The sequence below is a fragment of the Suncus etruscus genome, chromosome 17 (assembly GCF_024139225.1).
Source record: "Suncus etruscus isolate mSunEtr1 chromosome 17, mSunEtr1.pri.cur, whole genome shotgun sequence".
NCBI classification, from domain to species: domain Eukaryota; kingdom Metazoa; phylum Chordata; class Mammalia; order Eulipotyphla; family Soricidae; genus Suncus; species Suncus etruscus.
This window is the reverse complement of record NC_064864.1, coordinates 30,230,485-30,302,573: the sequence shown is the minus strand read 5'-3', so window position 1 is coordinate 30,302,573 and position 72,089 is coordinate 30,230,485. Positions and strand designations below refer to the sequence as shown.

General features: G+C 42.3%; 1 protein-coding gene, 1 long non-coding RNA gene and 1 pseudogene across 2 annotated transcripts; 2 read left to right on the top strand and 1 right to left on the bottom strand.

The window, feature by feature from the left end:
* Positions 1–20,226: 20,226 nt before the first annotated feature.
* On the top strand, positions 20,227–20,332 carry LOC125995649 (uncharacterized; annotated as a pseudogene).
* Positions 20,333–29,149: 8,817 nt separating this feature from the next.
* On the bottom strand, positions 29,150–52,666 carry SHLD2 (shieldin complex subunit 2). The gene is made up of 8 exons (XM_049790656.1): positions 51,527–52,666; positions 50,874–50,981; positions 47,142–47,333; positions 46,834–46,968; positions 37,682–37,888; positions 35,297–35,525; positions 33,225–33,340; positions 29,150–29,434 (listed from the first exon to the last, which is right to left on the bottom strand). Exons 1-8 carry the CDS (start codon positions 52,647–52,649, stop codon positions 29,253–29,255), a joined length of 2,292 nt encoding a protein of 763 aa, XP_049646613.1. The 5' UTR covers positions 52,650–52,666; the 3' UTR covers positions 29,150–29,252.
* On the top strand, positions 46,555–69,116 carry LOC126033778 (uncharacterized). The gene is made up of 3 exons (XR_007504499.1): positions 46,555–46,574; positions 68,776–68,830; positions 69,071–69,116. It is a non-coding gene; the product is annotated as an uncharacterized LOC126033778 (long non-coding RNA).
* Positions 69,117–72,089: the final 2,973 nt, after the last annotated feature.

Here is a 72,089-nt window from a genome sequence, read left to right as displayed (position 1 = left end):
GAGATCCCTCTCCGCTGTTCACATATTTTCTTACCTTCTGATATCTAGCCTAGTGCTTGGCACTCCTTGTAGTGCCCATGACATGACCCTAAAATAAGTGATAGGTGGGCCCAGGCCTCACACCTTTTTCTTAGACTTCTCAAAGAAGAAAGGTGGGTGAAGAAATGTGTCTGCTGACTGAAGGCAGACAAGCAACTAGAGACAGGGCTAAGAATGCCAAGAGAGCCCTATCCAGACACCCAGATAATCCCTGAATGAGGTCACCTGCACTGAACTATTTGGGAACAGGGTCATAAAGAACCAGGCCAGGACCAGAGAGATAGCATGGAGGTAAGGCGTTTGCAGAAGATCAGTGGTTCGAATCCAGGCATCCCATATGGTCCCCCGGGCTTGCCAGGAGCGATTTCTGAGCATAGAGCCAGGAGTAACCCCTAAGTGCTGACAGGTGTGACCCAAAAACAACAACAACAACAACAACAACAACAACAAAAGAACCAGGCCAGGTCCTATCTCCCTCAAAAACCGAGTAGAACAAGATTCAGGGCACCCTTTGACCCTATCAGAAGCTAGTGAGAAGCCACTGTGACTGTGACTAGGGATTCACTATGCTTGTCTCACCAGATGGCAGTGATAGCCATCAACCAGAGAGGGCAGCGAGTAACCACAGATAACCCCAGCAGGTGGAAGAAGGGTGGGCATTACATATCTGTTCGCTCTCTTCTTTGCCTCACTTCCACAGGCAATGACAAAACTGAAACACTCAGAAATGTCACATAAATTTCAGCTGACTCCCTGCAATGTATTCTGCCTCCAATCTGCCTATTCTAGCTCTGAGAGAGGGAAGCTCTCAGGGCAGTCACTTTGGGTAATGCTGGGAAAGGTGGATTCCAATATATGTCCTCTGCCCTCAACCAGAGGGTCTCTCAGGATCCATGGGAGCTGACCATGACTGGAATCATGGGTAGAGCAAGGGAATCGGCTTTCAACCTTGGTTATTCTTCTTCTGTTTTGGGATATGCCCTCACATGATCACCTGAGTTCTCTGAGCCTCCATTTACCCAATTTGAAAAATGGAAATTAATCTACTGCCCCTCTGAGTTATGAACTCATGGACTGTCTGGAATATTAATAATTATCATTCTCCCTTCTATCGAAGGGACATATATTCAAAGCTCTAGGGACAGAAAAGTCCTTTCAGGAAGCCATCAGAGTACCAGTCTATTCTTACTTCATCCCCTCCCAAGTCTTCAATATCCCCGATGTCTCAAACCCAGACTAAGTGACCCAGTCTATTATAAAATAGACACACTTACACAATTGCAGATATGGATACACAGATATGGATACACAGATTTGGAGGCTGCTTTCAAAATGTCCCAAATGACATGTTCACGTTAACAACCATGGATGCCCGTGGCCAATGCAGGGACATCCTGGACACTGAGCTAAGATAAAGGAAAGGTAAAGAAAGGAAAAAGGAAAAAGCCTCACATGCAACAATCAATACCATTTGAGTAAATGCTCTCAGTTTTGCAAAAACTTCCAGACTGGCCCAACAAAATAGATATATTGACTTGTACAGAAATTTCAAGTCCCAGGCCTGGAGAGATAGCACAGAGGTGTTTGCCTTGCAAGCAGCCGATCCAGGACCTAAGGTGGTTGGTTCGAATCCTGGTGTCCCATATGGTCCCCCGTGCCTGCCAGGAGCTATTTCTGAGCAGACAGCCAGGAGTAACCCCTGAGCAACACTGGGTGTGACCCAAAAACCAAAAAAAAAAAAAAAAAGAAAAGAAAAGAAATTTCAAGTCCCAATGAGTCCCCAGGATTAGAGTCTACGTAGGGCATTGGGGGTGTGCTGTAGGGAGGGACTGACAGAGTTGACCACAAGCAGGCTCCATCTCGGGCCATGTTTGTGGCATCCATAGCAATGACCTCTTGTTAGGGGGGACAAGTACTTGGATGATGATTTTACTCAAGCAAAACCAAAACCGGAAAAGCAAACCTTGTGGGCAGTAGAGGAAATTGCTTAACCGTCTTTTAAAAGAAGAGAAAACGGGTCCGACCTCATCTACTTCAGTGGATAGTGGGGTGTGGCACCCTGCAGCAGGTGGTGAGCCCCATCCCAGCAAGACCAGGAGGCCTAACCCTGGGCCCAAAGTAGGGCAAACCAGCATTGCCCACAAAACCTCCTCTGCCACAGAGAGGATGAAGGATCCTCCTGAACGAAACGTTGCCCAGCTTTCATGCTGTGCCAGGAAACGGGGTGACTGTGAGCCAGTGGCCCTAAGCATTTCTCTTCTGTCCACCCAGTGAGGCCCAGCACCCAGCTCCTAACATTTGAGGAGCTTTCCTCCCCCCTAGGATTGGTCCAGTTCTGGGGGAAGGGGGGCCTTGAGAGTGCAGAAATAAGGCTCCAGTCAAAGCTACCAATTGCCTTGGATGTGTCTCTACCTGCTGGCTCCCTGCAGGCCAGAGCAGCCGAACCCCTTCACTATGCACCCCTTCACTATGCATGCAGCTAGGCCAGCTCTGGACACAAGCCTCCCTGCACCCCCTGAGCTCATGAACCTCTAAGAAAGGGCTCCAGGAAAGGGAGTTCGGCCTGGCCTGAAACTAGGCTGAAGACCTTCCAGGCGACCAAAGGACAGGAGCAGAGAGGGGTGGAGGTGGAGGGTGGAAGGGGTGATGGTGAAACATGCGCAGGGGGGTCCTGAGGGAAAGGGGAGTGGGGTGCAGAACTGGCCAGCCAAGGGGAGGCATGGGAGGGAGGGGAAGCAATAGGCGCAGGAGTGGTGGCAGGAATCAGGGTGCAAGGAGGAGGGTGGCAAACCTGGAGGCTTGGCATCGGAGACCTGGAAGAGGTGTCGGGGTGGCAGACGGAGGTGGGGTCCCGCCCGCCGGTCCCACTCCCACCCCACGCCCCCAGGTGGCACGCACCCCGCTAACCTCTCGCTCTCTCTCTCTCTCTCGCTCTCCGGCCCACCGCGGGCCACGCAGGCCCGAGGAAGCGCAGCTCCGGCGCCGCTACAGGTGCCCGGGCCGGCGGCCTAAGATGGAGCCGGAGCCGGCCGGGTCTTAACGCGCCGCGGGTCGCGTCCACCTAGGAGGGCAGGGAGAGGGGCGGGGAGGCGGGGTAAGGACCGGGGGTGCGGTGGGGGAGACAGGGGAGAGGAGTGGTGCAGAGGGGCGGGGAGGCAGGGGAGAGAGAGAGAGAGAGAGAGGAAGAGAAGGGGAACAGGGGCGGGGAAGAAGGGCGGGAGGCAGGGGAGAGAGAAGGTGGAGAGGGGCGGGGAGCAGGGGAGAAAGGTAGGGGAGAGGGTGGAGAGGCAGGGGAGAAGAGAAGGGAGGCAGGGCTAAGGACCAAGGTTGGGGTCGGGGGGGGGAGGCAGGGGAGAGAGAGAAGATGAACAGGAGCGGGAGACTAAGAAGAAGGGGAGGGGAGAAGGATGGGGAGGCAGGGGAGAGGGGTAGAGAGGCAGGGGAGAGGGACTGGAAGGAAGGGGTAAGGACCCAGGGTTGGGGTGGAGGGAGACAGGGGAGAGGAAGTGGTGGAGAGGGAGGCAGGGGAGAGGATGAACAGGGGCAGGGAGGAAAGGGAGAGAGGTAGGGGTGAGGGGTGGAGAGGCAGGGGTGGAGGGAGGCAGGGGAGAGGAGTGGTGGAGAGGCAGGGGAGAGAGAAAATGAACAGGGGTAGGGAGGAAAGGGAGAGGAGTAGGGGTGAGGGGTCGAGAGGGGTAGGGGTGAGGGGTGGAGAGGCAGGGGAGAAGGGCGGAGAGGCAGGGGTGGAGGGAGGCAGGGGAGAGGAGTGGTGGAAAGGGAGGCAGGGGAGAGAGAAGATGAACAGGAGCGTGGAGAAAAGGAGAGGGGTGGGGGAGAAGGGTGAGGAGGCAGGGGAGAGGGGTGGAGAGGCAAGGAGAAGGAGTAGGGGGAGGCTAGGGAGAGAGAAGGTGGAGAGAAGCCAGGAGGCAGGAGTAAGGATGGGGGCAGGCAGGGGAACAAGAAGGTGTAGGGGGGGGGGGGCAGGAAGGCAGGTCTAAGGACTGGGGTTGGGGTGGGGTAGGCAGGGGAGAGGAGTGGTGGAGAGGGACTGGAGAGGAAGGGGAGGGGAGAGAGAGAGGGAGAGAGGGGGGAAGAAGGGAGGGAAGAAGGGAGGGAGAGAGAGATGGTGGGGGAGAGAGGATGAACAGGGCCGGGGAGACAAGGGAGAAGGGAAGGGGAGTGGGGTGGGGAGGCAGGGGAGAGGGATGGGGAGGCAGGGGTGAGGACGCTGGAGAGGGGCAAGGAAGAAGGGCGAGAAGCAGAAGAGGAGGAGGTGGTCCCATACACCTGTGCCCGCCCCCCACAGGACACCCCACTTCAGGTCAACCCCCTTATGTGGCTCTCCTGACAGTCTCCTTATTTCCCCCTTCCTCACAGCTGCTTTCTGTGACACCCATTTCTGCTTCCACAAGCCCCCAGTCTTTCTTTCTGATCCCATCTTGCTCGGCTTCTTTTGAGCCAATCCCCACAATGAGCCAGTTTTTAAAGATCCGCCCTGATGCTTATCTTCCTAACCTTACCCCACAGCCTGGCTCCAGTCTCGCAGCTCCGTGCCAGGGTTTCTTTCCCTCTCCCACCACGCCCGCCCCTCACAGAGGCCTACAGCCTCTCGGCTAAAATCTCCATCAATAAGGAAACATAATGACACATTAAATTAAAATCAGTCCCCAACAAAAGAGTAGATAAGACTAGGAAAAAACAGCCCTTCTTAGTCACTTTCACTGAAGTAATTTCCAATCTAATTATGACACCCACCTCCGTGGCAAAGAGCAGATAAAGGATCAGCTGAAGCTGAATGTTTTGACTGGTCTCAGTTGAAAGGAAGATGAACAGGGGAGGCAGACTGGTTGGTGAGTCAAAGACCAGAGTTGTAGGCTTAGATACTCGTAGTAATAAATTGGCTGAGTCCTCCAAGACTGGGAGAGGCACAGGCCATGGGAGAAACCATAGGCCCAGCCAGCACAAGCCCTCATTCTTTTTTTTTTTTTTTTTTTTTGAGGGAGGGGTTGGGTTTTGGGTCACACCCGGCTGTACTCAGGGGTTACTCCTGGCTCTATGCTCAGAAATCGCTCCTGGCAGGCTCAGGGGACCATATGGGATGTGGGGATTCAAACCACCATCCTTTTGCATGCAAGGCAAACGCCCTATCTCGCTGGCCCCACAAGCCCTCATTCCTGACTTGACTTCTATATGCCTCTAGCCAAATCCAAATGATCAAAAAGTTGACTGCAAAACTGTGCAATCCTAGCAAATAGGCACCTTTGATGCTCACTGCAGATTTCTCTGTGAAAGAGAATAATCAACGGGGAAGTATCCAGGTACAAAGAAACAGTCCTGGAAAAAGGGCTGTCATTCAAGGAATCTGTTCTACTCCCTGAGTATTTTTTGTTAGTTAGTTTGTTTGTTTTGGGTCACGTCCATCAACGCTCAGGGATTACTCCTGGCTCTACACTCAGAAATTGCTCCTGGCAGGCTCGGAGGACCATATGGGATGCCGGGATTCAAACCAATGACCTCTGCATGAAAAGCAAATACTTTACCTCCATGCTATTTCTCCGGCCCCCTCCCTGAGTATTTTTGCAAGACTTTCTACCCACTAGAGCTTGATGACTGAGACAACCACAGACTATAGCTTTTCCATTTTTCATTCCCATGTATGGGTTTCCTGCAGTGTTCTTCTGTTCTTACCAATTGCTCTGAATGTGGTGTCATAAAACATGTAATTTGTGTGAGTCTATAGGGTTTTGCACCATGAGGAAGCACAGGTAGACCCAACAGATGTCTGGATATCTTTGTCCAGACCTTAGGTTAGGAGCTGGTTGTGGGCAATAGGTGGATTGCCCATGGGATTTTCTAGCCCTTTATAGGTAAAGGGCATTAGGAGATTTAGAAGAATGAGGCACATTTTAGAAGGTCAAAGGGACAGACTGGGTCTAGGACAATTCATTGTCCTAATGGTGACTATCCCATTATAAGTTGAAAAGTTCCCTGTTTTTCTTCTGGGGATATGGAAATCCAGAGGGAAATGTATTTTATTTCTTCATCTTTCTGGAAACTACACTCAGTCATGTAACCTGTCAGTAGGACAGAAGGGTTGAACCCTGCTTTTTTTTTTTTTCTGTTTCCACTCATTGGGTGGTAGAAGTGGCAAATATCTCAAAGAACTTTTCAAAATACATTTCAGCGAAACAAGATAAGACAAATCTGCCCTCTTAGCTGCTTGCCTGCAGGCAGGTGAAAAAGAAAAGCTTCCTTTTTAACCTAAGTCAATCAATCTTTTTGTTTAATTTTGGGGGGCCACACCCGCGGGGCTCAGGGGTTACTCCTGGCTCTGTGCTCAGAAATCACTCCTGATAGACTGGGGTTCAGGGGGGACCATATGGGATGCTGGGATCAAATCCGTTCCATCCTGAGTGGCCACATGCAAGGCAAACGCCCTGCTGCTCTGCTATTGCTCCGGCTCGGATTTATGTTGCTTTAAACCAGAATTGGAAAGGCTTCAGAGATGGCCAATAGTAATCCAGAGATCACTAATGCCACTGCGACATTGCAGAGCTACATTGACCATTTATTTTCCTGCTACTGTCTGCTGTTCTATTTTAACCAGCTAATGCCCTCTAGTGGCTCAGAATTGCTGTGCTTCAAAACCTTGAGTTACCAAGGCCCCCAGCTCTTAGGAAATGTGTCATTTTTCCTTTTCTTCTTTCTTTTCATTATTATTATTTTTATTGTTGTTTAAGGTCACACCTAAAAACAGCAGCGCTCAGGTATTACTCCTGGCTTTACGCTTAGAAATTGCTCCTGGCAGGCTTGGAGGACCATATGGGATGCTGGTATTCAAACCACCATCCTTCTGCATGCAAGGTAAATGCCCTACCTCCATGTTATCTCTCCAGCCCCCTTTTCTTTTTTTTTTTTTTTTTTTTTTTTTTTTTTGGTTTTTGGGCCACACCTGTTTGACGCTCAGGGGTTACTCCTGGCTATGTGCTCAGAAATCGCCCCTGGCTTGGGGGGACCATATGGGACGCCGGGGGATCGAACCGCGGTCCGTTCCTTGGTAGCGCTTACAAGGCAGACACCTTATCTCCAGCGCCACCTTCCCGGCCCCCAGCCCCCTTTTCTTCTTTCTTTTCTTTTTTCTCTTCTTTCTTTTCTCCTGTCATTCTTTCTTGCCATTGTATTTTGCAGTAATGATAATGGTAGAGTTTCATGTGAAAAACATCCTGCTCTTAATATATCCTTCATGCTTTCTTCAAGCTATATTCAAAAGTAATTTGAGAGGACAGAATGATAGAACAGTAGGTAGGGCTTGGCCTTGCAAGGGGGCTAACCCGGCTTTGATCTCTGACGGTCCCCCAAGCCCACCAGAAGTGATCTCTGAGAGCAGAGGCAGGAGTAATCCTTGAGCACTGGTGAGTGAGGTCCAAAAACAAACAAACATAAAAAATGTAATATGTGGGCCCGGAGAGATAGCACAGCGGTGTTTGCCTTGCAAGCAGCCAATCCAGGACCAAAGGTGGTTGGTTGGAATCCCGGTGTCCCATATGGTCCCTCGTGTCTGCCAGGAGCTATTTCTGAGCAGACAGCCAGGAGTAACCCCTGAGCACTGCTGGGTGTGGCCCTAAAACCAAAAAAAAAAAAAAAAGTAATATGTGAGATGTAAGTCTTGTAGGAAAACTCATAAGACCTGGCAAGCCAACAGATTCAGGTCCTTGGTTGGGTGCCTTCTTTCATTCTGTGCTCACTGGTTGTATCTTGCTTAGGTATCAGTTCTGATATGTCTTATGCAACTACATAGAGATATCTGTAGTAACTATTACTCTCTAACTTCAAGAATGCAGGCACCAGGGACTAGAGAAATAGCACAGTACGAGGGCATTTGCCTTGCAAGCAGCTGACCATGATGGACTTGTGTTTGATCCCCAGCATCCCATTTGATCCCCCAAGCCAGGAGCTATTTCTGAGCACATAGCCAGGAGTAATTTCTGAGCATCACTGGGTATGGCCAAAAAGCAAAAAAAGGAAAAAAAAAAAAGAATACAGGCACCTAACTCAAAAGGACTGGATCCACAGATTAAAATAATAACTTTAGAATTTGACACCTCTCCATCTCTTTTAGTCAGGCTTTCCATATGTATTTGGCTCTTAGCATCTTCTAGATTATACCCTCACTACTCTGGGTCCATAAGGGAAAGCTTGAGGAGTCAGAAACAATGCATTACTGCATTAGCTATCATTATCATTATTGCTCCCCCAAAGTTCCCCAATATTCTAGATTTGAGTCATTGTGAACCAGTACAAGCAAATACCCACCCACCTCTTAATCTATCCCTATGGCCTAAGAAATGAAAGAAATGAGACTGCTTGTCTCGAAGACAGATATGGGTGGAGAGGAAGGAAGGAAATGGGGGACATTCGTGGTGAGAAGGTTGCACTGGTGAAGGGGAGTATTTTTTATGACTGAAACCCAAGTAAAAACATGTTTGTAACCAGGATGCTTAAATAAAGGTTTTTTTTGTTTGTTTGTTTGGTTGGTTTTGGTTTTGGGCCACACCCGGCGGCACTCAGGGGTTTTCCTGGCTGTCTGCTCAGAAATAGCTCCTGGCAGGCACAGGGGACCATATGGGACACCGGGATTCGAACCAACCACCTTTGGTCCTGGATCGACTGCTTGCAAGGCAAACGCCACTGTGCTATCTCTCCGGGCCCAAATAAAGTTTTTTTTTTTTTAATTTCAAAAACAAAGGGGCCAGAGCGATAGCACAGAGGAAGGACCTTGCACGTGACTGACCCAGGACAGACATTGGTTTTATCCCCAGCATCCCATGATTCCCCCAAGTCAGGAGCGATTTCTGAGTGCATAGCCAGGAGTAACCCCTGAGCATCACCGGGTGTGGCCCAAAAACCAAAAAGAAACAAAAAAGATTTTTTTTTTTTTTTTCAAAAAAGAATGAAGGAAATGTGTGACTCTGGGCAGCTCTGCATTTCATTGTTCCTTTTTGTTTAATTTTTTTGGCCACACCCAGTGACAGTCAGGGGTTATTCCTGGCTCTGAGCTCAGAAATCTCTCCTGGCTTGAAGGACCATATGGGGCGCGAACTGCAGTCAGACCTGGGTCAGCTGCTTGCAAGCAAATGCCCTACCACTGCGCCATCGCTCGGCCCCATCATCTCATTGTTCTTAATTAGTCTATGAGCCACCACTGAAGTTCAGGAATCAATACTGACTCCAAAACAAAGGTGCATGGGGTCAATTTTTTACTGGGGGGGGGCGGTGCTATGAATTCTCTAAAACAAGAGGGATACCATTTTCATAGAAGGCCCCAGGTGTCTTCCCCTCTTTATCCTCTTCTGTTTCTCTCCCTAATCTCCTCCTCTCTTTCTCTCTCCTTCTCTTTCTCTTCTCCTTTTCCCGTTGCACCTGCCTGACTTGCATTTGATTCCCATCACCAGAGTGCCCCAAGCCCCATCAGGAGTGATCCCTGAAAAAAAGAGCCAGGGGTAAGCCCTGATCTCCACCTGATGTGACCGAAGAACAAAAATTAAAATGAATGGGAGTGTCTCCTTTCCTGTCAATTCTATATAATTCCAGGGTTGAACTTGATGTGATCCCAACCCACCTCTGAACCTGTCACTGTCTGATCAGAGTCTCAAGACAGGATTGAGCTGGGTATGTAGGGAAGGGGAAAGATCCATGGAAAAAGAGAGAAACGTAGTTCTGGGGAAAGAAAGGCAGATGCTGTTGCTAGGAGCATGGACCCAGCAGGCAGGCAGGGACAGGAAAGAGGACAACCAGGTGCGGAGTAGAGACCACTCCTGGGAAACAGAGTTGATGTAAGGACTTTAGGCTCCATTCTAGATTCTGTGTACTTGGTCTCTGAGTGGGATATGGGTGGAGTCAGCATGATAGAGTGGAGGGACAAAGAGGAGCTTCTTTTTTGTTTTGTTTTGGGACCACACCCGGTGATGCTTAGGGGTTACTCTGGCTATGCACTCAGAAACCGCTTCTGGCTTGGGGGACCATATGGGATGTAGGGGATAGAATCATGATTTGTCCTAGGCTAGTGCGGGCAAGGCAGATGCCTTACCGCTTGCGCCACAGCTCCAGCCCCGAAGAGGGAGCTTCTGACTCCACCAGCTACAGTAGGTGTTCCTTCCAAGCTCATTCAAAGAAAGGGAGATAGGAAATGAAGAATGAGGTCCCCTTCATATGAGTCATCCACCTCATTTTTTTTTTTTTGGTGTTTGGTTTTGGGGCCACAGCTGGTGATGCTCAGGGGTTACTCCTGGCTATGCGCTCAGAAATAGCTCCTGGCTTGGGGGACCATATGGGATGCCAGGGATCGAACACAGGTCCATCTTGGGCAGCTACTTGCAAGGCAAATGCCCTCCCGCTGTGCTATCTCTCCAGCCCCTGGTACCTACATTCTTGAAGTCAGAGAGTAATAGTTACTACAATAGCTCTATGTAGTTGCATAAGACATATCATATGGGATGCTGGGAGACTGAACCGAGGTTCATCATAGGTCAGCCGGTGCAAGGCAAATGCCCTACCACTTGTACCACCATTCCAGCCCCGATCCACCATCTCTTAACCCTTCACTATGGCCTAAGAAATGAAAGAAATGAGAATGCCTGTCTCAAAGACAGGCAGAAAAATGGGGAGAAGGGAGATGGGCAGCATTGATGGTTGAAGCAATAGTGACAGAAGGCCTGGAGGTGGAGGTGAGCAGGCCAGAATTTATTTAAATTTACATCTTCCCATGCCCTTCAACAAGCCTTTTATTCTGCTCTGGCCTCTCTGATCCTACATGATGAGAGATAGCACTTCCTCAGACTGAGCTGGTTCTTAAGGTTAATTGAAAGTAGCCTTTCCTGAATGATCCAATATTCTGAATTATTAATCACCTACAGGCAATTGTAGGTCTTTCAACATTTGATTTCCTGCAGCTCTCCTTGGGAATGCTGCTGCTGATGAAAATATGACTTCCTTCAACCCTGGCAAAGAGCAACCCTGCTTACTGCTGCCTCCAGATTCCTTCATTCCCAGAGATTCATTAAGGAACAAGATCTGAAACAGGAAATAGGGCCAGGGCTGCAGGCTGACGAACAGACTGTGTTGAAGAGAGTTGACTCCAGGTCAGGCTGGTGAGGCAGTGGGAGAGGAGACAGGATGCTGTCAATGGCGCAGAGACTTTTACAGTCATGTTCACAAGAAATGACCTCAGGGGGCCTAGTGTAGTTCTCTGATCTGATAGAGGAAAGGAAAGGAGAGGAATGAGGAGGGGTGGGTATGAGTTCTAGTCCCATGTCTTATCAGTGGATCATGGAATGTCTTTGACTTGTTTTCATTATCTGAGAGAGTGACCCTGACCCTGCAAGAGTCCAACAATTTGGTCTACATGAGTGAATATGCAACCAGGAGAGGGATTGTGCTGGCCAGAGAGGCAATATAAAGAAACAGGTATTGAGACCATCATGGGATGCAGGAGAGGAGGGCCCGTATAGCACACTGTGTCATTGTTTCTGGAAGGTCAGGGCATTCAGCCCTGCCAGAGTCTTTCAGTGTCCAGGGGTCCCTATTTGTCTCCATGTCCCTTGTCCCTGACCCACCCAGATCCCCACTGTCATCACCCAAGGACTGGTGGCATACCACCTGGAACTCTCCACACCCCTGCACCACTTTATGTATGGCTTTTTTTTTTTTATTTTATCCACACCTGGCGGTGTTCAGGGATTACTCCTGGCTGTCTGCTCAAAAATAGCTCCTGGTAGGCACAGGGGACCATATGGGACACCGGGATTCGAACCAACCACCTTAGGTCCTGGATCAGCTGCTTGCAAGGCAAACGCCACTGCCCTGAACCACTTTAAAGAGGGTTCTACCAAGTTCAAAGTCAGTCCCATGGAGGGTAAGTGCTTCCTTCTCTTCCCCACCAGAGCTTTCCTTTGTCCAAATCCCCAACCCTAACTCCTTGAGAAGTGCCAGGGGAAAATGAAAGGCAGGCCATCCCATCAGAGGGCTGAGATCCTTTACAAACATACCTGATCAATCCCACACAGGACACATCCTCTCTCTTTCTCCAGGGTAGTTGGCCCTGCCCACAGACCCTGAGCACTGTCCATGGGCAGAAGCTGCTACGCCTCAAATTAATCATGGGGGTGTAAGTGACAGCCGCAGTCTCAGCTTCTCACACCCACTCAATGATGCTCCTTCTCTTCCAGTCTCCTGCTGAGCAAATTTTGGAGAAAGTTAGAGAATCCCACCTGAGACCAGCCTGTGAGGTTCCAGGACCATTGGAGACAGGGCCAAACCAGAAGTTTGAAGGGATTGCAAAAAGACAGTTTATTTCTACTCACATGCCCAAGGAAATAGTTTGTTTTAGCCAGAATCCCAAGACTAAGGCCTTGGGAATTGAGAAAATGGCATTTCCTGAGTCCCTGCAGAGCTCAGCCAGCAGCACCCCTTCCTCCCTCCCCAGTAGAAGCCTGGTTCTTTGCCTTTTCTGGGGTTCAATTCTGGGAGATGTGCTGTCCCAGCAGGACTGAGAAGTGGAGGACATGGCTTTCCCCAGATGTCTTAGACTTGGTGGTCTTTGCCCCCAGAGCTGGGGGCCCTGGTGATGGGGGCCGTTGCTGGTGGGATGCCATGCTGCTGCTGATTGGGATGAGCTGCTCTCTCTGGAAGAGGCTTTGAGCCACTTTGATTATGAGAAGCTGCCATGGCCACAGATGGATCCAGTATACAGGAAAACAAATCCTGCCTTCCAAAAGCCAGAACCCAAATAAGAATAAGGCTGACAAGGCCACATCCCTTTGAAAAGCATTCTGCCCTTTGAATCTTCCCAGCATTTCTCCTGAGTTTGCATCCAGCACAATGTCACTCCTGTACACGAGGGTTCCCATTCCTAGGATCTCACACCCACATGCAAGTGCTTCCTCCCTGGGACTTGGGCCGCCATGGCATAGTAGCCTTCTAACTTTCAATCTGTATAAGAAGAGGTGGATATACCCTACTAACAGAGGTATGAGGCAGTCCAACTTCAAATAGGCCTAGGAGTCATATCTGGCCCAGATTGGGGTATAGCAGGCATCCCATGTAAACCCAAGTTCTACTGAGAGCAGCATAGTTGGCAGCTGTGGTAGCTTTACAAGGGTCTATCAGTGATGCCAGGCTCAAAGGCATAAAGAGTGTAGGAATCTTCTCTGACTACATATCCCATGCTACAAGCTTTTAAAGCTGGACAAAGACACAGAGGGGTCCTTGGTCACTCTCTGCAGTGGCACCCAGTTTTGGCCTTGGGAGATGGTGTCGTCATAAAGGGCACCTGGTGTTCTGTTCAGAGCCAGGGAAATAAAATGTACATAGATGCCATCAAATGGTGTGGTGTGGCCTCAGGAAACTTAGCTCAAAGAGGGTGAATGCCAAGATAAAGGAGGAAATGCCAGAGGGATCCAGGAAGAGGAAAGAACACCATTGTATGAGTCTTGAGTCCTCACCAGGACACATACACACAAATGCACGTAGGCACATACATATGCAGGCACACACACACACACACACACACACGTCAGCACACAGGCAGGCAATACACACACACACACACACACACACACACACACACACACAGCCAAAAGCTCTCTATACCCACAGCAAGAGGGAGGTAGAAAAAGAGCATTCTCCTGGTCAGCCTGCTAGACTCTGTGCCTGTTATCTGGGACCCATATTTACTTGGGTCCTTGGAGCCCAGCATTCTAGAGATTTCTTTTTTTTTTTTTTGGTTTTTGGGCCACACCCGTTTGACACTCAGGGGTTACTCCTGGCTATGTGCTCAGAAATCGCCCCTGGCTTGGGGGGACCATATGGGACGCCGGGGGATCGAACCGCAGTCCGTTCCTTGGTAGAGCTTACAAGGCAGACACCTTATCTCTAGCGCCACCTTCCCGGCCCCTGGAGATTTCTTATAGTGGCTGCCAGCATGGTGTTGATTTGGACAAAATGCTTAGAAACACAACTCTTTTTCCTCTTCCCCCATAAGGGAACACTGCAGGGAGGGCCTTAAGCAAGGTTGTGACCAGTGATCAACTAGACCATGGAAAGCAGCCAGGCTGAAAACTGGGCCCTGTCCTATGGGTGAGCAGAGTTAATTAAAGGGTCAGAAGTTTAATCAACACAAGGGTTTATAAAAAATAGAAAAGAAAGAAAGAAAGAAAGAAAGAAAGAAAGAAAGAAAGAAAGAAAGAAAGAAAGAAAGAAAGAAAGAAAGTCAGATAGCAAAAGAGAGAAAGAGAGAAAGAAAGAAAAAGAGAGAAAGAGAGAAAGAGAGAAAGAGAGAAAGAAAGAGAGAGAAAGAGAGAAAGAAAGAAAAAGAGAGAAAGAAAGAAAGAAAGAAAGAAAGAAGAAAGAGAGAGAAAGAAAGAAAAAAGAAAGAGAAAGAAAGAAAAAAGAAAGAAAGAGAAAAAAGAAAGAAAGAGAGATAAAGAAAAAAGAAAGAGAAAAGAAAGAAAAGAAAAAGAAAAAAGGAAGAAAGAAGAAAGAAAGAAAGGAAGAAAGAAAGAAAGAAAGAAAGAAAGAAAGAAGAAAGAAAGAAAGAAAGAAAGAAAGAAAGAAAGAAAGAAAGAAAGAAAGAAAGAAAGAAAGAAAGAAAGAAAGAAAGAAAGAAAGAAAAGAAAGAAGAAAGAAGTTAAATCATTACTGTGGACTCTGAAGGGGCCCCAGGAAGGAGCAGTGTGGTGCCTTGATATCAAGAGGTCTCTGGAGGAGAGGTGGGTGTTCATTCACGTACAGAGGACAGGAGGGTGTTCAGTAGAGCCTAGTGAAGGATCATTGAGACAGAATGGGCCAGGGAGGGGGTGAAACCCCCCACTTCCTCTGACCTCTTTCATAGGATGCACATGTACAACAGGGACCATCAGCTAGACCATTCAAGAGAGCCAGGCTTCCCTGAGGGCTGCCTGGGATGGCTGTGGGTTCTTAGTGGAGTATTATCAGGAGGCTGAGTGACTGGTAGTGGGTCTGGTCAAGGCACAGTAATTGCAAATTCTATCCAAGACCTGCAGTTTCCTGATGAAGTTCCCTCAGCTGCCAGATGAGTGGTGCTTCCTCAAGTCCAAGGCCACATCAGAAACCCACACTTTGACCAACTTTCTCTTCTGGCCTCTGAGCAGCCAGCTAACCTGTGCTCTGAATTCCAAGCAGGGAGCAGAGACTGTGCCAGACAGCCCTGCTTCCTAGAGCTAGCAGGGGCCTGCTTGCTTCTCCCAGTCTGTTGAGGGTCTCCTAGAGCAGGACTAGAGCTAGAGAGTCTTAGGGCTGAGAGGGCAAGACCTGTACGCCTCCTGGCCAGAGAAAAAGAAAACACAGGCTAAATACCAGACTCTTCTTTTATGGAACTCCCAGAAATCACCCAAGTCCTAGAGTGGTGTGGGTCTTTGGCAAGGGTATCCCCAGAAGGCAGAGGGGGAGTCTGTTGACTGAGGGAGTGGAGTTTATCCCATGTTGTCAGCAGCCAGCACAGGCCCCAAAAGTGTTCTGCTCTGCAGTATAAAGTTTCTTTGCTACTCTGAGGTAGGCTGGCTCCAGTCAGAACGGTCAGCAATGGTCCAGCACTGGGCAAGTGCACAGGGACATGGCCCTTAGTGATGACTGAAGTCCCTGTGGAAAGCCAAGTAAGTTCTTATTATTAAACTAAATTCCTTTGGAGCTGAATGGCAGGCTGGCTGGCCAGTATTGGAAGAGTGATGGCTGTGCATCAGAGAGATATGACAAAGGTTAAGTCATTTGCCTTGTATGCACCTGACCCAGGTTTGATCACTGACATCACATAGGGTCCCCTGAGCCCCACCATGAGTGATTCCTGAGCACAGAGCCAGGAATAATCCCAGGGTATGGCCCACACACACACACACACACACACACACACACACACACACACATACACACATACATGAGAGAGAGAGAGAGAGAGAGAAAGAGAGAGAGAGAGAGAGAGAGAGAGAGAGAGAGAGAGAGAGAGAGAGAGAGAGAGAGAGAGAGAAACAGACCCCTGTTTTCTGATTCCCTTCAGGACCCTGGATTTTCTCCTCCATGGAGAAGGGGAAAGAGAGATATGAGTGATAATTATTGACCATTTCCAACTATGACAGGAGTATTATATCAGAGAGAACAGTTTTTCCATTTGCAGATCAAGGAGTCTCCAGGAGAAGCAAGTTGGAGAACCCAATTCAGAGCAAAATGGGTGGGTTTCAGACTCTATGCCTAGGTTTCAACTGGTGCCTCTTACACTTTCTCTGTTTTGGGACCACATGTGCAGCACTCAGGATCCTGGATTTCTTGGATCTCTACTCAGGGATCTCTTCTGGAAGTGTCTGTTGGGAATCAAACCCCAGTTGGCCTTGTACAAGGCAAGTGGCCTACCCATAGTAATATCTTTCTGGCTATACCTCTCACACTTTTTTTTTCTCCCTCCCCACTTTCACAATTTTTTTAAAACTTGATTGATTGATTGATTGATTGATTGGGTTTGGGGCCACACCCAGCATCGCTCAGTGGTTATTCCTGGCTCTACACTCAGAAATCACCCCTGGCAGGCTAGGGACCATATAGAATGCTAATGTATTGATGCTAAACCAGCATTATTTTTTCAAATGTGAGTCCTTGGCCTTCTGGCCAGCAGAAATAATGGCCAAGAAGGAAATAATAGGAAGATCAAGGGTCATTGCAGTTAATCCACATGGACTAACTGGCCCAACTAAGATGCTCCAAGGTTCACATTTTGTTCACAGTAAATAGCAGAGTCTGAAACATGGGTCCCAAGTGTGGGGCTTGAGCAGTATCTGCCGAATATAACAGGTAAGAACCTCACCTTCCTTCTGGGACTCTGGGACTATCTGGCCTGCTATCACAACACTTTTCCCCTTGCCTACACTGAATATGACCTAAACCCTATATGGCCATATAGATTCTGCTCCTGGATACTGTGCTGTTGATGATTAACAAAGGTTAGTTCCTGGGATCTCACTCTGGGAAGGAAATGGTAGGAGCACATGGCCGAAGGATTGAGAGCTTTTTCTGTAAAGCTAGAAATTCCATTATGATGACTGAAGGTGTGATGCAAAATTTACTGTGGTTTGAAAAGCAGAAACCACATCATCAACTCCTTCAGAAGTTAGAGCCTCCTTTTATGAGGCTAATATCACACTTATTCCTAAAGAAGGCAAAGACACCACCAAAAAAGAAAACTACAGACCAATCTCACTAATGAACATTGATGCAAAGATACTTAACAAAATCTTAGCAAACCGAATCCAACACCTCATCAAAAAAATCATACATCACGATCAAGTGGGATTCATCCCAGGAATGCAAGGTTGGTTCAACATACGCAAATCAATTAACATTATACACCACATCAACAATATGAAGGACAAAAACCACATGATCATATCAATCGATGCAGAGAAGGCGTTTGACAAAATCCAACATCCGTTCATGTTAAAGACACTTAGCAAAATAGGGTTAGAAGGCACCTTCCTTAAGATAGTTACAGCTATTTATGAAAAGCCTACAGCCAACATTATACTTAATGGTGAGAAACTAGAGGCATTCCCACTAAGGTCAGGAACTAGGCAAGGCTGTCCACTCTCTCCACTCTTATTCAATATAACCTTAGAAGTCTTAGCAATAGCAATCCGACAAGAGAAGGGAATCAAAGGAATTCAAGTAGGGAAAGAGGAACACAAGCTAGCTCTATTTGCTGATGATATGATGATATACATCAAAAACCCTAAAGAATCCACAGAAAAACTCCTAGAAACAATCAACCAATACAGTAAAGTGGCTGGATACAAAGTCAATACACAGAAGACAGTAGCGTTTTTATATACAAACAATGAAGTTGAGGAGAGAGAGATTAAAAATACAATTCCATTTAAGATAGTATCAAAAAATATCAAATACCTAGGAATCAATCTTACAAGAGAAGTGAAAGATCTATACCAGGGAAACTTCAAAACACTTCAGAAAGAAATTGAAGACGATCTAAAGAAATGGAAGAACATCCCATCCTCATGGATAGGTAGAATTAACATAGTCAAAATGACTATTTTGCCCAAACTGCTATATAGATTTAATGCAATTCCTATCCAAATCCAGACACAATTTTTTAAAGAAATAGAACAATCAATTATAAAATTCATTTGGAACCATAAAAGACCCAGGATAGCTAAACACATTCTGAAAAATGAGAAGTTGGGAGGCATCTCCTTACCTAACTTGAAACTATACTATAAAGCTATAGTATTAAAAACAGCATGGTACTGGAACAGAGACAGGACCTCAGACCAGTGGATTAGAACAGAATTCCCAGACATAAACCCCCAGATATATAGCCAATTAATATTTGATAAAAGAGGCAAGAATATGAAATGGAACAAAGAAAGCCTATTCAACAAATGGTGTTGGTACAACTGGAAACTCATATGCACGAAAGTGAAAATCGACCCATATCTCACTCCTTATACAAAAGTCAACTCAAAATGGATCAAAGATCTGGAAATCAGACCTGAATCTATAAAGTTTATCGAGAATAAAATAGGCAGAACACTCGAAGACCTTTATATCAAAAGGGTCTTTGAGAATGGAGTACCAATGGCAAGAACGTTAGCATCAACTATAAACAAATGGGACTATATTAAACTAAAAAGCTTCTGCATGTCAAAAGAAACCCTACTTAAAGCAAGAAGACAGCTAACAGAATGGGAAAAAATTTTTTCACCTGATATATCAGATAAAGGGCTGATATCTAGAACATACAAAGCGCTCAGAAACCTGAGCCCTTCAAAACCAAACGAAGCCATAAAAAAATGGGGAGACGAAATGAATAGACATTTCTCTGAGGAAGAGAGAAGGATGGCCAACAAATACATGAAAACATGCTCACCTTCACTCATCATCAGGGAGATCCAAATCAAGACAACAATGAGATACCACCTCACACCAGTGAGGTTGGCTCACATCAAAAATACTGGGAACAACCTTTGTTGGAGAGGATGTGGTATGAAGGGAACTCTCATTCATTGCTGGTGGGAATGCCCCTTGGTCCAACATCTATGGAGAAAAGTCTGGAGAGTGCTCAAAGAACTCAGAATTGAGCTGCCATTTGACCCAGCAATTGCTCTTCTAGGCATATATCCCCAAGATGGAAGGACATTCATTCCAAAATACGTATGCACCCCACTATTTATTGCAGCACTCAGTATAATAGCCAAATCTTGGAAACAACCTCGATGCCCAACAACAGATGAATGGATCATTAAGATGTGGTACATATATACAATGGAATATTACATGGCAGTTAGAAATGATACAATCACAGACTTTGCAGCAACGTGGATGGACCTAGATCATGTTATGTTAAACGAAGTAAGTCAGAGGACAAAAGAAAAACACAGAATGGTAGCACTTTTCTGAAACACCTAGAACATTGACATCTTTATTTTGGTGTGGAGATTACGGTTGATGTCTCCAATATTATTTTATTTTATTTTGTTTAGTCTTTTTCTTTCTTTTTGTACTTGAGTATGATTGGATTTCAGAACCGAGACTACTGTGTGGTGTTTGCCTTTATTGCTGTAGTGCTTATCGGTTATTTAATTTGATATTTTTTTTGGTATTGTTGTGGTATTTTAATTACTTTTTTCACATCCTCTCTCAAACTGAGGTTGGAAGCTTCTAGAAAGGACTTTGCCTATTTTCAGCATATTTGATTTTTGATTGGGAAGAGGACATATTAGGTGATGGGTATTCCCCTGATTCAATGTGAATAGGTATCCGGAATATTATAGTGAAAGATATGTAAGCCATTATGAAAAAAAAAAAAAATTGTGGTTTTTTTTTTTTTTTTTTTTTTTTTTTTTTTTTTTTTTTTTTTTTTTGGTCGGAGGCTTTTTTTGACTTATATGTATTATTATTATAGCAATTATATTATATGTTATGTTGTGTTGTTATATCGTGTTGTGTTGGTTTGCCTCATTATGTTAATTAATTTTGTCCTTTAAATGAATTCTTATTTTAAAAAAAAAAAACAAAAACAAAACAAAACAAACAAACAAACAAAAAAAAAAAACAACTTTAATTTGCCCTGAAGAAAAAGAAAAAAAAAAATAAAATAAATAAAAGATAAGATAAGGCCTCCCAATTCTTACCACAGGCTGTGTGCTTTACACTGACTGTATAGAATGAGGAGGTACAGTAAAGGCACCAAAAAAAAAAAAAAAAATGGTGGGACACATATTAAAAAAAAAAAAAAAAAAAAAGAAAAGCAGAAGTTAGAGGCCAGGAAATTGTATCTATCACAGTTGCAGCTGGCATTTCCTTTTTGCATACTCAATGCATTATTATAAATCAGTATAACTGGTAGATGTGCAGTAATCTGAGTAAAAAATGGAAGGTAGCAAACATACATTCATTTTGTGCCTCTTTGACTTCAGTTCTGATACCAGTGAGTACATAAATACAAGCTTATCTGTCAGTAGTTCTTATGGATGAATATCTTGTGTTTGTCTCTTTTCATTATTTTATTTTATTTTATTTTTTGTTTTTGGGCCACACCCGGCGATGCTCAGGGGTTACTCCTGGCTGTCTGCTCAGAAATAGCTCCTGGCAGGCACGGGGACCATGTGGGACACCGGGATTCAAACCAACCGCCTTTGGTCCAGGATCGGCTGCTTGCAAGGCAAACGTCGCTGTGCTACCTCTCCGGGCTCTACACACACTTTTTCAACATAGTCCACACTCCAATAAAATTTTTGAAGGATGTGCAGTCAGGCCATACTGGTAGTGCTCAGGGTTACCTCTGACTCTGTGCTCAAGGATTACTCCAGTGTTTTGCATTGAACCTGGGCTGCCTATAGCAGAGAGGTAAGGAGTTTGCCTTGCATGTGGCTAACACAGGACGGACCTAGGCTCGATTCCTGGCATTCCATATGGTTCCCCGAGCCTGCCAGGAGCGACTTCTGAGCTCAGAACCAGATATAATCCCTGAGCTCTGCCGGGTGTGACCCAAAAACCAAAAAAAAAAAAAAAAAAAAAAAAAGAGAGAGAGAAAGAGAGAGAATAAAGGCTTTCATGTTTCTCCTCTTCCACACAGGTTGTTACCTTCTCCTCGCTATACTCTGGAGCCTACAGTTTTAGAGACATCGACCATTTAAACCGTTGTGTTTCTTCACAAAGTTATTCTACATACCACATATAAATAATATCATTCTGTATTTATCCTTCTTCCACTGGCTTCATATAACATATATCTTCCATTTCCATCCATGTTGCTGTAAATTGCATGATTGCACATTCCTTACAGCTGTGTAGTATTGCATTGTATATATGTACACATCTCATGAACCACTCATCTGTTATTGTATATCTAGGTTGATTTCCAAGTCTTAGCTATTGTACTGTGTGCTGCAATGAATTGCAGCGTGCATACATTCTTTTGGATGTTTTTCTGTCATGGAGATAGATACCCAAGAGAGGGATTGCTGGGTCATATGGTAGCTGAATTTTGCAAACTGGTGCTTTTTAAATCCAAACTCTGGCCACTGCCTATGGCCTCTCTTGCTGGTCTCACATACCTCAGCTCAATTCAAACTCAAAACAATAGATTTGTATGGTCAAGTGGAAGGCTACAAAATTCATATGCAAAATTCCATGACTTTTCTGTAGAAAAATAATGAAAGATAAGGAGATATTTAAAAAAAAAAATCCCGGTACCAGACAGATAGCATGGAGGTAGGGCATTTGCCTTGCATGGAGGTGGTTCGAATCCCGGCATCCCATATGGTCCCCTAAGCCTGCCAGGAGCAATTCCTGAGCGCTGCCGGGTGCGGGTGTGACCAAAAAAAAAAGTCTCTGTTCCCTTATATCTCCTCCCTTTTCCGTAAATTTAAAAAATAGTGCTTTGGAGTGGAAAGAAATGACAGTATCCAAGTATTGTTCTACACTTCTTATCAAGTTTTAGGTAGGTCATATCTGAAGGGTTTCAACTGATAATGTAAATCTATTGGTGCAGGGCAGGAAGTCAATTGTCCTCTGAAGATCAAGTTCATTCCTCAAGCCATTGGAATTCCTTTGGAATTCCTCGAACTAGTTGGAGAATTTTATTCAAGGTGATTCAAGTAAGTAGGGGACTGGTTGCAAGCAGCAGTTTTTTTTATTGTGAGAACCAAGGTCCCCTAAGTTCATAATAAAGGCCCTGGCCAAAAATGAGCATCAATCCTAGTAAAATAGTTTTTCCTGAGACAGGTTAAAAGCAATTCTTCAGGCAAGTTTAAAAAATTGGGTATATTGGGGTCAGAGCGATAGTGCAGCAGTAGGGTGTTTGCCTTGCACGCAGCTGACCGAGGATGGATCTGAGTTCGATCCCCTGGCGTCTCATATGGTCCCCCAAGCCAAGAGCAATTTCTGAGCGCATAGCCACGAGTAACCCTAGAGAGTCACCAGGTGTGTCACCCCCCAAAAAAAAATGTTGACTATTTTTCTACTTTTAGCTAAAGTAGAGGGAGTTAACTCATTTTCACGATGAGCCAAGGCGGTTGGAATTAACTCAGAAATAAAACCACAGAAGGAATGCAGGAATGCCAAGACCCTCCCTATTCTGTAAGGACAGAGGAACCTAGGTGGGTCTTGAATGTTCCACCTGATAAGGCCCCTTGACAACCAACCTTGAATCAATGCTAAGAAATAATATGCTTTGTGTGCAAAACGATATAAGCCAATCATGTATGGAATGAGAGATATAGACCAATCATGTATGTTGTAAAGGTTGAACTATTTGTATTAACCAATGAAATGCTTAAGCTGTTAATGCTTGTGATGTCTATATAAACTGGCTAACATTTTGCTTCAAGGTCCTTGTCAAGACTCCCTTGGTTGGGTGAGATTGGACTTTGGCTAGTTGAATAAACTCACTTTTGCATCTTGCATTATCAGAGTTAGTCTTTGACTTTCAGAGCCAACCTGGGTGTCAACTCGGACCCTAACGTTACTCCTATTGGGGGAGGTGGTGAGGCTCCATTGCAAAGGAACAGAAAAGAAAAAGAATCTTCGTTTAGGAACAGTAAAAATAGCAACATATTGAACTTACACTTTACCTACATGTTGTAAGAGGCAAAGAACAAAAAAAGTATTTAAATTTGAAACAGCAAGGAGCTACTTAGAAAAAAACTGTAATTTTTAAAATTTTGAGGGGGGGTTTGGGTCACATCCCGCTATGCTCAGGGGTTAACTCCTGGCTCTGCACTCAGAAATCGCTCCTGGCATGCAAGGGGAACCATATGGGATGTCCAGATTAGAACCACCATCCATCCTGCATCAGCTGCGTGCAAGGCAAATGCCCTGCTGCTGTGCTATCTCTCCAGCCCCACAAAAACTGTAACTGTAATTTTAAAGGTGACCTAAGTGCAGGGGGTTGTCAAAACCTATACAAAAAGCTAAACTTGGGGTGGGGAGATAGCACAGCGGTAGGGCCTTTGCTTTGCATGCAGCAGATTTGAACAGATGGTGGTTTGAATCCGGCATCCTATATGGTCCCCCTTGCCTGCCATCAGACCCAGGAGTAAACCCTGAGCGTCGCTGGTTGTGACCCAAAAAACCAAAACAAACAAACAGCTGAATTTTTTTTGTTTGTTTTTGGGCCACACCCAGTAACGCTCAGAAGTTGCTCCTGGCTTGAGGGACCTTATGGGACACAGGGGATCGAACCTCGGTCCATCCAAGGCTAGCGCAGGCAAGGCAGGCACCTTACCTCTAGCACCATCGCCCGGCCCCAGAACAGCTAAACTTATAATTCTCTTCCTTCAAGAAGTGAAAACTTTGGGGCCGCAGAGATAGCATGGAGGTAAAGCATTTGCCTTGCATGCAGAAGTACGGTGGTTCAAATCCCGGCATTCCATATGGTCCCAAGCCTGCCAGGAGCGATTTCTGAGCATGAAGCTCAAGAATAACCCCTGAGAGCTGCCGGGTGTGACCAAAAAAAAAAACCATACACAAAACAAAACAAAATAAAAAAAAATAGTGAAAACTTTGATCTTTTAGGAACTGGGGCAATGAGATCACCTGACTTCCTGCTGACACGGATCATTGTGGAGTTGCCAGATTTTCACTTTTTGATGTCTACCTAATATAGGATAGAGAAAATGACAAAATTGAATTATTTTTTAAAACAATTTTTGATTGATTGGTTTCTGGGCCACATCCTGTGGCACTCAGGGGTCATACTCTTGTTGGCTCTGCACTCAGAAATTGCCTTTGGCAGACTGGGGGACCATATGAGATGCTGGGATTCAAGCCACCATCTGTTCGATACAGCTGCATGCAAGTCAAAGGCCCTATCGCTGTGCTATCTCTCCGGCCCCTTTGTCATACTCTTATAGCCTATTATATCTTCTCTGTCCTTAATGGACCATAAATTTGGCAGTCCTTGTTGGCGTTTTTGAAAGCCAACTGCCTAATCAAATGCTGCTGGGTCTCTTTTCCTCTCACTTGCCTTTGTATTGCATCTGATAATTTTCCTAGAAATTGGGCATAAGACTGACCTCCTGGAAAGTTTTGGTGTCACTGCCCTTGAATTCTTCATCTGCATTAATCCTCTCCCATATGCCCAATGCTATCTTTCAAATATATGTTAAAATGGTATAGGCAGGATAGCTTGCTTTTTGGTTTTCTCACATTCTCCCACACCTATCAACATGTCATACATCATTCGAACTACAGTCTCCTGCCAGATCAACCTAGGGTAGTTTTGCCTTGGCCTCTTCACTATACCAAAAATATCCACTACAGGGGCCGGGTGATGCCACTAGAGGTAAGGTGCCTGCCTTGCTTGCGCTAGCCTTGGATGGACCGCGGTTTGATCCCTCGGTGTTCCATATGGTCCCCCAAGCCAGGAGCGACTTCTGAGCGCATAGCCAGGAGTAACCCCTGAGCGTCACTGGGTGTGGCCCAAAAACCAATATATATATATATATATGTATGTATGTATATATATATATATATATATATATATATATATATATATATACACTACAAGTACTAGGAAGGAATCAGGTATACTGTAGCCACTGTTTGAAAATCTTGGGTGAGGGGCTGTCCAAAGATTTAACTTTTGCTCCAGCCAGTTAAATATTCCTTACAACATAGAAAAGTGGGTCCATAAGAAGCACTGGCCTTTTTAAAATGGCCAAGTGAATTTAATTTTTAGCCCTTGGTAAGATGGAAGCTCATAAGGCCTAACTCTTCTGGGCTCTGACCTTATTCCATGTGACAGAAAAGAATTTTCAGACTCCAAATTTGAAGAGATGTTAACTGGCTTATCAATTGAGGTGCTGAAGTTGTTTTTTTTTTGGGGGGGTGCCACACCCATTTGATGCTCAGGGGTTACTCCTGGCTAAGCGCTCAGAAATTGCCCCTGGCTTAGGGGGACCATATGGGATGCCAGGGAATCGAACCGTGGTCCTTCCTTGGCTAGCGCTTGCAAGGCAGACACCTTACCGGCCCCAGAGGAGCTGAAGTTTTTTTTTTTTTTTTTTTTTTTGGTTTTTGGGCCACACCCGTTTGACGCTCAGGGGTTACTCCTGGCTATGTGCTCAGAAATCGCCCCTGGCTTGGGTGGACCATATGGGACGCCGGGGGATCGAACCGCGGTCCTTCCTTGGCTAGCGCTTGCAAGGCAGACACCTTACCTCCAGCGCCACCTACCCGGCCCCAGAAGCTGAAGTTTTAATAATGCCTGAAAATGCAGGTCTCTCTAGGCTGCCACCAGTAGTATTTGGAATATTATCATATGTTGGGTTAGTTTGAGATCAAGCCCCAGTTTCTACTGGAAGATACCTCTGATGACATTAAATATATATGTTATATTATATATACACACATATATATATATATAATTCTCCTGTATTGGGAGAGTGGGAGTAACACATTTGATTTTAGCTAAGTCCTACAGGAGGAGCTCATTTTTCTTTTTTTTGGTTTTTGAGTCACACCCAGCAGCCCTCAGGGGTTACTCCTGGCTCTATGCTCAGAAATCACTCCTGGCAAGCTCAGGGGACCATATGGGATGCTGGGATTCGAACCAATAACCTTCTGCATGAAAGGCAAATATGCCTTACCTCCATGCTATCTCTCTGGCCCCAGAGCTCTCATTTTTTGAGGCACAGAGGTTAACCAGTTCCAGGGGCTGAGAAGTTAACCAGTAGTAATTGAATATTCTATGATTAATATGTTGCTATGGGGCCGGAGAGATAGCACAGCGGTGCTTGCCTTGCAAGCAGCCGATCCAGAACCTAAGGTGGTTGGTTCGAATCCCGGTGTCCCATATGGTCCCCCGTGCCTGCCAGGAGCTATTTCTGAGCAGACGCCCAGGAGTAACCCCTGAGCACCACCGGGTGTGGCCCAAAAAAACAAACAAAAAACAAAACAAAACAAAACAAAAATATGTTGCTATTTTCTGTTGTTCCTAAGCAAACTTTTTCCTTTCCCCTACACTTCCCCCCTTGGCTCTGGAGCTTTCAGATTTGCACTATAAAAATAAGAGAAATGCTGTTTGTAACCACCCTGGCACTCTTTTGACCTGCAGAAGAGTGTCACCTCCCCAACTGCTTTCCACTGACAGATTACTGTGTCAGCTCAAATAATCCTCCAGATCAGATTTACCTGAACCAGTGTAGAATAATACTTGAACAATACTGTTATTTTGTTTTCTCTCTCTCTCTCTCTCTCTCTCTCTCTCTCTCTCTCTCTCTCTCTCTCTCTCTCTCTCTCTCTCTCTCTCTCACATTAAATGTTACATTTTGTTACATTCGTGGATTGGGAGGATTAACATCATTAACATGGCAATACTTCTCAAAACATTGTACAGATTTAATGCAATCCCTGTATGACAAGTGACATTTTTCAAGGAAGTGGGTCAAGAGATCCTGAAATTCATATGAAACAATAAATATCCTTGAATAGCTAAAGCAATCTTGGGGAATGGAAGATGGGAGGAATCAATTTCCCCAAATTAAAATTTTAAATATTTCTTTCTTTTGGATCATACCTGGCAGCGCTCAGGGGTTCTTCCTGGCTCTACGCTCAGAAATTGCTCCTGGCAGGCTCAGGGGACCACATGGGATGCCGAGATTCGAACCACTGTCCTTCTGCATGCAAGGCAAATGCCTTACTGCCATGCTATCTCCCCGGCCCAAATTTAAGTATTTCTTAACTAGATTACTTAAGAACCCACTATAGGCAGTCTTCATTTGTCTTTGTATTACCCAAGCCTACCACATGGTGGACTCTCAGCAAATGTCTGCAAAGTGAATCATATGTACAATTATGCCATCCTACTTGATCAGAACATTTTCACAAACAAAAAGTAAATAAAATTTAGCACAGATGTCACTGTGGGGGGAAGAAAAAGTGATTTTTGTAACAACCTTTAGAAAAACTTGGGGCCGGACGGTGGCGCTAAAGGTAAGGTGCCTGCCTTGCCTGCGCTAGCCTTGGACGGACCGCGGTTCGATCCCCCGGTGTCCCATATGGTCCCCCAAGCCAGGAGCAACTTCTGAGCACATAGCCAGGAGTAACCCCTGAGCGTTACTGGGTGTGGCCCAAAAACCAAAAAAAAAAAAAAAAGAAAAACTATACATTGGTGAAAGCTAAGATCATATCAAGTAGAAATGACTCTGAAGCAGGTAGGCTGGGCGGGAGAAGAAAATTTGGGAACTTGGTGGAGGCTAGTGGTCACCAGTGAAAAAATTAGTGTTTAAATACTATACTCCTAAAAATCAATCATGAATAAATTTGCAAATCATAGTGATAGTGACTCAATAATTTTTTTTTTTTTTTTTTTTTTTTGGTTTTTGGGTCACATCCGGCAGCACTCGGGTCACTCCTGGCTCTACGCTCAGAAATTGCCCCTGGCAGGCACAGGGGACCATATGGGATGCCGGGATTTGAACCACCGTTCTTCTGCATGCAAGGCAAATGCCCTACCTCCATGCTATCTCTCTGGCCCCATAAGCTTTAATTTTTTATTTGGGCCACACTCATTTGATACTCAGGGGCTACTCCTGGCTATGCACTCAGAAATCGCCCCTGGCTTGGGGGAACCATATGGGACGCCGGGGGATCGAACCAGCAGTCCGTCCTTGGCTAGTGCTTGCAAGACAGACTCATTACCTCTAGCACCACCTCTCCGACCCCAAGCTTTAATTTTTGATGAAAAAATGAGGCAAGGGCCAGATTGATAGCACAATGGTGGGGCATTGGCCTTGCATGCAGCCAACCTGAATAAACCCTAGTTCAATCCCTGGCATCCCATATAGTCCCCTGTGCCTGCCAGGAGCAATTTCTGAGTGCAGAGCCAGGAGCAATCCCTGAGCACTGCTGGGTGTGGCCCAAAAACCAAAAAAGAAAAGAAAAATGAGGCAAAATAACTTTCTTTTCTTGTTTTAGGGCCATACCCGGCAGTGCTCAGAGTTGACTCCTGGATCTGCACTCAAAAAATCACTCCTAGCAGGATTGGGAGACCATATGGGATGTCAGAGATGGAACCCATGTCAATTGCATGCAAGAAAAATGCCCTACCAGCTGTGCTATCATTCCAGCCCCAGAAAAATGGGCTTGTATAGATTGAGCAAATTTTATGTCAGAAATCTGAATTTGGGGCCAGAGCGACAGCACAGCGATAGGGTATTTGCCTTGCATGTAGCCAACCTTGAACGAACTCCAGTTCAATTCCTGGCATCCCAAATGTTCCCTGGAGTGTGCCAGGAGTGACTTCTGAGTGCAGAGCCAGGAGTAACCCCTGAGCATCACTGGGTGTGCCCCAAAACCAAAATCCAAAAAAAGAAGAAAAGCATGTCTGAAAGACTGATATATTATGCCACCAATATTTAATGATACCTAGAAGAGAGCCAGGAATAGAATTTCTAATTCCTAGAGATTGCTATATTCTACCTTTATTGCTAGGTCATTTCTCTAGAACCAAAAAAGGGTAAAACTAAAAATAAGACAAAAAAGAAAACAATCCTCACAGACACATTTAGAAAAAAATATGTATTCAGAGCAATTTTCAATGCAAAAATATATTTATTTTAAAATTCAAAGAAAAATAAATTCACTTCAAAAAGGAATCACTTTGATACTTTCTTCTTTGATGTTCTGGAGCCTCTTCATGTGACAGGATCATCAGGATAAAAATCCAGCAGGGAGAAATCTTGTTGCAATGGATAGCTGTTTTCATCTAACACAAAGAGGCTCTGCATCTTGACTACACAAGGTGTCCTGCTGCTTTTCATCAGAGAGTATAACAAGTCTGCTGCCACCATGCCATAGGTGACCTCTGATGAAGGGGCTAAAGAAAATTAAAACACACGCACAGAAAATTATGTTAGTGTCTCTTACAGTTTGACAGAAAGGCGAACATTGAAAAGTTCAATATTGGGCCCCATACCAGAGCCTTTTCTCCCTAGCCTGAGGAGTGTTGGGAGGCTTGGAAGGCCCCCAGCCGTCCTTGTCTTTTTCCCCTGACTCCAGGCCTTCCCTGGGTGCCAGCTCAGATGGCCAGAAGTGGGTTCAGGTGGACTTTTAGTGATCCTCAGGTTCCCCCCTCCCTCCGTACTCCAGGGGGGAGGTGCATGGAGAGGAGGGCAGGCAGACATCTGGCTTCCAGTTTCCTCTTTGATTCTGGAGATCAGCTCTTGCCAGGTATGGGGTTTGGGGAGGCTCCATACCAGAGCCTTTTCTCCTTAGCCTGGGGAGTGCTGGGAGGCTTAGCAGGCTCCCAGCCGTCCTTGTCTTTTCCCCCTGACTCCAGGCCTTCCCTGGGTGCCAGCTCAGATGGCCAGAAGTGGGTTCAGGTGGACTCTTAGTGGTCCTCAGGTTCCCCCCTCCCTCCGTACTCCAGGGGGGAGGTGCATGGGGAGGAGGGCGGGCAGACATCTGGCTTCCGGTTTCCTCCTTGATTCTGGAGACCAGCTCTTGCTGGTCTCCTGGACTTCAGTCTTTCCCTGGGCACCGGTCTAGGTGGACTCTATAGGGGTCAACAGGCTTTCCCCCTATCTCTCCCTACACTAACGGGAATGCACTCTGGGAGGAGGGCAGGCTGTTCTAGCACTGGTTTATGTTGGGACACTCAGTGAAAATTTTTTCTCTTTGTTTTCATATTGATAGTATTGTGTGCACATATTCTATATATCCATAATATCCATCTTGTATTGGGACCTTGATTCTGCCCTACAAAGCTCATTTCTAATATTTTACTGCCTCAGTCCCAACCCTTACGTCCCCCCATCCTTCCATGTAGGTGCAGCTAATGACATGAAGCTCACCACATAGAATGATAAATGCAGTTAGAGAAATAACTACACTAAAAACTATCATAACAATGTGAATGAATGAGGGAAAAAGAAAGCCTGTCTCGAGTACAGGTGTGGGTGGGGTGGGGAGTAGGTAGATCTGGGAAATTGGTGGTGGGAATCCTGCACTGGTGAAGGGGGGTGTTCTTTTTTGGGGGGGGGTTTTGGGCCACACCCGGCATTGCTCAGGGGTTACTCCTGGCTGTCTGCTCAGAAATAGCTCCTGGCAGGCACGGGGGACCATATGGGACACTGGGATTTGAACCAACCACCTTTCGTCCTGGATCGACTGCTTGCAAGGCAAACACCGCTGTGCTATCTCTCCGGGCCCAGGGGGTGTTCTTTACATGACTGTAATCATACAACTACAATTATACTTGTAATCATGGTGTTTAAATAAAGATAATTAAAAAAATTTTTTAAAAAAATAGAAAAGTTCAATATTGGGGCCGAGAGATAGCATGGAGGTAAGGCATTTGCCTTGCATACAAAGGATGGTGATTTGGATTTCAGCATCCCATATGGTCCCCAGAGCCTGCCAGAGCGATTTCTGAGCATAGAGCCAGGAGTAACCCCTGAGCGCTGCTGGGTGTGACCCAAAATCCAAAAAAAATAAATAAAGAAAAGTTCAATGTTTCCTTGGTTTTCAAGTCCCAAACCTACTTTAAAATTCTATTTGGTCCTCCCTCCCTCCCTCCCTCCCCTCCCCTCCCCTCCCCTCCCCTCCCCTCCCCTCTCCTCCCCTCCCCTCCCCTCCCCTCCCCCCCCTCCCTCCCTCCCTCCCTCCCTCCCTCCCTCCCTCCCTCCCTCCCTCCCTCCCTCCCTCCCTCTTCCTTCCTTCCTTCCTTCCTTCCAATTTTTGGGTCTCACCCGGCAGCGCTCAGGGGTTATTCCTGGCTCTATGCTCAGAAATCACTCCTGCCAGGCTCAGGGGACCATATGGGATGCTGGGATTGGAACCACCGTCCTTCTACATGCAAGGTAAATGCCCTACCTCCATGCCATCTCTCTGGCCCCTTTTTCTTTTTTGGGGGGGTAAACAGGGGGGGGTCTTACTCAACAATCATTCTTGGCAGGGACTGGGGAACCAAATGTGGTGCCAAGGATCAACTTGAATTATTTGACACAAGCAAGGTCCCTACCTACTGCTCTCCAGCCCTTGATTTTTCTGTCTCTTCTCTTAATAGTACCAAATTACTAAAGGAACTCTAGAATGGTGACATACTATTCCTGCTGAGCATAGCCGGGGGTGAGTAGTAAGGGGAGGTGTATGATAACACATTGCTTGGACTGATACTAATGTAGGCAGACTAAATAAGCAACAGGTACAAGTTAAAAAAACACCAAATGTCAAATAAGTAGACATTTCAGTCTACTTAACTGGGGCAGACACACCTCTCCCAGATATTCTAAGCAGTCAGACACCTCAAACAGTGACTAATCCTACCTGTTTCACAATCTGCAAGTCAATCAGGTCTAAGAATCCCTATATGTCACCTTTTTCTTTTTTTTAGGTTTTTGGGTCACACCTGGCAGTGCTCAGGGGTTACTCCTGGCTCTATGCTCAGAAATCGCCCCCGGCAGGCTCGGGGGACCATATGGGATGCCAGGATTCGAACCACCTTCCTGCATGAAAGGCAAACGCCTTTCCTCCATGCTATCTCTTCGGCCCCCTATATGTCACCTTGATACAACCTCTTTCATCTCAAATCTCGCCTTCAAACCATAATAAACAGATCCTGACATACATCTGTAAGGTCTTCAACCACTCTCTGTTCATAGCTTAGTACTCCAAGGCTGCCAGGAGTTAGCCCTGAGCACTGCCAGGCATGACCCATGAATCAAAAAAAAAAAGAAAAAAAAATTGTAGTTATATGCCAGGAGTGATTCTGGCCCCATAGTACCACTGGGCCTGAATGCCTAACTATCAAGCCTATACCACTATGCTAAGTATCACACGAAGAAGCACTCTGCACACCCAGCTACTGGGAACAACTCTCTACTAGAACCACCCACTATTCTATCCACTGTTAAGAGACAGAGCAATTAGTTGAACTTGTGATCATGTTAGAGTCTGACTATTGAAGAAAGGTATAGAGGGTGATAATCTGACAAGGTTTATTTTTGGTTTGGGCCATTGACTATACCACCTTCAGGGGTCTCAAACTCCGCGGGCCGCAAACGGCCCTCCGTACAACATTTTGTGGCCCTGCCCTAGAGAAATCTTATTTTGTTTTGTTTTGTTTTAGTTGTTTGGATCATACACCCCAATGTTCAAGGCTTACTACTGACTTTGCACTCAAAGATCACCCCGACTTTGCCTCCTGCAGCCCCCAGGTAAATTGAGTTTGAGACCCCTGAATAGATCACAGCTGAAGATGATACAAAGCTACTCCACTGCCAGTAAACTACCTTCAAATATATACTCTCACACCTTTAATCACTTAACTGTTAGAAAACTAAGATCCTAGCAGTACTTTACTAATTAGGAGTTTAAAATTTAACATAAGAGAATGTTAGTTGCTTGTTTTTTCTTCATGCATTGGGACAGATGTCGGACAAGTCTTTCTTTCCAACTTACATGGTCTTATGTTTTACTCAAGCTAAATTATCCTTTCACTTTTAGAGGTAGAGGGAAGAAAACCACTCTTAGTTTTATAGTACCATGTTCTCTCTGTTCCAATATACTATCTCCAGTCCTGAAATGAGAGGTTTTATTAAGGACAGCCTCTTAGTGGCATGTTATACATTAAATTATAATTTAATAATTTAAATTATATAAATTACCTATAATTCTGTTGAGCCAGTCAGGAGGGATGTTAAGAAGAATCTTCTCTATAATCTTTGATCCTGCATGGACACAAACTTTCTCTCTTTCATCACTGATGGTAATTAAAGCTGACCTAGAAAAAATAAATACCATCCAAAAACTTTCAAATAAGGAAATGCTCAAATGCAATATACTTTCTGAATAGATGGCATCAAAGAAATACAAATAATTCTTGGACTTTGACTACAGAACTGAATTACTAAGAGGTGAGGGGAGGGGTTCAGGGGACAAAATTTAAATGTGGATCGGATGTGACACAAAGACAATGTTAGAAAATCTTTGGCACTATAGTGGTGGCACTATTGTGGCCACCTGAGACCGGTTGGTCTTAGTGTACCTAAAGAATAAATGTTAATACTATTGCAACCATGTTATCTTAACTATAATAAAACAAAAAATGTTAAGGAAAATTTAAGGCCAGAGAGGTAGTACAAGATGTAAGGTACTTACTTGTCTTACATGTAGCCAGCCCCAGTCTGATCCCTAAACACCACCAGAGTCAGGAGAAGACCTTGAGTATTGTCAGGTGCAACCCAATACCCTCCCCAACTTCACAGGACTTGCCAATGGATTAGATAGGGATAAATAAGCTGGGAAAGGTTTGATTGCCATAATTCTCATACCTACGGAGCTAGCTCAGATGACTTTTATTGAAATCCATTTCTACTTTCAGTTTTCTGTCTCAGCACCTTTACCATTATTGTTTATTTTAGTAAATATTCATATTCATCCAATTATCAATGATCTAAATATTTATGAACCCCTTTACCTATAATTCAGTCACTAACTACTGTCAATTCCACTTTCCAACTTCTATTAAATTTATCTATTCCCACTTATTAGCCCCAGTCAAACAGCATTATCCCCTACAAACATAAAGCACTGAGCCTCTTAACTTTTTCCCATACTAACCCTTAGAACATCAGGAATGATATAACACAAGTTAACTAATAATCTATATGTTCTCTCTCAACTATAAGAAATATATTTTATAATACATTATATACATTATATAAACCATATTTCTTAATTCAAGTTCATTTTCCTTTGTTTAAAATTCTTTTACTTAGATATAAGGTCTATAGGCTAAAATTTTAAGTGTTTTTAAAGTATTCCATAATTGACATGCTGAAAAAAAAAAATATATATATATATTTTTTTTTGGTTTTTGGGCCACACCCGGCAGTGCTCAGGGGTTACTCCTGGCTGTCTGCTCAGAAATAGCTCCTGGCAGGCACGGGGGACCATATGGGACACCGGGATTCGAACCAACCACCTTTGGTCCTGGATCGGCTGCTTGCAAGGCAAACGCTGCTGTGCTATCTCTCTGGGCCAGACATGCTGAGAATATTTATATTTACTCTTAAATACCACAGTCTAAAAAATTTTCAAGAGCATATAATTTAATTTAAAAGATTATCCAAAACACTGGATTTTCTTCTTTTTTTTCTTTTTTTTTCTTTTTGCTGGGATGGGGGACTATTCCTGGCTTTTCGCTCAGGAGTGACCCTTTGGGCACAGGGAGTATCATATGTGGCATTGTGATCTGAGTTAATTTTTTCACTTGTGACTGATAAGTGTAAAGTTGTTTTTCACTAACAAGTTAGTTTTCCCAATACCATTTGCTGAAGAGGCTTTCCTTTCTATTTCATACTGATAGTTGCTTTGTCAAAGACTAGATGACCATATACTTCAGGTGGACAGCTAATCTTTGAAAACAGAGCAAAGAGTATGAAGTGAAGCAAGGAAAGCTTATTTATTTAGCAAACAGTATTGGGAAAAACCACGCAGTCAAAAGTAAAAAGATGAATTCATACTCCTTTCTGAAAAAGAAAACAATACTGTCTTCAGTATAGCTGCTTGAAGACAATAAAATCTCCCAATTATTGCTTTTAAAAGTTATTATTACTGGGTAAGTTTTAGTTTCACAGCTACTAATCTGTCAAAGTGAATATTTTATTATATTGGATATCTCTAGTTAGATTTCATTGGGATGAAAACATGGAAATACAAATGTTTTTAATCTTACCTATAGTATAGTTTCTTCATAGTCGATGGCAAGCACCTAAAGCATTGTTCGTAGATCTTGTTCTCATCTATTTCTAGTTTTGATTCACACTTTGCACAGCCAGTATATATAATGTGCGGAAGAGAAAGGTAAATACTCTCCAGGGAACTGTCAGTGTTTAGAGTTATCTTCTGAGCTTCCGTAACAGGAAAGACTAGCTCTAAAATGTGAGCTTTGATTAAAATTACTCCTAAAAAAAGACAAACCAAAAGTAATGTTACTGGTCATAGGGCCAAAATTAGAACCACAATTTATAAATATAGATAATTATATAGATTATTATGAGTTACTAATCACAATGAATATATCCAAAGTTTTGTTCATGCATTTTTTGTTTTGTTTTGTTTTGTTTTGGGGCCACACCTGGTTGCACTTAGGGGTTACTCCTGGCTCTGTGCTCAGAAATTGCTGCTGGCAGGCTCAGGGAACAATATGGGATGCCAGGAATCGAACCTGGGTCCATCCCTGGTCAGCCATATGCAAGGCAAACGTCCTATCACTGTGCTATCTCTCCAGCCCCCATTTGTTCTTACATTTTGGTTCTTTATTACCTTCCTAATTTTACTTACTTATGACTTCAGCGTTTACTTTAGAATAAAAGAGATGACCAGTTCTAGACTGAATTGAAGATTTATGTGATTAATCTGGCTGAAAAGATGGCTATTTTCTTCTTCCTTGTCTATGGAATCATGCAAAATTAGTCTAATTTCTCTATTAAAAGAAATTCCTTCATGGGGCCAGAGAGATAGCACAGCGGTCTTTGCCTTGCAAGCAGCTGACGCAGGACCTAAGGTGGTTGGTTCAAATCCCGGTGTTCCATATGGTCCCCAGTGCCTGCCAGGAGCTATTTCTGAGCAGAAATATTTTCTGAGAGAAATCCCTGAGCACTGCCGGGTGTGGCCCAAAAACCAAAAAAAAAAGAATTTCCTTCAAACACTGAGAATAGTATTTTCACAGTCCTCTCCTCCGTCTTATTAACTGATCATTTTCAAACTTTCAAACTCAAACAGGTCAGTATTCTAGTCTCTACTTGTCCTAAAATAACACACATCACTTGCTAATCCTATGTTAATATATATACATATGTATATGTATATATGTTTTGTTTTGTTTTGTTTGGGGCCACACCTGGTGACGCTCAGGGGTTACTCCTGGCTCTCACTCAGAAATCGCTCCTGGCTGGAGGGACCATATGGGACACTGGGGGATAGAACTGTGGTCTGTCCTAGGTCAGCTGCATGCAAGGCAAACTCCCTACCTCTGCACTATTGCTGTGGCCCCTCATATATATATATATGTATATATATGTATATATATACATATATATACATACATACATACACGTATATGTATATAATGTATATATGTAATATATTTATGCCCACCAATATCCACCTTTGAATGTTGGTTACATAATCACATAAACACTGAGATTCTATTTATTAAATGTGACATACCAGGCACCTGAAGTACTCACTGGCTCATCCATTCACCCATCAAACAAATACAGAAAATTTATTATTAGTCTTATATCCTTTCTTCCCCAATTTAATCTTGCCTGTTGTATTCTAGTGGCTATGCTCCATCCCTTTGAACTATTTCCCAATACTGAGACCAATGATTTGATCTCAGGATTTTTCATTCTTCCTTTCCAAAGTTTAAAGATTAAATTTGTTGATCCTTTCAGAAGTACAGATCAAGGTGTCATTATTCTTTCTTCCTTTCTTTTTTTGGGCCACACCCAGTGACACTTAGGGGTTACTCCTGGCTATGCGCTCAGAAATCACTCCTGGTTTGGGGAAACATATGGGATACTGGGAGATGGAACCACGGACTGTCTTGGGTTAGTGCATGCAAGGCAAACGCCCTACCGCTTGTGCCACCGCTCCGGTCACGAGTGCTCATTTTCTTTTTCTTTTTTCTTTTTGGTTTGGTTTTTGGGTCACACCCAGCAGCATTCAGGGGTTACTCCTGACTCTATGCTCAGAAATCACTTCTGGCAGGCTCGGGGGACCATATGGGATGCCAGGATTTGAACCACCATCCTTCTGCAGGGCAAATGCCTTACCTCCATGCTATCTCTCTGGCCCTCATTTTCATTTTTCTATTTTATTAATAATGGCTGCTTATAGATATACATAAAAATTTAAAAAAATGTTTACTGGCCATTATAATTACAAATTAACTTCAAAGGGTTGTAGGCAGAACAGCTATGAGGATCCAATATCTGGTTCCGTTATTTTAAAGATATGTATTTCACTTTTATATTCAATTTCACATTTTCCTCACATATGGTAGCTTCTTTGCTTTGAAACTAGAAATGTATAAAATATAAAAAAAGCTTACCTGAACACTTATCCTCTAGGTGTTTTGCCAAGTCTGACATCTTCACAAGAGAAGGCACAGTTTTTTGAAATTTTGCTTTGAAAGTAATTGCTCTTACATCATCATCAAACAGGCATTCACAGGACGACCAATATGTTGTATGCAATTCTAGGTTTTCTAAGATGCAATTGCGCTGAACATAAAGATATTTAAATTCCCAAATATAATCTTAAACAAAAACACAAAGTTACCAAAAGTCAACTATGTAGACTTAGAATCACACTGAATGCCCTGATTAAATCATAAGAGTTGCTTTTTTTTGGGGGGGGCACACTCAGTGATGCTCTGGGGTTACTCCTGGCTATGAACTCAGAAACTGCTCCTGGCTTGGGGGACCATATGGGATGCTGGGGGAACAAACTGCGGTCTGTCCTATCATAGCGCGTGTGCAAGGCAAACACCCTTCGCTTGCACCACCACTTGGGCCTCAAGAGTTGCTTTTTTTTTGTTTGTTTTTTCAGGCCACAACCTTTTTTGTTTGTTTGTTTGTTTGTTTGTTTGTTTGTTTTTGGGCCACACCCATCAGTGCTCAGGGGTTACTCCTGGCTATCTGCTCAGAAATAGCTCCTGGCAGGCACGGGGGACCATATGGGACACCGGGATTCAAACCAACCACCTTAGGTCCTTGGTCGGCTGCTTGCAAGGCAAACACCGTTGTGCTATCTCTTAGGCCCCAAGAGCTGCTTTTTTTTAATTGGTCACAAAGTTGTTCACGATTGAGTTTCAGTCATATAACGTATGACACCCTTCACCAGTGCACATTTCCCACCATCACTGTTCCCAATTTCCTTCCAGTCCTCCCCTCTGATCTCTTTCCTGTCTGTCTCAGTAGCAGATATTTCTCTTCTCTCTTTCTCTATTCTCTCTCTCTATCCTCTCTACCCCCTCTCTCTTTTCCTTTAGACACTGGTTTGCTATACTGTTATTGAAGGAATTTCATACACATCACTTTACCTGATTTTCAGCACCCAGTTCTTGTCCAGAGTAATTATTTTTGAACTATCATTATCATAGTGATCCCTTCTCTTCCCTATCTACATTCCCCCACTATTTGTGGCAAGCTTCCTACCATGAACCAGTCCTCTTAGCCCTCATCTCTATTGTCTCTGGATAGTATTACTATACTATCTTTTATTTTAGCCCTAATTAAGGCAATGAAATATAATATTTATCACACAAAGAAACAAAATAGGGGCTGGAGACATAGCACAGCATATGAGGCAAGAATTCTACATCCTACTCTGTTTAATCCCTAGCACCACACATAACACAGAAACAAAAAAAGCACACATTTAGATACAAAAGCACCTATTTTTAATTCACCCAGTAAAGATTCTACTAATTTGTTGCTATTGATGTCTTTCTTCAAGTCTATTAGCAGGTGTTTAGAGTATTCTGATGGCCCCTCATTGGTGCAGATATGTTTAGTCTTGTGATTTCTTTCTGATGTATACATTCCTTGATTATTAAGAAATGCCCATATTTGTCTGTTACAACCTTTATTTATTTGTTTGTTTGTTTGTTTATTTAGGTTTTTGGGCCATACCAGCAGCTCTCAGGGACTACTCCTGGCTCTACACTAAGAATTATTCCTGGCAGGATACAAAATTAATATACAAAAATCCATGGCCCTTCTATATACAAATAATATAAGAAAAGAGATATTAAATAAATAACACCATTCATAATTGTGCCTCAGAAAATTAAGTACCTTAGAGTTAACTTAACCAAATAGGTAAAAGACCTATATAAACACTACTTTAAGAAATTAAAGAGGATGGGGCTGGAGAGATAGCATGAAGATAGGGCATTTGTCTTGCATGCAGAAGAATGGTGGTTCGAATCCCAGCATCCCATATGGTTCCCTGAGCCTGCCCGGAGCGATTTCTGAGCATAGAACCAGGAGGACATCTGAGTGCTGCCAGTTGTGACCCAAAAACCAATAACCAAAAAAAAAAAAAATTAAAGAGGACACAAGGTCACAGAAACACATCTACTGCTCATAAACTGTGAGGATCAACATCATTAAAATATTGGGGCCGAAAAAAATAAATGTTGGGGCCGGAGAGATAGCATGGAGGTAGGTGTTTGGCTTTCATGCTGAAGGTCACTGGTTTGAATTCCGGCATCCCATATGGTCCCTCGAGCCTGCCAGGAGCAATTTCTGAGCATAGAGCCAGGAGGAACCCCTGAGCGTTGCTGGGTGTGACCCCCCCAAAAAAAAAAAGTCAATACTTCCCAAAGCATTGTACAGATTTAATTCAATCCCAATAAGAATTCCCATAACATTCTTCAAAGAGGTGGATCAAATTCACTTGCAACAACAAATGTCCAAGAGCAATTCTTGGAGAAAAGAAGATGGGAGGAATCACTTTCCCCAACCTTAAACTGTACTATAAAGCAGTAGTTATTAAAACTGTATGGTAAAGGGATAAAGACAAACCCTTGGGTCAATGGAATAAACTTGACTAGAGTGGTCAAGACCGATCATCAGGGATATACTCAATTAATCTTTGATAAGGTGGCAAGAAATAAAAAATGGAGTAAAAAATGCCTCTTCAACAAGTGGTGCTAGAAAAATTGGTCAACTGCATGCAAAGAAGACTCAAACCTCTCTTTACTATTATGCAAAAAGGTCAAATCAGGGGCCAGGCGGTGGCGCTAGAGGTAAGGTGTCTGCCTTGCCAGCGCTAGCCTAGGTCGGACTGCGGTTCGATCCCGGGTGTCCCATATGGCCCCCCAAGCCAGGAGCGACTTCTGAGCGCGTAGCCAGGAGTAACCCCTGAGCGTTACCGGGTGTGGCCCAAAAACCAAAAAAAAAAGGTCAAATCAAAAAGGATTAAAGACCTTGATATTAGACTTGAAACCATAAGTACATAGAGGAAAAAGTATGCAGAACACTCCATGACATTGCAGCTAAAGGCATTTTCAAGGATGAAATACTGCTCTCCAAGCAAGTTGAAGCAAATATAAACAAATGGAGCTAAATTATGCAGAGAAGCTTCTGCACTTCAAAGGAAACAGTGACTAGGATACAAAGACAACCCACAGAATGGGAGAAAGTATTCACCCAGTGCCCATCAGATAAGAAGTTAATATCTAAGATATACAAGATACTGATAGAACTTAGCATTAAAAACATCATAACTCGGGCCTGGAGAGACAGCACAGCGGCGTTTGCCTTGCAAGCAGCCAATCCAGGACCAAAGGTGGTTGGTTCGAATCCCGGTGTCCCATATGGTCCCCTGTGCCTGCCAGGAGCTATTTCTGAGCAGATAGCCAGGAGTAACCCCTGAGCAATGCCGGGTGTGGCCCAAAAACCAAAACAAACAAACAAAAAAAATCATAACTCCATCCAAAAATAGAAAAGGGGCTGGAGAGATAGCATGGAGGTAGGGTGTTTGCCTTGCATGCAGGAGTGTGGTTTGAATCCCAGCATCCCATATGGTCCCCCGAGCCTGTCAGAATCGATTTCTGAGTGTAGAGCCAGGAGTAACCCCTGAGTGCTGCTGGGTGTGACCCCCTCCCCCCCAAAAAATAGGGAGAAGAAATGAACAGACATTTCCTCAAAGAAGAAATACAGATGGCCAAAAAGGCACATGAAACAATGTTTCACATCACTAATCATCAGGGAAATGCAAATCAATACAACAATGAGATATCATCTCACAGCACAGAGACTGGTCCTATCACAAAGATCAAAAACAACCAGTGCTGGTGTGGATGTGGGGAAAAAGAGATTCGTTCACTGCTGGTGAGAATGCAGACTAGTCCAGCCTTTTAGAAAAACAATATGGGTATTTCTCAGAAAACCTAGAAACCGAGTTTCCATATAATCCGGCAATACCACTACTAGGGATATACCATACCAAAAAACACAATGCACAAATCCTCTGCATTCCTATGTTTGTTGCAGCACTATTGACAATAGCCAGAATCTGGAAACTACTTAACTGTCCAAGTACAGCTGAGTGGATAAAGAAACCGTGGTACATCTACACAACTGAAAGCAAGTTCGATCAAGCAATTTACATACTGTAGCTAAACACAGAGCACTCACAGTGCTATCTCCTAGTTCTCTAAACATACAGAGCTCACACCCTACTTTTCCCTTACCTGGTTGGCTGCAGCACATTATAAGTATCCTACTCTAATGGAAAATAAATGGAGTAATTTCTCCAAAGTTGATCGTGGTTCGTTTGAATCTGTAAGCTCTCTAAGCTAAGCCACTTGAGAAAACTTCCTGGGATCCCACATCCCTGGCATCAACTACACATACAATGTCATGATATTCTTAGCAGATCAATTAATTGAGACTCAACAAGCCAGAAGGGAGTAGAAGAATATAATACAAAAACTCAATAAGACCTCACTAAGAATACTTTATCCAGCAAGATTATCATTCAAATTTATAGGAACAATACAAAGCTTCAGGGACAGGCAACAACTTAGGGAAATCATAGCCTTGCAACAAATTTTATTTTTTGTTTTGTTTTGTTTTGTTTTTTTTTGTTTTTTGTTTTTTTCGGGCCACACCCATCTGATGCTCAGGGGTTACTCCTGGCTAAGGGCTCAGAAATTGCCCCTGGCTTGGGGGGACCATATGGGACGCCAGGGGATCGAACCGAGGTGGCGATCTTTCCTTGGCTAGCGCTTGCAAGGCAGATACCTTACCTCAAGCGCCACCTCGCCGGCCCCTGAAATAAATTTTATAAACTTAACAAACTTCCTTAAAGGACATAGCAAACTTCTCAAAACATGGCACTCACTTGTGAAATTTATGGTTGCCATCTACTACATTAAGGAAGATATGTTTACTCCTACATTGTTAAGTGATTTTTTTTATGTATTTTGAATTACAAATTGACATCTCAGGCTGGAGAGAGCACAGTTGTAAGCTGCCTACCCAGGACAGACAGTGGTTCAAATCCTGGCGTCCCATTTGGTCCCCCGTGCCTGTCAGGAGTGATTTCTGAGCACAGAGCCAGGAGTAACCTGTGTGCAGCTGGGTGTGACCCAATCCCCCCCCCAATTTAGCATCAATGAAATTGAATATGCTGTTCTATTACTCTTTTCAATATTCCCTTTTTTGGGATAAAAACTTTGTACTTTTAAAGACCTATTCAGATTTTCCCTTTACATTTTCTTAATTCTCTTCACTAAATATTATGTATTTCACTTTTTTTTTGTTCGTTTTGTTTTTTGTTTTTTGGGCCACACCCAGCGGTGCTCAGGAGTTACTCCTGGCTGTCTGCTCAGAAATAGCTCCTGGCAGGCATGGGGGACCATATGGGACACCAGGATTCGAACCAACCACCTTTGGTCCTGGATCGGCTGCTTGCAAGGCAAACACCGCTATGCTATCTCTCCGTGCCCTATGTATTTAACTCTTACTAAATTTTACCTATCATAGGTAGGCTTTACCTATCTCATGTAAACTCATACATTAGTGAAGTATTTGTTTTGTTTGGTTTGAGTTTGGGGCCACACCCAATGGTGCTCAGGTATTACTCCTGGCTCTGTGCTCATGAATCACTTTTGGTGGTACTCAGAGAACACATACACACATGGGATGCAGAGGATTAAACCCAAGTCAGCCTCGAGCAAGGCCCTACCTGCTATACAATTGCTCTAGCCCCAGTGAAGAATTTTTTTAAATAGCTTTACTACCAAATAAATAAATAAAATAGCTTTACTAATAACAGGGATGATAGTATTATTACCATATGAGACCAAAGTAAAAAAAAAAAGTGAAATATTTTTGAGAGACCAGACTTAAAAACTTTTCTATGTACTTGAGAGTAGGCATTATATTGTATTATATTAAATGAGTTTAATATTTTCTACTTGCATAGGTTAAAATCATATAGCAATCAATCATCACAAAATTGGTTTATTGATTTATTTTCTGATAATAACATTTGCTATTATTTGCTCTAAGTTTTCTTGGAACAAGCCAATATGAAATTTATTTTATTTTATTATTATTATTATTATTATTATTATTATTATTATTATTTTTGGTTTTTGGTCACACCCGGCAGCGCTCAAGGGTTACTCCTGGCTCCAGGCTCAAACATCGCTCCTGGCAGGCTCCGGGGACCATATGGAATGCCGGGATTCAAACCACAAACCTTCTGCATGCAAGGCAAATGCCTTACCTCCACGCTATCTCTCTGGTCCCAAGCCAACATGAAATTAATTTATGTGCCTACTAAGGAGACAGGCTGGTGGAGGTAAGAAAATTTGGGATAGTAGAGGGAAGGTCACAGTGGTAGTGGGATTGGTGCTAGAACACTGTGTCTGAAAAAACTGTATATCATTTGTAAATCACAGTATTTCTTTTTTTTTTTTTTGGTTTTTGGGCCACACCCGGTAACGCTCAGGGGTTACTGCTGGCTATGTGCTCAGAAGTTGCTCCTGGCTTGGGGGACCATATGGGACACCGGGGGATCGAACCTTGGTCCGTCCAAGGCTAGCGCAGGCAAGGCAGGCACTTTACCTTTAGCGCCACCGCCCGGCCCCAAATCACAGTATTTCAATACAAACAAATTTTAAAAACAAAGAGTAACAGTATATCTATAAATATACTATGTATATATAGCATATATACACATATACTATGTATACATCACAAGTATACAAGTATACTTGTGGGGCCTCTGAGCAAGTATGATAAAGATGAGACTGGAGAGATAGTACAATGGGTCCAGTGCTTGCCTTGTAAGCAGCCAAACTGAGTTCAATACTTACTACCCCATATGGGCCTCTGAGCACTGCCAGGAACAATTTCTCTCTCTCTCCTTTTTTTTTTTTTTTGTTAGTTTTTTGTCTTTTGGGTCATACCTGGCAGCACTCAGGGGTTACTCCTGGCTCTATGCTCAGAAATCACTCCTGGCAGGCTCAGGGAACCATATGAGATGCCAGGATTTGAACCACTGTTCTTCTGCATGCAGGGAAAATACCCTACCTCCATACTCTCTCTCCGGCCCTGCCAGGAGCAATTTCTGAGTGCAGAGCCAGGATTAAACACTGAGCAACACAGGGTGAAGCCACCCCCAAACCTTAAAAAGTAAAGTGTGTTGGGCCCAGAGAGATAGCACAGCGGCATTTGCCTTGCAAGCAGCCGATCCAGGACCAAAGGTGGTTGGTTCGAATCCCGGTGTCCCATATGGTTCCCCGTGCCTGCCAGGAGCTATTTCTGAGCAGACAGCCAGGAGTAACCCCTGAGCACTGCCGGGTGTGGCCCAAAAACCAAAAAAATAAAATAAAATAAAATAAAGTGTGTTGAACGAATAAATAAAACAATTATATCACTATTCCTAAATATGCAAATTCTCACTATCAAAATCCAAAGGACTATCTAGAGATAAGTATAATTTCTAATAACTAAATAACTTATTCTTAAAAATGATCATTCTTTGTTTCTCATGGTGATTAGATTAAAAAAATTAATAGGCGTATTAAGCATTGAACAATCTGGTATGCTATATATATATATATACTGAGCAACAGGCTATGCTATAACTAGATGAATACCTCTGATCTACATTCTGTTAAGCAGCACTAACTCATATTCCTAACTATGGTACAGTGGTCAATAATGATGACTGGCCTACCCCGGACATATGTTTGTCAGATTTCTCAACCAAACAAATATTTGTAATTGTCTTATCCTAACATAAAAGCCTAAAACCAGAGTTATCTCAAATTCTAGTTATAGGTTATTAATGTTTAACAGGGATGATGTGATTGATCCTCTTTTGTAAGCAGGAGTTTGGGAAGAAATGTTAACTCTTTTGGGTAAAAACAAAACAAAAATGATTTGGGGACCTAAGAGTTAGTTCAATGAACTGGAGCATATGCTTTGCATGTTGAGGATCCATGCACTAATTGTCACCTGAATACCAATAGGATTGGCCCCCAAGCACTGGGATGACAGCTGCCTCTGGGTAAAATCCAGAATTCTAGTATAACAGAGAATTGTTTTAAATTTCTTTTTGAAGGCTGAAGTGATAGAACAGCAGGTAGGGGGTTTGCCTTGTACATGGCTGATCTGGGTCCGATCCCACATGGTCCTGCAAGCACTATCAAGAGTGGCTCCTGATCAGGGTCAGAGCAAGGATTAGTTCCACATTTGAGTGTAGCCCCCCCCCAAATAAATTTTTTTCTTTTGAACATTAATACTAGTGTAACATTAGTTTAACCATAATTATTGCTTAAGCCATAATAAAAAAGAATGATTGACACATCTTTGAATTAATTTTGCAGTAAAAATTATTCCTAAATAAACTTCCTAAATTAAACCATCTCTGTGATTATTAAAGAATTTAACAGTATCAAAAAGAAGATACTAGGCGCTGGAGCAATAGCACAGCAGGTAGGGCATTTGGCTTGCACACAGCCAACCTGGGTTCAATCCCTGGCATCCCACATAGTCCACTGATGCTGCCAGGAGTGATTTCTGAGGGCAGAGCTAGGAGTAACCCTTGAGTGACACTGGGCGTGACTCAAAAACAAAAATAAAAATATTATACTATTAAAAGAGCAATTCTATTCAATAGATAAAAATGCTTTAACCTGCACTGTACATAAAAATGGAACCATAAATATTCTATAGATAGTTAAGAGTCCACATTTTTTAAATAACTAGAACAAAATCCCAGTACATGGTAATTTATTAAACAGTAACAATGTGACTTGAAAGAGTTAATGTAACTCCCCTAACATAGGCTTTATAACCAGAGAGGTTTATTTATTAAAGAAGTTTGGCTGAATAAAAATTGTAGAAGCTTCTCCAGGATGAAATTTTTAAAGAACATTATTTGAAGGAGATAAAATCTTCACTAAAAAGGTAATACAAACAGGAACTTTTAAAAATTAAAACAACTATTGGTTTTTATTTTTCCACCATTAATTATAAAGAACTTATTCAATTACTGAATTGTATATAGGAGGTAGATATTATAATAAAAAATAGCTGCAAAAGAATATTTAACGATTACATGTATTTTAAATGTGGTTGAATTTCTTTAAATTCTTTTTCTTAGGTTTCATAAGCATTAATCATTTACCTAAGTATAAATAGGTTAAATTCTTTTTGATGTATTTACCTTTCTTCCTTTGAAGTTGAGGGTACCAATCTGCTCCAGGACCCCATAATACCAGCACATAATGTTGACCTTGGGCCTGTTCCACTGTTAACAGAACTTTCCTTTGCTTCTGTCCTCTATACGTGTATAATGCTTCTATGAAAGGAAAAAAAATATTTTACAATACTTTACAATATGTACAATATAGTAAAACTATCATAATTCAACATTTAATGATAAATATAAAATAGCAATCAAATCTTATATCATGGCAATTTGAATATTAATTTTTAATAATATAAAAATAAGGAAGGGCTCAAAATACTTACCTGTAAGTATAGTGATATCAACAACTCTTAGTACCGCATGGACTAGTATATCAGGCTGAAGTTGCTCCAATTCTACAAATTCAATTCTGTTCATTTTCTGAGGATGCTTCTGAAGATCTCTGAGATAGGAATGTCTTGAAGACACATAAGCCAGTAAGTCCTGAAGTACAGTAACACTAACTGTACTGGAATCTTAAGAAAGGGAATAAAACAGTTTTAAAGAATGATGACATTATATATATAAAAAAGATGACATTATAGTTTCTTAATACCGTATTTTCCTATAATTCTATATTATAAAGTGTAATTAAATAAAAACATTATTTCATTTGTGCAAAATATAAGATTATTCTTTTTTTTTTTTTTTTTTTTTTTGGTTTTTGGGCCACACTCGGCAGTGCTCAGGGGTCACTTCTGGCTGTCTGCTCAGAAATAGCTCCTGGCAGGCACGGGGGACCCATATGGGACACCGGGATTCGAACCAACCACCTTTGGTCTGAATCGGCTGCTTGCAAGGTAAACGCCGCTGTGCTATCTCTCCGGGCCCTAAGATTATTCTTTAACTTGATACTTTTTTTTTTTTTGGTTTTGGGCTACAGCTGGTGGCGCTCAGGGGATACTCCTGGCTCTGTGCTCAGAAATCGCTCCTGGTAGGCACGGGGGAGCATAAGAGATGTCGGGGATTGAACCCAGGTCTGTTCAGGGTCAGTCGCATGCAAGGCAAATGCCCTGCTGCTATGCTATCACTCCAGCTCCCAAATACTCATTTTTGTTTATTTGTTTTGGTTTTTGGGTCACACCTGGCAGTGCTCAGGGGTTACTCCTAGTTCTAGGCTCAGAAATCGCTCCTGACAGGCTCGGGGACAATATGGGATGCCAGGATTCAAACCACTGTCCTTCTCTATGCAAGGCAAACATCCTACCTCCATGCTATTTCTCTGGCCTCAGATACTCATTTTTTAATCAATGAAAAATATAGAAAAGCAATTATTCTCCAAAATATTTGTTCTGTTCTCACTCTATTTTGTTATTGATACCTATCAACCAAGGCTAATAGTTCAGCTAATTTTTGGTTTTAGCATCCTTTTATTTCCAATTAACTCCCTAACCCCTGGCTCTTGCTTGTTTGGATCACATCTTCACCAACTATCTCAACCACTGCCATTTTTCCCCAAGACACTTAGCTTTTCACATCTATAATACATTGTGTCATTTGAATAAGCCTTATTCTTTTGCACCACTTAGGCTCCATTCTCACCATTTCACTGTTTGCAACACTGTCCTCTTTTTGCTCCTGGCAGGCTCAGGGGACCATATGGGATGCTGGGATTTGAACCACCATCCTTCTGCATGCAAGGCAAATGCCCTACCTCTATCTTCATGCTATCTCTCCGGCCCCTGTCCTCCTCTTTTCTGACCACTTAAATACCATTCAGAAGAGCAACCAGTACAAGCTGTCAGTGATTTCTCTTTCCCCTGAGCAGAGATAGCTTTTATCTCTCTCATTTAGCATTTGAGTATGTGTTTAATATAGAATAACCTTAACTATTAGATTGACTATTTCGGGCTGAAGAAATAGCAAGGAGGTAGGGTGTTTGCCTTGCATGCAGAAGGTCAGTGGTTTGAATCCTGGAATCCCATATGGTCCCCGAGCCTGTCAGGAGCGATTTCTGAGCATAGAGCCAGGAGTAACCGTGGAGCACTGCTGGGTGCGACCCAAAAACAAAAAGTAAATAAATAAAAAGACTGGCTAATTTTTTTTTTATCATTATACCATTTAGATGGGGTTTTTTTGTTTTGTTTTTTTGTTTTTCATTTTGTCTTTAGGCTACACACAGTTGCACTCAGGAATCACTCCTAGCAGGTTTAGGGGACCATATAGGATGCCAGGGAACAAACCTGGGTTGACAATATGCAAAGCAAATACCCTACCCGCTGTGCTATTGCTCTAGCCCAGGTGTTTTTCTCTTTCTTATTTTTATTGAAATACAACAAAACACACATTTTAGTATACGTGCTGCCGAAGCGAGCACAAAACACACACATTTTAAATGCAGTTAAGTGTGTTTGTTGTTTTGAGGGAGCCAAACATGGCAATGCTCAGGGCTTAGTCCTGGCTCTACACTTAGGGATCACTCCTGGTGGGGTTTAGGGACTGTATTTGTGCTAGGGATATCACCAGGGTTGACTACATAAATGGCAAACACCTTGCCCGCTGTATTCTCTCTCTCTCTCTCCGTAACTGATAGATGAATTTTTGCAGATTAAAATTTCTATGAAGAAGAACTGGAGTGGTAATACAGCAGGTAGGGCATTTGCTTTGCATGTAGCAGACCCAGGTACAATCCTTGATCAATCGATCACCCAAGCACCACAAGGAGTAATTCCTGAGTACAGAGCCAGGAGTAAGCACAGTATACCAGTGGGGGTGATCCAAAAAAACAAAAAAATTTCCTTGAAGAAAAGGGAAATAGGTTTAAATATAATTGATTTGTTGACCAAAGATATAAGCAACACATTTAAATTTTTTTTAGAAAGCAGAATTGATGAACTGGTTTCAATATAAAAATAATTTTCCAACAATTTCTTCCTTCTATTAACATTCTTATTCTAAGGGCTGAAGAGATAGAACAGGGGTTAAGGTGCTTGCCTTGCAAACAGCTGAACAGTTTAACCTCCAGCACCACATTTAGTCCCTTACCAGGAGTGATCCCTGAATATTATGAAGTGTGACTCCCCAAATAAATAAATAAATAAATAAATAAATAAATAAATAAATAAATAAATAAATAGCACTCTCTGTGGTAGGGGTGGAGAACACACCAGAGAGAGGTGTGTTTTTTGGGGGGCCTCGCAGGGGTTACTCCTGACTCTGCGCTCAGAAATTGCTCCTGGCAGGAATGGGGAACCATATGGGAAGCTGAGATCCGAACCACCGTCCATCTGCCACGTGCAAGGCAAACACCCTATTGCTGTGCTATCTCTCCAGCCCCATGGTTTACTCTTGGTTCTGTGCTCTGGAATCACTCCTGGCAGCATTTATGGACTATATGTGAGGACAAAGATAGAACCAGGGTCAGTCACGTGCATGGTAAGAAAATACCTTCCCTTCCCTACTCTCTCTGGCCCCAAATCCTAACATATTTCTATTATACTACACTGAAGCTTTCATATGCAATGCTAGAATAAATTGTTCTCAGCTGTACACAAGGAAAGCAATTTATCCCTGTGTGATCAATCTCTCTTGCCCTTAAATTATCATTTATTTTTCTTTTGGAAGCCACACCTATTGACACTCAATGGTTATTCCTGGCTATGCACTCAGAAATTGCTCCTGGCTTGGGACCATGTGGGATGTGGGGGGGATTAAACTGCAGTTCATACTAGATTAGTGCGTGCAAGGCAAATGCCCTACCACTTGTGCCACTGTCCTTAAATTATCATTTTTTTTTTTTTTTTTTTTTTTTTTTTTTTTTTTTGTGGTTTTTGGGTCACACCCGGCAGTGCTCAGGGGTTATTCCTGGCTCCAGGCTCAGAAATTGCTCCTGGCAGGCACGGGAGGACCATATATGGGACGCCGGGATTCGAACCGATGACCTCCTGCATGAGAGGCAAACGCCTTACCTCCATACTATCTCTCCGGCCCCTAAATTATCATTTTTAACTCTCACCTTACCTTACTATGTGTATATATTTTAAATACTAAGAAATTTTTTTCAAAATGTATCTTACATTCTTCAGGCTGGACAGATGAGTAATTCCCAAGATTTAATAATTTACTGGTAAATGTTGATTGCAGTACTATTTCATCAACCCAACGATCCTCATGAATAGTAACATCTAGAAGGGAAAAATTTTTTATTATGCCACAAATTTCTTCATACTGTGGTTATCAGTCATGACAAAATATTATGCATGCACTTAATGCCACGAATAATGTTAAAGGATTAATAATAAATCTAGTATTAATAATAAATCTATGGACAAAACCATAAGAAAACAAAAAGCCTGACCTATGACCTAAATGTTAATATACTGAATAAAAAAGGTAAAAAGAAATAAGAATAAGGTAAAAAAAAATAAGAAAGGTATAAAGGAAAGCTTCTCAAATAAGTAGAAATAAGTAGACAAGAAGGATAGAATTAAAGATAGAAACTAAGGTCCATAAAAGGCAAGCACTGGATTGTCAATAATATCATTATTAATAATAAGGAAATCAACAATAATGCTACAGAGATCTATCATGCTAGAATCAAGGAGAGGCAATGGTTAAAAAAGAACAGTAAGTCCCAACAGCTTAGAGAGAGTGGGTTTGGGGCAGGGGAGAGGGAAACACATAATCTGATAAAATAAAATACATGACCAATGTACCAAGATGACCTCACCTGTGAGTAATATGATATCTCCAATAGACAATGTCAGTGCCCAAAATGCTGCAGTCCTCCATAGAAGGACCTTCTTCTGAATTTCTGATTGGTCAGTCACCACAATTGTAGCTAAAGGCACTTTCGTGCCAGAATTTGGTCCTGATTTTATAGTTATTTCTTTCACATGACATGGCGATAACACCATAACTAAACAGTTATACTTCTGATTTTCAGAATAGCAATCTTTTACTAATGATGTGTTTTTAATTCCCTTAAGTCCACACAGCTTCCTCTGGTTCACCACTACAGTAGAATCTCTTACATTAGAAATTAACTTAAATTTCTTAGCTACTGGGAGAACTTTCGATTTAGCTTTAGAGAGGCCCATTTTATCTCGAGAGGTACAACTTCTTTTACCAGAACTTTTGTGAAAAGTATTTATTTGTGAAACCAATATCCCTGAGTTGCATGACTCAATATATATCTCATTTGGTGGCAGTTTATCTTCAAAAGAAAAAACCTGTTGAGATGCCGTACTTCCTTTAAGATCTTTATCAGACTTCCTGTGACTATGGCAACTTTTTGTTTCAGGACAAACAGGACTAAAAAGTTCAAGAGAATATGCTTGGGTTTGTTCGTTTTCATAACCTGCAAGATCTTCCTTAGGCTGGATCAAATTCTCTTCAGTTCCTCTTATTTTTTCACAATTTGCCTTTGATTCAATCTCCAAGTTTATGGCCTCTTTATTTATAGGATTTTGCCTTTCATACTCCCTTTGAGCTAAAAAAGCAACTTGGCTGGAGGTCATTATACTGAGAAATTCGGTATCAGTTGATACCTTAAGATTTGAGACCTCTGCTCCCGCAGAGGTAGGCTTATCTAATCTATCAGAAGAAAAGAGCTTCAAATTTTTGTTTCCTATTTCATGATATTCTGTTGATATGCATTTTGTTTCTGTTGTTCCTGGGCCTACGTTAATCTGTTTAGTATCATATTCCAAATTTGGTAGAGTTTCGTACTTATGATCTAACTGAAAGGAATTATTTTGAAAGTTCTGATCACATTTATTTGACTGGTCTTTATGTTCTTCACTGAAAAGCTTTTGATACTTTTTCTCCTCAGAATTATTTTTAACACTCATTCCAAAGGGGTGAATTGTCTGGGATTTTAGAGTCTGTATTTTATTATCTTCCACATCAGCAGATTTATTCACAGAATTTGTTGGGCCAACAGCATATGTTACTTGATCATATTCAAGAGTATGCTTGTAGTCTTCATTCTTTGGATGTAAAAAAAGCTGAACTTTTTTCCAAGGATCAGCAGTGGAAGGTAAAGAAGTTGATTCCTGTGGCACTGTCATTTCTAATGAACTAATTGGAGCACCCCAAAAAATGTGAACTTGAGATCTTCCATTCATGGTTTCTGAGAAAAAAAAGAAAAAAGAAAAATCTAAAATGAACAGTTTATTAGTAAGCTTTTTTTTTTTTTTTTTTTTTTTTTTTTTTTTTTTGGTTTTTGGGTCACACCTGGCAGTGCTCAGGGGTTATTCCTGGCTCCAGGCTCAGAAATTGCTCCTGGCAGGCACAGGGGACCATATGGGGCGCCGGGATTCGAACCGATGACCTCCTGCATGAAAGGCAAACGCCTTACCTCCATGCTATCTCTCCGGCCCCTATTAGTAAGCTTTTACTTTTTTTGTTTTGTTTGGTTTTTGGTTTTTGTCAAAAACTAAAAACCCTGGCAGTGCTCAGGGTTACTACTGGCTTTGCACTTAGAAATCATTACACCTGGCAGGCTTGGGAGACTATATGGGATGCCATGGATCGAACCCAGGTCTGTCCTGGGTCAGCAGCATGCTAGACAAACACCCTACCTGCTGTGCTATAGCTCCTGCCCCAGCTTTTATATATTGACATTAACCTGATAATGTCAAAAGCAAATGTAATATAAACTATGACTTGAAGGACAAGAAAGTAGGCCAAAGGGCTGGCGTGATGCCTTGCAAGCTTAGGGTTCCAGGTTAAATCCCAAGAAGTACATGGCCTTTGAACACTACCAGGTATAGTCCTGGATATTGGCCATCAGCGTCTTTAGATCTTAGCATTGAACCATCAGTTGGCAAAATATTGCCCCAAATGATCTCTTGGTTCTCTGAGTATTGCTAGAAAAGCCCACTACTCATAAAAATTATGAGCACAACCTGATACATAATAAAAATTATTTCATACTCCAGTTAATCATAAAATTAATTAATGTATAAAAAAGCATAGAAAAAATAGCAACAGGGCCCGGAGAGATAGCACAGCGGCATTTGCCTGGCAAGCAGTCGATCCAGGAGCAAAGGTGGTTGGTTAGAATCCCGGGTGTCCCATATGGTCCCCTGTGCCTGCCAGGAGCTATTTCTGAGCAGACAGCCAGGCGTAACCCCTGAGCACCGCCGGGTGCGGCCCAAAAACCAAAAAAAAAAAAAAATAGCAACAAAAAATGTTCACACAGTTTCTTTTGGGAGAGGCACCCAGGCCAGTGGTGCTCAAGGTTTATTTCACTTCTGGCTCTGAACTTGGGAATATAGTGCTTGGGAACCATATGCAATGCTGGGGATTAAACCTGGCCAGCCACATACAAGCCAAACTTCCTACCTGCTGTATTCTCTCTCTAGCTCCTCACATATCTTTAGGGTTAAAAAATTCAAGAATACTAGTATTAAATGAGTAAATTCTTAGTATGTTTAGTTTAGTTAGTTTAGTTATGTTATATAAACTTGCACATTTTAAATAGCAAGTCAGTAAAAAAACGGGAGTAAAGTTATGTTTTAATTATATTAAGGTCATCTTTATATTCTGTTCTACATCACAGATTATAAATTTAGAGTTCCCAACCCAAGACAAATTTTAATTACTCAAATCGGAATACAGTTAAAATATAATAGAAAGGGGCTGGAGCGATAGCACAGTGGTAAGGTGTCTACCTAGCACATGGCCAACATAGAACCGACTCGGTTCAATTCCTGGCATCCCATGGTCCCTGGAGCCTGCCAGGGGCAATTTCTGAGTGCAAAGCAAGGAGTAGCACACACACACACACACACACACACACACACACACACACACAGGCAATTTCTGAGTGCAAAGCAAGGAGTAACACACACACACACACAGAAAAATTGAAGTTGTCTTCGATATGTACAAATGAGGGGCTAGAGAGAAAATACAGCAAGCAGGGCACTTGCCTTTCATTCATCCAACTCAGATTTAATCCTTGGCATTCTATGTGGTCCCCCAAGCAACACCAGGAATTATTCCAGAGAACAGAGCCAGGAATAACCTGAGTGCTGCTGGGTGTGGCCCCAAAACAAAAACAAACAAACAAAAAGATAATGTACAAATGACTTCATTCTAATCTATTAGCACAATATTTTTTTCCTCCTTCCCCCTATATAAATATTTGGCCTGATGGTTTGGTACTCAACCCCAGAAATATGGTGCCTGGGGCCAGGAGACCATCTAAAGTAGTGCTTAAGGTCATGTGGTGCCAGAGATTCACACACACACACACACACACACACACACACACACACACGCATGCATGCACCCATGCACTAAGCATTTCCTCTATCACTTGAGCTACTTCCCTAGCATTGTATTTTAAATTTCTTCATAAATTTTTTTTGGGGGGAGGTTTTTTTTTTTTTTTTTTTTGGTTTTTGGTTTTGGGGCCACACCCAGTGATGCTTAGGGGTTACTCCTAGCCATGTGCTCAGAAATCGCTCCTGACTTGGGGGACCATATGGGACATCTGGGATCCAACTGCAGTCTGTCCTAGGTTAGCACGTGTAAGGCAAACATCTTACCGCTTGTGCCACCGCTCCAGCCCTGTTTTTTTTTAAATTTCTTAATTGTCATTAAAATATAAATTAGGGGTGCCGGAGAGATAGCATGGAGGTAGGGTGTTTGCCTTGCATTGCAGAAGGACAGTGGTTCGAATCCTGGCATCCCAGATGGTCTCCCGAGCCTGCCAGAAGCGATTTCTGAGCATAGAGCCAGGAGTAACCCCTGAGCACTGCCAGGTGTGACCAAATATATATATATATATATATATATATATATATATATATATATATCTGGTATTAAGGGCCAAAGCAATAACACAGTGGTAGGACGTTTGCTTTGCACTGAGCACTGCCAGGTGTGACCCAAATACCAAATATATATATATTTGGTATTAGGGGCCAAAGCAATAACACAGTGGTAGGACGTTTGCTTTGCACACGGGCAACTCACTGGGTTGATTCTAGGCATCCCATATGGTTCCCCGAGCCTGCCAGAAGATATTTCTGAGTGCAGAGCCAGGAGGAGTAACCTCTGTGCGCTGCCAGGTGTGGTCCAAAAGCCAAAAATAGGGGCTGGAGAGATAGCGCAGCTGCGTTTGTCTTGCAAGCAGCCAACCAAGGACCTAAGGTGGTTAGTTTGAATCCCGGCGTCCCATATGGTCCCCTGTGCCTGCCAGGGGCTATTTCTGAGCAGATAGCCAGGAGTAACCCCTGAGCACTGCCCGGTGTGGCCCAAAAACAAAAACAAAATACAAACAAAAAAAAGCCATAAAATTAATAATAATAAATAAACATCCTAACTTAAACTTAACTATTGTGGCACTTAGTACAAGTAAATTCAAGTAAGCATTCAAGTTTACTGAAAATAAAAATCATACCTCTAGGGTTAGAGCAATAGTACAGCGGTTAGAGCGTTTGCCTTGCACAAGGCTGACCCAAGTTAGATCTTCAACATCCCAAATTGTCCCTTAGAGCCTGCCAGGAGTGATTCCTGAGTGCAGAATCAAAAGTAACTCCTGAATACTTCTGGATATGATCTCAAAACAAACAAAAACCATACCTCTTCTTGGCCATAAATGACCTTCAAAAAGTAATTTCTAGCACTGGAGAGATAGTACAGTGGGTAGAATGATTTTCTTGAATGCAATCTTTCTAGGTTCGATCCCTAGCACTGCATATGGGTCCCCTGAGCATGCCAAGAGTGATCGCTGAACACAGGGCCAGGAGAAAGTTCTCAGCTTCATCAGATAAGACCCCAAAACAGTGACCGGAAACTAACAAACCCAAAATAATATAATAAATACTATCAGCTTAACAGAAAATGACGATCTCTTAAGAAAAACATAATTACTGTGAAAGGGGCCCGGAGAGATAGCACAGCGGTGTTTGCCTTGCAAGCAGCCGATCCAGCACCAAAGGTGGTTGGTTCAAATCCCGGTGTCCCATATGGTTCCCCCGTGCCTGGCAAGAGCTATTTCTGAGCAGACAGCCAGGAGTAACCCCTGAGCACTGCCGGGTGTGGCCCAAAAACCAAAAAAAAAAAGAAAAAGAAAGAAAGAAAACAAAAAAAAATAATTACTGTGAAAGGTTTGCAAAATATGTCCCAAGCAGCATCACATGCCAGGGCCCTACCACTGAACCATCTGGCCCAGTTGAATGAGAATTTCTGGAAGTGATCCCAGGGTCCCTGGACACCCCCTTAGGAGACCTCCCCAAAGAAGGTAGCAAAAATAAATAACCATAAGTCATGTGAATACATATTACAATTTTTTCATAAAATTTTTTGAAGAATATATAACTTATGGTACAACATATACTGAGATTTTAAAAAAAATTGGGGGGGGGGGGGTCTGGGCCACACCCAGCAGCTTTCAAGGGTTATTCCTGACTCTGTGCTCAGAAATTGTTCCTGGCAGGCTTGTGCGACCATATTGGATGCTGTAGATTGAACCCAGGCCCATCCTGGGTCATTTGCGTGCATCACTATTTCTCTGGCCCCATATACTGAGATTTTAAATACATTAAAAAATAAACACTAAATTCAAGATTGTGATTACCTTTGGGAGATAGTAATGGAAAGATGATAGATAGATGGTATATAAAAGACTTTAACTGGACTGAACACCTTTTACATATTTTTTACCTATGTTTGACTACAAAAGTATTCTTTATGTTGTTCAGAATTATTTTTTATTCAATTTATTTATTTATTTATTTATGTATTTATTTATTTATTTAGGTTTTTGGGCCATATATGGTGGCACTCAGGGGTTACTCCTGGCTCTGCACTCAGAAATTGCTCCTGCGGGCTCCGAGTATCACATGGAATGCTGGGGATCGAAGCTAAGTCCAACCCAGATCAGCCGCATGCAAGGCAAATGCTCTACTTCTGTGTTATCACTCCGGCCCTCAAAGTATTTCATAATACAAAAAATTCCTAGAAAGAAAACATTAAAAGTTAGATTAAGGATGATTTTTAAAAGATTCTTATATTTTTAAAGTCTTGTTATAGTGAATAATTAACATGTGCTATTTTCATAATCAATGAATATGTTTTAGTCTGGTAATTTAGGCTTTTCTTTTAAAATCCTCAAACTGAATATAATGTTCCAATAGCTATATAAACTTAAGTTTAAGTATAACACTTCAGAATAAGGACTGTAAATAAGGCCAAAGTGATAAGGAAGTTGGGATAGGATGCTTGCCTTGTACACAGTAGAGTCAGGTTCAATCCACAGCACCATGTATGGTCCCCAGAATCCTGCCAGGAGTTATCCCTGAGTACAGAAACAGGAGTAAGTCCTGAGCACCACCAAAAAAATAATAATAAAATAAAAACGAAAAAGATTTGAGAATACGGTCGGAGAGATAGTACAGCGGTAGGGCATTTGCCTTGCATGCGGCCACTCCAGGACAGATGGTGGTTCGAATCCTGGCATCCCAGATGATCCCCCCACGTGCCTGCCAGGAGCAATTTCTGAGCACAGAGTCAGGAATAACCCCTGAGCACTGCCAGGTGTGACCCAAAAACAACAACAACAAAAAAGATTTGAGAATAATAATGATAGCTGTAAATATATGAGTAGTAAGAACAAATATATATACTAAAATTTAAACAATTTAAATAAGTTAATATTAAAAGACAAAATTATGGTAAATTTAGACCCATAATAATCAAAGCAAAAAGGCCAGAGATAGTAGAGCAAGCAGTCAACCAGGATTTGATCCCTGGCAACACATTTGGTTCTCTAAGAACTACTAGGAATGATCCTGGGCACTATAGCGTAGTACAGCAAAAAATATTCAAAGGACTAGTTATCATTAATTACCATACCATATATCCATCTTCATCTTATTCTTTTTTTTTTTTTTTTTTAGTTTTTGGGCCACACCCGGCGGTGCTCAGGGGTTACTCCTGGCTGTCTGCTCAGAAATAGCTCCTGGCAGGCACGGGGGACCATATGGGACACCGGGATTCGAACCAACCACCTTTGGTCCTGGATCGGCTGCTTGCAAGGCAAACGCCGCATCTCGCCGCTGTGCTATCTCTCCGGGCCCTTCATCTTATTCTTTTTTTTTTTTTTTTTTTTTTCCTTTTTTTTTTGGTTTTTGGGCCACACCCTGTGACGCTCAGGGGTTACTCCTGGCTATGCGCTCAGAAGTTGCTCCTGGCTTCTTGGGGGACCATATGGGACGCCGGGGGATCGAACCGCGGTCCGTCCTAGGTTAGCGCAGGCAAGGCAGGAACCTTACCTCCAGCGCCACCGCCCGGCCCCCCCGTTCATCTTATTCTTTTTTTTTTTTTTTGGTTTTTTTTTTTTTTTTTTTTTGGGCCACACCCGTTTGATGCTCAGGGGTTACTCCTGGCTATGTGCTCAGAAATCGCCCCTGGCTTGGGGGGACCATATGGGACGCCGGGGGATCGAACCGCGGTCCGTTCCTTGGTAGCGCTTACAAGGCAGACACCTTATCTCCGGCGCCACCTTCCCGGCCCCTCATCTTATTCTTATGAAAAGAAAAAGGAGTAAGATCTGTGGATCTGTTTTACATTTATGTGTTATTTTTATAATGGTCACTAGGGGGATCCAAATAGTACAGCAAAAATCTAGGTTCAAAAAATTTATCAAGGGCCCGGAGAGATAGCACAGCGGCATTTGCCTCGCAAGCAGCCGATCCAGGACCAAAGGTGGTTGGTTTGAATCCCGGTGTCCCATATGGTCCCCCGTGCCTGCCAGGAGCTATTTCTGAGCAGACAGCCAGGAGTAACCCCTGAACACCACCAGGTGTGGCCCAGAAGCCAAAAACCAAAAACAAAACAAAACAAAACAAAAAAAAAATATATATATATATGTATGTATATATAGATATATATACATACATATATATATATATAAAATAGAAGAGACAATCTGGAGACTTGTGGGACAAAGTAATTGTACATGAGTTCTGTTTTATTTTTCTTAATGTTCTTTGGCTGAAACTTCAAAGTTAAGATATCAGCAAGGGGACTTCTGAGAGTTTTGTTTATGGGTGATTGTTCTTCTACTGTAACTTTACCTTGTCCTCTTTCTTTGCATCTTTGTTCTCATAATTAAAAATAAAAAAAAAATTTTTTTTTTGGGCCACACCCGGCAGTGCTCAGGGGTTACTCCTGGCTGTCTGCTCAGAAACAGCTCCTGGCAGGCACGGGAGACCATATGGGACACCGGGATTCGAACCAACCACCTTTGGTCCTGGAGCGGCTGCTTGCAAGGCAAATGCCGCTGTGCTATCTCTCCGGGCCCTAAAAATAAAAATTTAAAAAAAAATAAAAAGCAATTTTAATTGTCAAAATCAAAGGTCAGTTTTCAGCTCATTTGCTTCCATTTGAAACTATCAAACTCCCTTTTCTAAAACAATCTATCTTTTTTATTCTGACTATAAAATTATAATTACTTTGTGCTTAAGAGACAGATATTAGTTTATTCATTCAATCATTCGTGTAAAATACTCATTGTGACAGCATTAAGCTAGGCATTGCAATTTCAACAGCAACAGGAAAGAGGTTAGAGTCTAATGGGAGAGATTATATGACAATCGTAAAATGGTGATACTGGGCTACCAGACTTAAATGTAGAACTATTTATAGAAGGGCAAAATGTAGGTCAGTTCAACCAGAGTAGAACTCTGACCCTATATACTTTTTTTCATAAGTTCTTTAGACACTTATGACAAAATTGTAATAATGTTTATTAAATGGATTAAATAAACTCTCCAAGTCATTCCTACCTCCTACTCCAGCATAGGAGTCAAGAAAGCAGTATTTAATTGCCTTAACCACAGGCCAGACCCGCTTCATGTTATTTCCAAAATATTTAAAGACACTCACTGCTTCTCTGTCTTCAATTAACATTTTCTCCTAAATACCCTGCAATCTCACTTGTATTTTCTCTTTTAAGACGACAACAAAATCCAAACTGTCAAATCAGTACTTGTATACTTCATTTATGAAACTCATTGGTTTCTAGTGTACTTCTTTTCTTAACAACATACCTCTCAGATCCCTTTCCTCTTTCCTCCTTTTCCTTGACCCCTCCTTTTCATTCCACTTAACTCCACAGAATTTCTTCTAATATCATTCATTCATTTAACAACTAAATATGCAATTATGTTTGGTATCCAGGAAGATAGCTCAAAAGGCTAGAGCACCTGTCTGGCATGTATGAGGCCCCAGGTTCAATTACCAGCAACACACAATTCCCTGAACAATGCTATCTGTAGCCCTGATAACCCATGGTAATTCTAAGCATTGCTAGAATAGCCTTGATAACAGCTAAATTCATATAGCATCTTCAGGATAAGCATCAGTCAAGCCCACACTAAAGAGGCCTATGGGGAGGCCGGAGCGATAGCACGGCAGTGGGGGTAGAGCGTTTGCCGTGCATGCAGCTGACTCAGGACGAACCTGGGTTCGATCCCCAATATCTCATATGGTCCCCCAAGCCAGGAATGACTTCTGAGTGCATAGACAGGAGAAAACCCCAAGCATCACTAGGTATGGCCCAAAAACAAACACAAAAACAAAAACAAAACAAATAAAAAAAGAAGTCTATAGGTCCTGAGCACTGCTGGTAAACTCCCTGAAAATTATTGACACAGGGCAGAATAATAGCACAGCAGGTAGGGTGTTTACCTTGCATGTAGTCGACCCAGGTTTGATTCCTGGCATCCCATATGGTCCCCCAATCCTGCCAGGAGTGATCTCAGTTCAGAGCCAACAGGTATGGTTCAAAAATCAAAAAACAAAGAAATAGAGGGACAGAGAGATAGCATAAAAGTAAGGCATTTGCCTTTCATGCAGAAGGTTCAAATCCCAGCATCCCATATGGTCCCCCGAGCCTGCCAGGAGTGATTTCTGAGCGTGGAGCCAGGAGTAACCCCTGAGCGCTGCCGGGTGTAACCCAAAAACTAAAACAAAACAAAACAAAACAAAAACCAGAATCACTGAAACAGTACTTTAAATATATGTATAAAAAATATATATGTATATATATCTCCAACTATGTTTTACCAACCTAAATGAACCAACCACTGAATATCATATCACTTATATTTCTAGTATCACTATATTTGATAACACCTAACTAAATAAAAGGTAATGTTTTATTTAGTATCTTTCTTGAAGGTAATATCTGACTAAATGACCCTGTGTCCAGATTAAATTACATTCTGTATAATCAAGTTTGGTATGACATATAAGGTCATGAGCCATCGCTTCTAAGATTCGGAGCCCTACTGTCCTGTAGGGCAAAATAGGGAAGCCAATGGGATGACACAAAGAAGTTTAGAAAATTCAGAGATCTCCTAGGACTAGAGATGTCAGAAATAAATCAAAGTTCTATAAAACACAAGATTATTTGTATATAATGATTACTTTAATATACCTTCATATATTTGTCTAAATATATATCCCAGAAAAGTGTCCCTTCTTCCAAAAAAGTTGACTAGAAAGTAGGGTCATGTAAATTTTTAAGAATTTTAAGTATGTCTGGGAAACATTTTCTGAGTATTCAACAGACGAATGGCTAAAGAAACTGTGGTACATTTATACAATGGAATATTATGCAGCTGTCAGGAGTGATGAAGTCATGAAATTTTCCTATACATGGATGTACACGGAATCTATTATGCTGAGTGAAATAAGTCAGAGAGAGAGAGAAAAACGCAGAATGGTCTCACTCATCTATGGGTTTTAAGAAAAATGAAAAACATTCTTGCAATAATAATTTTCAGACACAAAAGAGAAAAGAGCTGGGGCCCGGAGAGATAGCACAGCGGCGTTTGCCTGCAAACAGCCGATCCAGGACCAAAGGTGGTTGGTTCAAATCCCGGTGTCCCATATGGTCCCCCGTGCCTGCCAGGAGCTATTTCTGAGCAGACAGCCAGGAGTAACCCCTGAGCACTGCCGGGTGTGACCCAAAAACCAAAAAAAAAAAAAAAAAAGAGAAAAGAGCTGGAAGTTCCAGCTCACCTCAGGAAGCTCACCACAAAGAGTGATGAGTTTAGTTAGAGAAATAACTACATTTTGAACTGTTCTAATAATGAGAATGTATGAGGGAAATGGAAAGCCTGTCTAGAGTACAGACGGGGGTCAGGTGGGGAGGAGGGAGATTTTGGACATTGGTGATGGGAACATTGCACTGGTGATGGGTGGTATTCTTTACATGACTGAAACCCAAACACAATCATGTATGTAATCAAGGTGTTTAAATAATATATATATATATATAAAGAATTTTAAGTATATACCTAAGGCTGCTAGTATAGAAGTTGTGAGTGTGTTCATAAGCAGAAGGATAAGATGTGTTGAAGGGGAAGATAAAATATTTTATTTTTAGCAAAAATATACTGGACAACACATATATGGACAACACATACCATCTCATGTTTTAGATGAATTCAGAGGGTTAAAGCTCATTAAGATACCAGATGAAACTTGCAAGTACATATCCATTACCGTAGTTAATAATTTACAAAATTTCTCAATCTGTAAAAGGCCAGTTCAGTCAGATAGACCAATACAACCATAACCCTTTATCTTTAGAGTGGTCAGAGTCTGATGAATGGGTCAAAGATTTATAAAACAGGAAGAACTGTATCAGCAGATTTTGTTTTTGCAGAGCACTCCCAACTACAAATGATTATTATAAAATACATGTGGTTTAATAAGAGGACTTTATCTTATTACCAACCAAAATCACACTATTAAAATACCCATCCATATTTATTTTATCAAAAACTCTAAGCTTTATATTCTTGCTCATATCATCAAATAACAAAATGAAGAGACAGCATAGCAATGTAATTATAAGCATGGGTTTGGGGTAAGTACTATGTAAAAAATTTTCCTTTACAACTTACTAAAAATCTGAAAATTGTTTTTTAAGACAGTTGATCTGTTGGACATGAGAGATAGCACAGTGGGTAGGGCATTTGCCTTACCACAGCACGAAGCTGACCCAGATTTGATCCCCTGCATCCCTATGGTCCCTGGAACCTGCCAGGAGTAATTTCTGAGTGCAGAGCCAAGAGTAACCGAGTCACTGGTGTGACCAGAAACCACAAAATAGATAGTTGAACTGTTACATGGGATTCATTATATTATTTGTAAAAATTTTAAGACATTCATAAAAATTAAATTTCTGTATGTATGTCAAGTGACAATCAAATTTCCTTATTTGAAAAAAATGAGAGCAACCAACATCTATCCCTAACCTTTAGTGTTGTTGTAGGATGGGCATAAAGTAGTTCTTCAAGAAATGTTAAATCCTGAAAATTCAATACATATACCTGAGGAAACAAACAAATCACAAGCCATTATAGAATAAAAACTTTCTTTTTTTTTTTTTTTTTTTTTTTTTTTTCTTTTTTTTGGTTTTTTGGGCCACACCCGGTAACGCTCAGGGGTTACTCCTGGCTATGTGCTCAGAAGTTGCTCCTGGCTTGGGGGACCATATGGGACACCGGGGGATCGAACCGCGGTCCTTCCAAGGCTAGCGCAGGCAAGGCAGGCACCTTACCTTCAGCGCCACCGCCCGGCCCCATAAAAACTTTCTAATGAAACCAAACACAATCTGTTTCTTCATTTTGTTTTATTTTGCTTTGGGGCGATACCTGAAAATGCTACTGCTGGCAGTGCTCAAAGGACTGTAAGGAATACTAGGGATTGAATCTGGGTGGGTCACATGGAAGTAAGTGTCCTACTCTCTGCACTCTCTGGCCCACAAACCCTTAGACTTGACCAAAGAACTAAGATAACAAAAGAGAGAGGGCAGTGACCTGAAAGGGGTGATGGAATGTGGGGGAGAGATACTGGCACTTTGATGATAGGCCTAGTATATTTTACCCATAGGACACATCAACATTCATACTCTGAGAAATCAATGTGACCACAATAATTATTTTTTTATATTTTAAAACATGAATTGTAAATATATTTATTTCAAATGTGTTATATATTTGTGTGTATACATACATATAGAACATAATGATTTTTTTTTGGGGGGGTCACACCTGGCAGTGCATAGGGATTACTCCTGGCTCTTTGCTCAGAAATCGATCCTGGCAGGCTCGGGGAACTTTATGGGATACCAGATTCGAACCACTGTCCTTCTGCATGCAAGGCAATGCCCTACCTCCATGCTATCTCTCCAGCCCCAATTTTTATAGTTATAATCATAAAATTAAAATAATATTCTAGCTACTTCAATGTGTCTACCCTTCTGTGTCAACCTATAATCTTCCTTTTTTTTTTTTTTTGGGTGGGGGTCACACCCGGCATTGCTCAGGGGTTACTCCTGGCTCTATGTTCAGGAATCGCTCCTGGCAGGCCCGGGGGACCATATGGGATATCGGGATTCGAACCGATGACCTTCTGCATGAAAGGCAGAAGGCCTTACCTCCATGCTATCTCTCCGGCCCTGCTATAATCTTCCTAAACATTTTCAGTGCTAACTAAATTTCATGTAGAATTTAATCAGCCATTAATCTCTATTCATTTGTTCCTAAATTGTCACTAGTATAGTCATTAATGCAATTATTTGGGGTAATTAGCATATCTCTCGCTCTCTCTTTTTTTTTTTTTTTTTTTTGGTTTTTGGATTACACCTGAGTTACTCCTGGCTCTGTGTTCAGAAATTGCTCCTGGAAGGCTCAGGGAGCCATATGGAATGCTGGGGATCGAACCTAGATCCATCCCAAATAGGCAGCATGCAAGGCAAACACCCTACTACTGTGCTATCATTCTGGCCCCTACCATAATTCTCAATTATTTTCTTGTAATAAACACCCAATATGAACTTAACTGACAAAAGGTATATACATTATGACTTCTAATTTTTTTTTAACAGGGCCCACATCCAGCAGTACTCTGGAGGTTCTGGAGTCCTCCCTGCAATGAACTATTAGGCCAGCCAGGAGTGCAGGCCTAATAACTCATAGCAATTCCATCAGGACAAATAGGACTAAATCTAGTGGTGCTGTGAGGAATAAACAGTGGGAGAAAAGAATGTAGGTATGTAGTAATGGAGATAAAGCATAAAACCCAGGATATGATATATATGTGCTCAATTGCTTAAGCTATTTTCTAGTCTTCCTAATACTTCTATTATTTTATTTGCAAAAGAAATAAACAGATTATAATGCCTCAAACAATGGCTGACATTTTAAATTTAAGTTTACATTTACATTTTAAATTTAAGTTTTAAATTACATTTAGGTTAATTTTGTTTGTTTGTTTGTTTTTGGGTCACACCCAGTGATGTTCAGGGGTTACTCCTGGCTCTGCACTCAGAAATTACTCCTGGCTTGGGGGACCATATGGTATGCTGGGGGATCGAACCGCAGTCCTTCCTAGGACAGCAGCGGGCTCTGGCCCCTAGGTTAATTTTTTTTTTTTTTTTTTGGTTTTTGGGCCACACCCGGCAGTGCTCAGGGGTTACTCCTGGCTGTCTGCTCAGAAATAGCTCCTGGCAGGCACGGGGGACCATATGGGACACCGGGATTCCAACCAACCACCTTAGGTCCTGGATGGGCTGCTTGCAAGGCAAACACCGCTGTGCTACCTCTCCGGGCCCAATATTTTTAATGAATTAGAATCATATGCAAGCTAATGCAAGATAATACAAAGTAATTACCAAAAATATGTTGGTTAAGATAAGCAAGGAATGGGAGAGATCAAAGTACAAGATCAAAGTGTACAAGGGTACACACCTTTCATATACAAAGACACAAGTTCTACCCAGCTCTACTAGGACCTCAGCACTGCTGGGCCCAAGTAGCATCACCTCACAGAACTGAATCACACATTGAGCCACTGGGCCAAATTGGTCAAGATTTCTGGGAGTAGCTCCCAGGCTTCCAAAGCACTACTTGGAAGACATGAATAAATTATTTGTTTGGTTTTGGTTTGGGGCCACACCAGGCAGTGCATAGGGGTTGCTCCTGGCTCTGTGCTCATAAATTACTCTTGGCTGACTTGGGGGGCCATATTGAATGCCAGGGATCAAACCCAGATCGGCCGTGCAAGAAAAATGTGCTACACAGACCCACTGTGCTACTGCACTGTCCCATTAAATTATAATTTTTTATTGAGACTCTGTAGTTTACAATACCTTTTTTGTTTCTGTCTTTGTTTTGGGGGGGTCCACACCCAGTGATGCTCAGGGGTTACTCCTAGCTATTCGCTCAGAAACCACTCCTGGCTTGGGGGACCATATAGGATGCTGGGAGATGGAACAGTGGTCTGTCCTAGGTTAGTGCATAGCAAGGCAAAAGCCCTACAGCTTGCGCCACTGCTCCAGCACATAGTTTGCAATACTCTTAATGATTTCTCATGCACACAATTGCAACAATACAGTCATCACTAGTGTACCCACCATCCTCTCTAAATTAAATTTAAAAAGAAATATAGGAGCTGGAAAAATAGTATAGCAGGTAGGGTGTTTGCCTTGCACATAGAGGACCTGAGTTCGATCCCCAGAACCCAGATGGTCCCCCTGAGCACTAGCCAAATAATTCCTGAGTGCAGAAGCAGGAGTAACCCCTCTACACTAAAAGGTGTGACAAAAAAAAAAACTAATGAAGAAATCCCTCCTCTTAGTGCTCAGGAGAACATGAGATGTTGGGGATCAAACCCAGGTTGGCTGTTACAAGGCAAAATGCCCTACCCACTGTGCCCACTCTGACCCCAGAGAATATGAAACTGTATATGCATTTTTTGAATTATTATGGTTTTATACTACTTCTATATATAAGCTCTATTTTTTTCTTTTTTGGGGCCACACCTGTTTGATGCTCAGGAGTTACTCCTGGCTAAGTGCTCAGAAATTGTCGCTGGCTTGGGGGGGGCCATATGGGATGCTGGAGGATCGAACCACAGTCCTTCCTTGGCTAGTGCTTGCAAGGCAGACACCTTACCTCTAGCGCCACCTCGCCGGCCCCATAAGCTCTATTTTTATAATATCTATATAAATTCTAAAAGCCTACATATATTCATTTTTTTATTTATTTTCTGGCAAGCCTACATATATTCTATTAATATTTTTGTTTTATGGGGCCAGAGAGATAGCACAGCAGTACGGCATTTGCTGGCATGTGGCCAATCCAGGACAGACCTGGGTTTGAATCCTGGCCTCCCATATGGTCCCATATGGTCACTCAAGCCAGGAGTGATTTCTGACCACAGAGGCAGGAATAACCCCTAAGCACAGCCAGGTGTGGCCCCAAAACAAAAAAAATATTTTGTTTTACATAAACAATAGTTTCTGTGTAATTATTATAAATAAAAGCACCATTTTCCCCTCTGTATTTCTAAAGATATTTGACATTTCTTTCTTCTTTTCTTTTGGTTGTTGCTGTGGTGGTTGCTGTCAATGTGGTTGTGGTAGTGCACCCAAGCAGTGCTTAATGGCTAGAGGCATATCCTGTGCCTCAGTGCCAGGAATTGAGCCCACAGTCAAGATTCGTAAGGTATGTTGGGACTGGAGCAGTGGTGCTGCGGTAGGTCGTTTGCCTTGCACATGGCTGACCTAGGAGTCCCCTGAAGTCCCATATGGTCCCCCGAGCCAGAAGCAATTTCTGAGCACATAGCCAGGAGTAACCTCTGGCATCACCGGGTGTGGCCCAAAAATTAAAAAAAAAAAAAAGATTTGTAAGGTAAATAGATGAACTCTATCTACGGTCCTATTGTCCTTCATTCTTTCTGAAGAATCAAGATTCTATCTATTCTCTTTTATATCTAACTCATGGAATATTTTATAGTATTTCTTGGCATTTCAGGTCTACTAAACACAAATTATTTTAATTTTCTTAATGTCTATAAATCTGTTTTACCCTTATTTTTATAATTTATTTTTGTTGAATATAATTATAAATTGACTTGAATTTTTTTCCCTTTCAGCATTTCCACTATCATCCATTATCATTCCATTATCCTCAAGCTTGTATTTCTCATGGTGAGTAGTCATCATAATTCATATGTCATTTTCAAATATTTAATATGCCTTTTATTCTTCTATTGCTTGTAAGATGAACATGATATGCTTTGATCTAATATGTATAGGCACATAATACATACATACATATACATGTATACTGGTTTGTTTATGCTTAGTATTTCACCTACTTAGATCTTATTTTTGAATTTCTGAGCTAATATAATTTATCAGTTTTACAAGTTTTATTTTTGCTTTGAGGAATCATACCCAGCAGTGCTCAAAGATCTCTCCTGAAGCTCAGGGGATCATTGCTGTGCCAGAGACTGAACCCAGGACATCCACATGCAAGGCAAGTATATTACTTAAAGTACTATCTCTCTGGCCAATTACAGAAACTCTGAACAACTTTTTTTGTTGTTTTTTTTTTGTTTTGGGGCCATACCCGGTGACGCTCAGGGGTTACTCCTGGCTATGTGCTCAGAAATCGCTCCTGGCTTAGGGGAACATATGGGATGCAGGGGATCGAACCGAGGTCAGTCCTGGATCAGCCATGTGCAAGGCAAATGCCCTACCGTTGCATAATCTCTCTGGCCCTGAACAACAATATGTCCTCTGTGACGTTTTCTCATTTGTTTCTGAAATTCTAAACAGATCTGTTATGTTATTTATAGTTATACCACAAATATGGAAGGCTCTTCCCCCCCCACATTTTTATTATTTTTTTATAAATATGGATACATTTGATCAGCATGTCTTCATTTTTGATAACCCTTTGTTCTGATGTCAGAAGTTATAAAAATCACATATACAGTAGATGGCTTATATTGTATTAATGCCTAATAGTAACATAGTATCTAATATTGCTATTATATTTTCTAAATTTTATTTTGTTCTTCAGTATATATCCATGATTATAAAAAAAATTCTGTTTGTTTACTTTATATGCCTTTTTCACTATATCCACAAGTAAATTTTTTCAGTTACATTTAAATCCTATTTTCCAGTTACATTATCTGTATTATTTTTGTCCACATTTTGTGAATTACAACATTTTTATAAGTGATGTATTTTACATCAAAATATATCAACAATTTGGTCAGAGAGATAGCATGGAGGTAGAGCAATTTGCCTCGCATGCAAAAGGACGGTGTTCGAATCCGGGCATCCCATATGGTCCCCCGAGCCTGCCAGAAGCGATTTCTGAGCTTAGAGCCAGGAGTAACCCCTGAGCACTGCTGGGTGTAACCCAAAAATCAAAAAAAAAATATATATATATATATACATATATATATATAAAATCAATTGACATAAGCCATATTTTCCTACTAGAAAGACAGATGACTCTTTAATCAGATCACTAAAATTAAATCTGAATTGACCTTATCTATTACTGAGTTGGGTCTGAACTGTGACAATTTAGTAAGATTCAGTTTATTACATGCTTTAAGATGGTGAGAATCATGACTTTCACTTCAGCAGGATCTGGGATATGAGCCCAAATAAAATTGTAGAGATCTGGTTGTGCTTCACAGATAAGTCATCAGCTTTCAAATTAGAGATAGTAATTCACATGTATACTGAAATTAGACAGATGACAGATGGTGTGAGACACAGTTCTCACTATTAGACTCAGTTTACAGATAAAGCAAGGGAGAGGGGATGAACTTTATAAACCATCAATATGAAATCAAGTATAGCTTAATATAAATATATAGATGGGTACACACAGAAATATTTATAGATCTAGAGATACATATTAGGATATACACATATTATTTCATAGCTCTGCGAGCTAAAAGAGCCTACAAGTAACAACACTCCAGTAGTAACAAGTATATATAGCACTTAGATCTTCATTCTCTATTCTCCAATTAAAGGAACCATGGATTCTTTTTTTTTTTTTTTTCCCCTTTTGGTTTTTGGCAGCACTCAGGGGTTACTCCTGGCTCTATGCTCAGAAATCGCCCCTGGCAGACTCGGGGGGCCATATGGGATGCCATGATTCGAATCACTGTCCTTCTGCATGCAAGGCAGGTGCCTTACCTCCATGCTATCTCTTCAGCCCCATGGAACCATGGATTCTTTTTTTTTTTTTTTTTTTTTTTTTTTGGTTTTTGGGCCAATCCCGGTAGTGCTCAGGGGTTACTCCTGGCTGTCTGCTCAGTAATAGCTCCTGGCAGGCCCGGGGGACCATATGGGACACTGGGATTCGAACCAACCACCTTTGGTCCTGGATTGGCTGCTTGCAAGGTAAATGCCGCTGTGCTATCTCTCCAGGCCCGGAACCATGGATTCTTAAAGAAATGGTTAATTCCAGAATTTGGACAAGAGAGAATCGAGATTAAGCTGAAATAATACATAGTACTAAAAAGTGAGGAAGTACATGCACGCGTAAGGGATGCCTTGCCTGCACCAGACCCAAGATTGATCCCTGGCATCCCATAAGGTCTCTGGGTCATTGACAAGAATAATTCCTAAGTGCATAGCCAGGAGTGAGCTGGAACGATGATGGATGTAGTCAAAAACTGTGAAAACACTTAACTGCTTACCAAAAATCCACTCATCATTTTTTATATCTACTTTTTAGAGTCACACCTAGTGGTAATTGGATAGCATTGTTTCATAGGTAAAAGAATCACACTCAGAGCCTTTAAAATACTAGGCATGTGCTTCATCCTTTTCACTCATATCCCACTTTTTGCAATAATGCAAAAACGTGAACATGCAAAAATGAAGTATAATGCTAGATAAGGTTGCAATGGAAATAAATCACAGGACAGACCTGTTCGAATCCTGCATCCCAAATAGTCCCCAGTGCCTGCCAGGAGCGACTTCTGAGCGCAGAGCCAGGAATAACCCCTGAGTGCCAAGGGATGTGACAAAAAAAAAAAAAAAACTTACGAGTTAAGTTGTATTGAGGATGTGGTACAAAACCCTTACGGCTCCAGAGATAAAATTTTATCTCATCCTCAGATTGAGCAAAAAGCCTAACAAACACAACCTATGAACAAACTAACCATTTATTTTAAAGAAATAAATATTTAAAACTTAAAATTAGATTATTTCTACTCACTGGGAATTTTCTATATTGAAATTGTGCAGAACTCCACCAAAGAAACCTAAAAAGCAAAAAAAAAATGTATTTAAGAAATACATAACTAGGGAGTAAGCTTGTTCAATATATAGGAGACCTCGATTTGATCCCTGTTCCCTAAGCACTGAGCCAGGAGTAGCCCAGAACCACTGTGTATGGCCCAAGAAACATTAAAAAAAAAGA

What these genes read in the sequence shown, in the direction of transcription:
- SHLD2 (XM_049790656.1), bottom strand. Translation starts at nt 52,649, where the DNA reads ATGAGTGTTAAAAATAATTCTGAGGAGAAAAAGTATCAAAAGCTTTTC. An exon ending in TGATATCACTATACTTACAG is followed by an intron (nt 46,969 to 47,141) that starts GTAAGTATTTTG and finishes TTCCTTTCATAG; the next exon opens with AAGCATTATACACGTATAGA. An exon ending in ATGAAGAAACTATACTATAG is followed by an intron (nt 33,341 to 35,296) that starts GTAAGATTAAAA and finishes TATTTTTTCTAG; the next exon opens with GTCAGCTTTAATTACCATCA.